We start from the raw sequence: 71886 nt of genomic DNA, 5'->3' as shown, positions 1-71886 counted from the left end.
ATTTTTCGGCATAAATAGAAGTCTAATGGTTCTTTTGAGAGGCATAAAGCCCGTCTTGTAGGTGATGGCGGTGTCTCAACGGGAAGATGTTGATTGTGACGAGACTTTCGTAAGGGTGGTTTCGGTAACTATCCGTACGGTTCTTACTATTGCTTTATCTCACTCTTGGCCTATTCACCAACTTGATGTAAAGAATGTTTTCTTACATGGCAATTTGAATGACCGCCTATATGTATCACCTGCGGGATTTCGGGATCGGCTCGTCCGATCATGTCCGTCTCCTCGCGTAAGTCGCTTTATTGTTTGAAACAGCACCACGGGCTTGGTATCGCCGTTTTCTCGAATATGTGGCAACCATTGGTTTCTCGCATAGTACATCCGACAACTCTCTTCACTTATTGTCGTGGAAAGGACAACGCTTATATTTTGTTATATGTGGATGATATTATTCTAAATCGTCTTGAGACTCTCTCGGACTCGGTATTATGTCCAAGTTAGCTACGGAATTTGCAATGAAAGACTTGGGTCCGTTGAGCTATTTTTCGGGGATTCTTCGTCTCCCGAGACAAAAATTCTCTATTTATGTCTCGGTAGTTCTTACGCAGAGGATATTCTTGACAGGGCGGTGCATGTCACAATGTAAGCCTTGCCCCACTCCGGTTGACACAAAAGGCAAACTCATTTCTTCAAGCGCCCGTGAGGATCCTACGAAGTATTGTCGTACGCGGGTGCTTTGCAATATTTGACATTAACTCGGCCAGACATATCATACGCCGTCCAACAGGTTTGCTTGTTTATGCATGATCCCAAAGTCCAGCGTATGGAAGCATTAAAACGCATTTTGCGTTACATTCGAGGTACGATTGATTTTGGCACACATTTATACGAAACATCTCTACAAGCCGCTACTATCATATACGTATGTCGATTGGGAGGATGTCCGGACACTCGACGTTCCACATCGGGTTATTGTGTCTATCTTGGAGATAACTTGATTTCTTGGTCTTCTAAGCGCCAACCTACTCTATCTAAATCTTGTCTTTGAAGGTGAGTACAGAGGGGTTGCTAATGTTGTCTCTGAATCTTGTTGGATTAGGAATCCGTTGCTTGAACTCAATTGTCTATTCGTAAAGCAACTTTGGTCTATTGTGACAATGTGAGTGCCATTTATTTGTCCGGAACCCGGTACAACACCAACGTACCAAGCATATTGAAATGGACATTCACTTTGTTCGTTAAGGTTAGACGTGGAGAGGTTCGTGTCCTACATGTTCCGTCCCGTTATCGATTTCGCGATCTTCACCAAAGGTCTTCCTCGTGCGTACTCTTTGATGATTTTCGGGACGATCTAACCGTTAGTAAAACCTCCCGCTTCGGCTAACGCGGGGTGTGTTAGAGTCCGTACATATTTAGTCTCCTATATATTTTGTAATCTTCTATTTTAGGATCCAATATGTTAGAATCCATTAGTCAAATTAGTTCCTAATTTGTAGCCTACAATTATGATGTACATGATGTATATTAACCTATGGAATGAATGAAAAACGGACAGGGAAAATATTCTCTTACAGCCGGCAAATATATATTTTTTGTGTATGTTATATAATATACATATTTATTGTATTTTTTATATATATATATATATTTGGCTTATTTCGTTGTAATTAGTTGGCCAAGCGGCCAAATGTGCTAAAAGCCCAACTTTTATTAAACCAATACATTCCTAGTCCCAAACCCATCAATCAACCTTCATCGTTTGTGCAAAATTCTGTCTACGCTACTGATAATGTAAAAGAATTATTTGAACTAAACTAATTTGAAAATTATTTAATCTATCAATATATATAGCTTAATTCTATAACGAGTTTTAAAATAGCTCCGAGGACCTGTTACTGGTTGAGTGGCATTTCTTATTGGACTCATCTAAATTCTGCCTATATAAACACCTGTTTCAATTCCATATTTCTCATCAGCAAATTATTCTCCTCTTGCATTGTGTATACTTTCCCTAAGAACAAAAAGCCTTTTCTTCTTTAACAAATATGGAGCTCATTGTCTGTCTTGTTTTCTCATTTCTCGTCCATGGAGCTCTTGGTAATAATGGTATGTACTCATCTTAATTAATTTATAATCTTTATTGTGTTGTTAAAGTACTCATTTATATCAAGCTAAATTGGGACATACCTCCATGCTTATATAATTCAAGGAGTAAGACATGAGATTAAATCCTTGTGATTTGGAGTCATTTTTCCTCGAAAATGTTGTCATGAAAAATATTTTTTAGAATATGTTTTCTAGTGTTTGATTGGTAAGTGAAAGATATTTTTGAAAAAAATATAGTATTAAATATTAATCATGATATTATAAATTCGGAGAGTGTCCTGAATAAAGTTTTGAATGCTAAAGATCAATAATATAGTGTCTAAAAATATAGTTGGAGCAAATTATATGAACTTAAAAGTCAAGACATTTAGTTGCGAGGAAAAAAAAACTTTCGCCTGTAAGCGAGGGAAGTCTCATTTCTCCCCTTTTGATGGAAAATGTTTTTAAGCCAACCGAACTCCAAAAAAATAATGCATGACTTAGACATGAAAGATATTTTCTTGAAAAATTAATGACTTGTATTCACAAATATTTCTTTGAATCCACCGACTTAAAATCTTATTTTTTGACATCTCTTTATCTGCAAATAATTCTCAATATGAAACATATAGCCAAGGTGTTGATATTTGAATAGGAAAAAAGAGCGGATCTGCGGGGTCCGGTCCCAAATGAATTGGCTTATTCGAACAAATGTCTTGTTCTTTCTATTTGGTCAAATATCTAGCGACAAACTCCTATGTTCCTTTCATTATGGTATTTTTTAACAAGTTCCTGCATAACTAGTGACAATCTTGATGCTAGTTATGATGTCGATTGTGACCTTAATACCTATTTTGTATCATTATTTGAAATTAATGCAGGAGAAATTGTGTGTGAAGAGTTGTCAGTGGGAATGTGTGCCTACTCAGTTGCTTCCTCTGGGAACCGTTGCTCTCTGGAGACTTATGAATTCAAGTGAGGGAACAACAGGATACCAATGCAAGACCTCAGAGCTGGTGGCAAATATTGGCTTAGCAAATTTGGTTGAAAGTGCATAAGTGCTTGTGGAGCTGATAGGAACTCTGTTGGCATTTCCTCTGATTCTCTTCTTGAATCAACATTCACCTCTAAGCTTTGCTCTCGAAGAATGCTATCAGAAGTGCCCTAACATTATTGATCTTTACTACAATTTGGCTTTGGGAGAAGGTATTCCATTATTTCATTACTTCAAATGATTTTAGCTTTAATTTGAGTTTAATTTTTATACATTGACAACGTATAAGAACATTTACACTATCCCCTCAATTGAATTAAAAGGTAACTCATTTAATTGTATTCATAGTTAGTATGATTAGTAACATAAAAAAAATAAAGCTGGTACATAACTTGCTATAGCATGTTAAATTATCTTGGTAGTGTTAAAAAATCGTACACTATCGCATATATAAATTGAATCGACCTTTAAGCTTTAGTAAGATTGGTAGTTAAGCTGTAGTACATTTCATAAATCATTGCCAAATTGCAAACTTTATTCTAACATCAAATTATATCATGGGCCCAAGGATGCAACTTCTCGTTAAAATGTTACAATTCGAACACCGTATTCAAGTTTGAGGATCTTGATTAATTGTCAGTTCACTGATATATATAACTTGCTACAAGCCTACAACCGGTTCAAATACAGTGCTAGTTCAAAGTTCTCCGCATCGTTAGTATACTATAAGTTAAATCCCTCAACTTTGACTTTCAGGCTCTATGCACTGATGGTAGATTTTCCTTTACACGATCATGTCATTTATAAGGTAATTACAAGTGAACCTCCATGATAAGCATCAATTTTGACTTGATAAAATTGATAACATTATACTGATAATGTAAAAGTTTTTTGCAATATCAGCGTATAGAAGGTAAATCTTCTAAGGTTTTGCAAATTTGGTAATTTATCTATACGTTTCCTTCTTATTTAAGTGCCAAAAAGAATGTATCAAAAGTTTTGCATATATAATATTATGTATTGTGGCATGCAGGGGTGTATTTGTCGGCATTTTGCAAGGGGAGAAAATTGAACGGACGCCGTGAAATGAACCAAATCCAAAGTTCCGGTAGTGTGGCGTGGGCACCGTCGGTCCACCTCAGGCGGAGAGGGCCGTAAGTTGAGTGAAGGCCCTACGGCAAGTGCTTCACTCTCATTCAATGATTGGGAGGCTGCTGCTCCTGCTCCATTCTGATTATGAAGCTTCTCTACTTGTATTTGTCCTATAAATGGCTATATAATTAATGAGTTCACTAGGGGATCGGAGTTTGCTTTTACTAAATAATTTATAGAGGTTTGTTTGAGTATTACTTCACGAGTTCATGTTGTCATTTCATTTCGTTGTATGAATTTTATTATCAATTTGATCTACGTTCATGTTTATTTTTCTTCTTCTTTTTTCTTATCAATGAATGGAGTTTATGCATGAATTAATACGTGTAACACCTCGCTAGACCTAGCTATTTAACAAAATGTAGTAGTAAACAAGGGTAATACAGAAAATATGTAATGAACCAAGTTGACTTCATAAGGGCTTATGAGCTATAAGTGGTGAATGAAACTGATTAAATTGGAATTGTTTGGCCGAGTGAAATGTAATGTAACAACCTTAATTTCTCAACATAAAGGGCTCGTTTGGTATGAAGGATAAGGGATAATTAATCTCGGGATTGAATTTGAAATGAGTTTATCCCCACATTGGTTGGGATAAAATGCGATATAACTAACCCGGATTAGTTATCTCGGAATTGTAATGTTATTTTATCCATGTGGGTAGCTGGGATAACTAATCCTGGGTGTTTCCCAACCAAAGGACCCCTAAGGTGTTATATACTACATTGATCTCAATACTAGAAGATTACAACTCTAAAATGTAAACAACAAAGGAAATTGTAGAAATAGAATAGGTAATAGAATAGAGATGAGAGACAGATTCGAGAAAAGGAGGTGAGAAGAACAGACTAAGCTAAAACTGCAACAAAATACGCACAGATCTTTCTTCCTAGCCCCATTTAACTACTTGCTAATTGAGCCTGGATACTAAATAAAACACTCCAACATTTCACTCAGCCCAATAATTCCAACTGAATCGGTCTCATTGACCACTTCTAGGTCATAGGCCCTTATGTTGAGTTTTTTGGATTTTCCCTTCCTATGTGGATTTGGATTAATAAAACCCAATCCAATTTGGACTAGCCCACTTTTGTCCTAAAATCAACTATATATAGGATCAACTTAGATTTTATTTTTGTAACACAAGAGTGAATTTATAGCAGCCATATAGAGAGAAAAATTGAGAGAGAAGAGGTGATTTTAGGACCAATGAAAATCAGCTACAGCAGTCCGCTTCAAATTGCGTTTTCCGATTTGTTAACCGTTGGATCGTTTTTAAATTTGAACTGGGGGTTCTTAACATCTATTTCTTCGATTTCGACGGTGGAGATTGGATTGTAGATCTAGTTTTTTAGTACAAACAGTAGCTCATTTTTAGGGGTGATTTCTCTCCTTTCTTCACTAGTTTTGGTGCTATCTTTTATGTTTTGTTGCTCCGTGGTTGGCGTTGATGTTGTAGCCATTTGGAGATCATTATTGTAACTCCTGTTGATTATACTGGAGCTTTTGTGGGCCGGAGGTCCCGTGGATGTTCCCTCTTCATCTTGAATGGGTTTTACCACGTAAATCTGGTGTCTCTTGCATTCGATTTATTTTTGCTTGCTTTGCTACTTTATTGGTGGTATAGTTGTTGTTCGAAAATTTGTACTAGTGTTTATTGTCTTCTCTTGATTCAAATAGTGTTGGAAGTTTTGACTTGGGTATTTCTTCCGTTGTTACTTTGTCGTGCAATTTGGTATTTGCTTGTTTCTTCCCAACAAAGTGGTGACAGAGATTGTGGTTATATTCGGTTGTATTGATTATCTATTTGAATGATGGAGGCAAATATGAGCAAGATGGTTTGTTTAAATGGCAATAATTACCATATTTGGAAAAGCAAAATGAAAGATTTTCTATTTGTCAAGAAATTGCATTTACCTTTGTTCACTTCCAAGAAACCCGAGTATATTGAAGATGAGGATTGGAATTTGAGCACTTACAGGTTTGTGGATATATTAGGCAATGGGTTGAAGATAATGTTCGAAATCTTATTGTGAATGAGACAAATGATAAAAGCTTATGGGAAAAGCTCGAGACACTTTATGCTTTGAAGATTGACAATAACAAGTTGTTCCTGCTGAAACAATTGATGAATATTAGATACAAAGAGGGCAGTCCTATTTTTGATCATATCAATGATTTTTAGGGTGTCATTGATCAATTGTATGGAATGGGTGTCAAGTTTGATGAAGAAATACAGGGATTTTGGCTTCTTAATACTCTGCCAGACTCTTGGGAAACTCTTCGAGTTTCTTTGACTAATTCTGCTCCCAGTGATGGTGTAACTATGGAATATGCTAAGAGTGGTGTTTTGAATGAAGAGATGAGAAGAAAATCTCAAGCTTTGTCTTCTTCAGCTTCACACTCCGATGTTTTAGTTGCGAAGGCGGGAGAGAAGCAACCGAGGTCGGAATGACGAGAGGCAAAAGTAGAAGCAAGTCAAGATCCTCCAGGTACAAGAATCTTACATGTGACTATTGTCACTTGAAAGGGAACATCAAGAAACATTGCTACAAGTTCAAGAGAGACCAGAAAAAACAAAAGAAAGATGGCGATAATGACAATCCTGTTGCTGTTGTTGAAAGTGATCTTCTTATTGCTTGTGGTAAAAATGATATCAGTCTTATTTGTGATGATTCTACCTGGTTTGTGGATTCAGGTGTCACTTCGCATGTCATTCCAAAGAAGGAATTATTTTCTTCTTATACTCCTGGCAATTTTGGAATGTTACGAATGGGCGGTAATAGTGAGGTTGAGGTATTTGGCATTGGCACAGTTTTCTTGAAAAGTAAGAACGAGTTCGAGGTTGATTCTTAACAATTTCAAGCATACTCCAGATGTTTGTCTGAATTTAATTTCTGTAGAAAAGCTTGATTATGAGGGTTATGATCAAACCGTTGGTTGTGGCAGTGGAAGCTTCTAGAGGTTCAATGTTTGTGACTCGAGGTTATCAGAGTTATGGCATAGAAGGCTGATACATAAGAGCGAGAAGGGGATTGATAGTTGGGCTAAGAAGAATTTGCTTTCTGGAGTGAAACAAGCAAAATTAAAGAGATGTGTTCATTGCTTAGCCGGGAAACAGAAAAGAGTTTCTTTTCAGAGTCATTCGCCTTCAAGAAAGCTTGATTTGCTAGAGTTGGTACATTTTGATTTGTGTGATCCTTTTAAAGTAAGCTCTTGTGGTGGTGCACTTTACTTTGTGACTTTTATTGATGATCATTCTCGCAAACTATGGGTATTTCCTCTAAAGTCCAAGGATCAGGTACTGGATGTGTTCAAGACTTTTTAGGCCTTGGTTGAGAGACAGACATGTAAGAAACTGAAATGCATCCGCTCAGACAATGGTGGTGAATATATTGGTCCTTTTGATAATTATTGCAGACATCAGGACATTCGGCATCAGAAAACTCCTCCAAACACTCTTCAGTTAAATGGTTTAGCAGAGATGATGAACGAACTCTCGTTGAGAGGGTTTCAAATGCTAAGTTGCCAGATTCATTTGGGCAGAAGCACTCAATACTGCTGCTTATGTTATCAATTTATCTCTTCTTGTTGCTTTGGATGGTGATGTCACGACAGAGTTTGGTTTGGTAAGGATGTCTCTTATGCTCATCTGAGAGTCTTGGGTGTAAGGCTTTTGTGCATGTTCTTAAGGATGGGAGGTCAAAGTGAAAGTTAAAACTAGGAAATGTATCTTCATTGCTTATGGTCATGACGAATTTGACTATCATTTCTATGATCCAGTTAGAAGAAACTTGTTAGAAGCCGTGATGTTGTGTTCTTTGAAGACCAAACAATTGAAGATTTTGACAAAGGCGCGAGAAGGTTGATTCTCGGAAAGCGGTGAGAGCTTAGTTGATGTTGATTCGGTTCTGTGACTATTGCACACGAAGAAAATCTTCAAAATGATTAAGCTCGAGTTGATAATGAAGATAATGATCATGTTCAAAATGACCATCATGATGTTGTTGCTCCTTCAGTGAAAGATGATGTGGTTGCCCAGCAACCAGCTGCTATTGATGCTCTAGAGAGATCTCTCAGAATATCTACTAGAGAGAAAGTACCTTCATCTCATCACGACCGACTACGAGCCATGACGGTATCGGGACTAACCCCGAACACCGCTCGTTACTGTACTCCTCCTCTTTACTCTCATTTATAATATGCACTTTAATCATGGAAAACTAATAACATTGAAACATATTTACTTTATAAACATGAGCCTTCGGTGCATCCAAACGACACATATACCTACATATACATAAGAACTAGTGAGACCATACGCCGCGCATACGTATCTACGAGCCTACTAGAATACTAGACACGTGCGGGACGGGACCCGTCGTTCCCAAACATGAATACATACATATATGTACGAAAGAATAATCGATGGCACCTCGGAAAATGGAGTGCTCTCAAACGACTAATAGCTCACTGAGTACGGATCGCCTCCCTGCCTACCTGTGGGCATGAACACAGCGTCCAAAGAAAACGAACGTCAGTACGAACGTTGTACTGAGTATGTAAGGCAAGAATGGAATGAACATAATCGAGAAATCATAAGGCATAAGATGAAGACACAACCTGTGAATGGGTACGTTTTATACATATATCATACGTAGCATATCATATAATTTACCATAGTGTATACATCATCATATCATACATACATCATCATACCATACATACATCATCATATCGTTAACCGCGTCCGGGTAACCATCATATGCGACCCACTTAGTGGTGATCGTGTCCGGCATTCTAGGCGCGGTGGAATCATAACCGCCTTGGCGGTGACATGTCCGGCCAATTAGGCACGGTGGAATCACGAACGACCGCACTTAGCAATGACATGTCCGTCCAATTAGGCGCGGTGGAAATCACGTTGCCATAGACTCGTCATCATACATTTGATAGGTATATTATAAGCTAAACACCATCACACACATATCATAGACTTATCATTATTAACTATCTTATAGGCATATCATGGCTCTATCATAACTTAGCATCATTACATATATATATATATATATATATATATATATATATATATATATCATCAAATCATACATTAGGACTTGAAGGCGATTATAGCTATGTCGGGGTGACATAAGGTCGTGAACCCCCGATTACGTTATGGAGTGTTTAAAATCATTATATCTTACCTTGGAGGGACTAACGTTTTAAGGTGAATACACACAAGGAAAGCATCAATGAATCATAGTCGACATCATTAACTTCGTAAAGACATCATATCATGAACTCTAGGATCTTTAGACTCGAAGCTCATCATTATCATTATCGTGTTCATAATGCACCTCTCATGTTATATAGCTATTCATGAACATAGACTCTTTGTTTTCTTGAAGATAGGGAATTCATGAGGAAGAAGGAATTTCATATGATAAGATTCATGCCTTAGAAAGAAAGGACTAGCCTTACATACCTTTGTCGTTTAACTATTCTAGCGCTTGATTGTTCTCCTTTAATGCTCACGTCTTTACCTTCAAGAGAGTTCGTATCGACATTAGCTAAACAATTATAAGAATGTGCCTACTAAAGCTAGAGAAAATTGGGCAGCATTTCCTTTGTTTATACAACTTTTCCCATATTCCATATCAACTCCCAAACATCCATAACAACAATCACAATACCATAGGAAACAATTATCATTCATTTACATTATCCACGTTTCACAATTTCACCGATTCCTCCATAATCATGATCATAGTCCACTATCGCGTTCTTTCACATATAATACTCATTCCGTATGTTCTAAATGTAATTCATAACCTATTTACAATCACAACATATCCATATTCATGATTCATTCCAAGCTATGGCTTAACAATGACACTATTCTCACATTCATGACCCATTTTCTATTCCCTTCTACAATCCAAGTGTTTCAACTTCTCAATGCCTTAAAAAACATGAAAATACCATAAAACTTACCTTAGATAGTGCAGGAATAGGCCTTGAGTGGAAATACTTCTCTTGCACCAAAACCGAGTTCACTTCCATTGGAATTTCTTGGCTTAGATGAACTTGATAGTTTCATACACTTGATTTTGTTGGTTTGATGAAGTTGATCATCAATTTATCTTGGGTTCTTGTGGATGAAGGATAGAGAGATTTCTAGAGGATTCTTGAGGTGTGGAGTGGAAATGGAATGAATTAAATGAAGTTGGGGGTCCTTATATCAACTTAAAAGTTGGACCCGACTCGGACATACGGACCAACATACGGTCCGTATATTTTATACCGACCGTATGTCTGGACCGTATGTTTGGTCCAGGTGAGATGTCATTCTAGGCAGAATATACGGTTGGACATACGGCCAGTATGTTTGGCCGTATAATGCCAAGCTATTTCCGAACTTTTTCTCGTCGACTCGTTTGATCTCCAATCCTTATGGAACCTTCTTAACACTTGTTTAACACCTCCATACCAATCTAAGGGATGTTATAACTCTTCCTCATAGCATCATTAAACTCTCATTAACTCGATACTCGTAAATCTTATCCGTCACATAACATACACTTTGCTTTCCTTAACAACTTTTTCCCCTTACCTCAAATGACTTTGAAATCTCGATGAGGATCATGAAAAGCTATTTCTTACTTATCAAAACATCGTATACTTCGTGCCCTTCGTTAGTATATTCATGGTACGTTAATAGGAAATTTTTCGAGGTGTAACAATCTCGTTATTCTCCCAATGAGTTTGTACTCTTGACTGGGGGATAGCCTGAAAGTTTTGATGAGGCCATGGATAGTGAAGAGAAATAAAGGTGGTTTGATGCTATGCAATATGAGATTAAATCCTTGCCTGATAACCATACATTTGATCTGATTAAGCTTCCTAGAGACAGAAAAGCTTTGAAAAACAGATGGGTTTTCAGGGTGAAACATGAATATGGTAACCCACTTCCACGATACAAGGCTAGATTGGTTGTAAAGGGCTTTAATCAGAAGAAGGGAGTTGATTTTGATGAAATCTTTGCTCCAGTTGTGAAGATGTCATCCATTCGGGTTGTTCTGGGCTTGGCTACAAGTCTAGATTTAGAGGTTGAGCAAATGGATGTTAAAACTATTTTTCTCCATATTGACTTAGATGAAGAAATTTATATGGAGCAGCTAGAAGGTTTTGAAGTCAAGGATAAAGAGAATTATGTTTGCAAATTGAAGAAGAGCTTGTATGGTTTGAAACAAGCTCCCAGACAGTGGTACAGGAAGTTTGGTTCTTTTATGAGTCAGCAGGGCTTCAAGAAGACTTCTTCATATCATTGTGTTTTTGTGCAAAAATTCTCTGATGGTGACTTTATCATTCTATTGCTTTATGTTGATGACATGTTTGTTGTTGGTCAGAAAGCTTGCAGAATTCAGAAGTTGAAGCAAGAGTTGAATGAGTCTTTTGCTATGAAAGACTTGGGACCAGCAAGATAGATTCTTGGCATGCAGATTGTTAATGATAGAAAGGCCAAGAAGTTGTGGTTATCACAAGAGAAGTACATTCAGAAAGTACTTCGCAGGTTCAATATGGATAAAGCTAAGGATGTCCGTACACCTTTAGCTATGCACTTCAAATTGAGCACGAAGCACTGTCCTTCTAGTGATGATGAGAAAGAAGATATGCAGAAAGTTCCTTATGCTTCAGCCGTTGGCAGTCTGATGTATGCGATGATTTATACAAGACCAGATATTGCTCATGCTATTGGTATTGTTAGCCGTTTTCTTTCTAATCTAGGAAGAGAGCATTGGAATCTTTGTGAAGTGGATTATAAGATATCTTTGTGGCACTTCTAGTCTGAGTTTGTGTTTTGGGATAGGGAAGCCTATTCTTTGTGGTTACACTGATTCAGATATGGCTAGTGATGTTGATACTCGCAAGTCTACTTCAGGCTGCTTGATTACTTATGTAGTGGGAGCTATGTCTTGGCAATCTAGGTTGCAAAAATGTATTACTCTATCAACTACAGAAGGTAAGCTTATTGCTGCCGTTGAAGCTTGTAAAGAGTTGCTCTGGATGAAGAGATTTATGGAGGAACTTGGCTTTGCTCAAGAGAGATATGTGCTTCATTGCGACAGCCAAAGTGCTATTCATCTTGGCAAGAACTCTACATTTCATAGTAGGTCGAAATATATTGATGTGAGATACCATTGTATTAGAGATGTGTTAAATTCTAAGTTTCTTGAACTTGAGAAGATTTACACCGATGATAATGGTTCAGATATATTGACTAAAACTTTGCCAAGAGGGAAGTTTGAAGAGTGTTGCTTGCTTGCCGGGATGGCGGTTTCCTCCACATAGTCGGGAGGGGGAGAATTGTTGGGGTTTTTTGGGTTTTCCCTACTTATGTGGATTTGGATTAATAAAACCCAATCCAATTTGGACCACTCCACTTTTGTCTTAAAATACTCTATATATAGGATCAACTTAGGTTTTATTTGTATAACACAAGAGTAAATTCATAGCAGCCATATAGAGTGAAAAATTGAGAGAGAAGAGGTGATTTTCGGACCCTTTGCTCTCCAAGACTGCTACAAACAAAGGACCAGATCCCAAAACTGAAGATGTCTTGAGTCCTTAGGTTTGTTTTAGTCTTTGTCTCTTTGTCCTTTACTTGTACTCCTACTCCACTTTCAAGAAGTGTCATCGTAGGATAGATTTTAACTTTTGTTGAGTTGTTTTCCTTGGCTAGAGTTAGTCAAGTTTTTGTAGCTTTGCAATACAGTTATTGTAAAGGGCTTACAATAGGGTTATTGTAAGAGGTGAGGGATTAAGAGTTTTAATTCCTAGGTTGCAAGAGTTGTAATCTGAAGTTGCTCTATTTTAGTGGAGTTGAAAATCCTACTGGTGTAGGTCGTGGTTTTAATCCTTTGAGCAAGGAGTTTTCCACGTAAACATCTTGTGCATATTTACTTTCTGTCCTTTATTTGAGAGAACAGATAGAGAACCTGGTTCTCTATACTGTTCGGTGGACTCATAGTATACATCAGAATTACTGCATTCGAGTGACCAACACAAAGTGATTGGAGAACTGGCTAACTACACTAACATCAAATGAGATGTCAAGTTGTGTGGTCGTAGGATAGTTGAGTGTTCCAACAAGTCTGCGATATATACCTGGATCTATTAGGGGTTCCTTCGGTCTTTTAGCAAGTTTAGTGTTTGGGTCCATAGTAGTTTTCACATGTTTGCAATTCAACATACCATATCTTCAAAAATATCTAAGGCACATTTTCTTTGTTGATATGACAATGCCATTGCCAGAAAGTGCAACCTCAATGGTTGAAAAGTATTTCAGTTTGCCCAAATCTTTAGTCTGAAATTGACTTGAAACATGCTACTTAAGTTGGCCAATACCTTCACGATCATCGCTTGTGATAACAATATCATCAACATAAATAATTAAAAATCATGCATTTACTAGATGAATGCCTGTCGAATTCTGAACGACCAGCTTCTTCTCGGATCATTCTAACTTATTAGACAACAGCTCGAAAACTATCAACCCGTGCTATAGGGGATCGCTTGAGACGATAAAGGAATCGACAAAGTCGATAGACTAATCTAGACTATCCTTGAGCAACAAACCCCGGTGGTTGCTCCATATAAACTTCTTCAAGAAGTTTTCCATGAAGGAATGCATTTTTTATAACCAACTGAAAAGATGGGCTGCCATAAAGATTATAAGAAGGCAAGCAAAAGTGTAGCGCTTCAAAATATTTCGATGAGTTTAATACTTTAATTCACACTAATAAGGTTGAGAATATCGTTTTTCGTACCAAAAGTGGCTACAGATTAGTACAACTTGAATATGATGAGTGTACAAGGTGTATCGGAAGTGACATAAGATGTAAGGAAAGCTTTAGTGCCAAGCCAAGTTGGAAACTATACCACATAATAAAACTTCAAACGAGCGCGTAGAGAGCCTAACTTAAACGAACATAAATCCTTATATGTAAAGAATTATGTTGTGAATTGTATATCAAATTAAAGGTCTTTAATCTTGTTTTCAACACTTCAGCTCGTTCTTCATTTGGTCATTTCTATAAGGAGTTATGACCTTTTCTCTAAAGAGTGGTAGCATAGTCTCGAATGTGCGATAGGCGTGCGACGCGAGGCCAAATTGTATTGAGGACATAATTGACGGGGTTCGTTATTAATTCCAAACTCTGTTATTCAGTTGTTAGACTCCATTGATTCCTTCAACCGATAGCGGATGCTTTTCAGCTTTTGCATTTATTTTTAGATATTTATACTAGTCCGGGGAATGCTCTGTAGATGTATTTCAATTATCGTCAGATTCTAGAGGTTCATGACTTAGTAGTAGTAGCCTAGTAGGTCAGTATTCATGTGTTTTAGGATGGATATTATATTTATCATTCTTATCAGACAACTTGAGAATTTCATATTCTAACTGATATTTTAAGTTAATTACTTCTGTTACAATGAAATTGGAAGTTACTCGCAACTGATTAGAATAGAATTCACTCAACAGTTATTGACGTTGGATGTCAATCACGTCCGACCCCAATTTTGGGGGGCATATGACAGGATTTTGCAGTTCGTGTTAAACTTGAATATATAATTTAAAATTTACTATCCTCGTAATAATGAAATAACCGATGCTAGGCCGTGAAAACGGTGGTGTAAAAGGGCAAATCAAACAACATTTCGTGTAAATTCGTGTCTTAAATTAATAAAATTTTGGACTTAAAGAAATACATATTTGGCAATTAGGAAGTTCCGCAAAATAGTCCTCGTCGAAACAATGGGAAGAAAACAAATCCAACACACCACTCTGCAGGCTCTATATTTGAGCAAGTACGTAAGAACTAATAATTAAGAACAAGAAAAGGTCTCCAATCGGCAAAAAATTTGAAGACTAAATGTTTCCACCTTCCCAAATTCCAAAGATAAGAACAATCTGAATAAAACTATAAATTTAATAATTATATATGCTGACAGAACAAACTTCCCCTATTAAATTATACTTAAAAGTCCATTACAGTAACTGTCAGCATATATAATTATTAAATTTATAGTTTTAATAAATTTATAATTATTAAATTTGTAGTAACTGTCAATCTATAAAATATAATTTGTGACTAACAATGCAAAAGGGCACGTCATGTACATCGGCGGAGACCCCTTTATACAAGGGGTATCATCCGATACCACTTCGCAATTTTTCTTCCACATATATGTGTAAATTATATTATTTTTAAGAAATAGGAGTAATATTTATGTATACAATAAACAGACACGTTTGAATAGAAAGTAAGACATCAACTTGTAACATGAAGATATTAAACTTTTGGAAATTTACACTGGATGCCGCCAACCGAAATTATAGCTGGTCAATATATATTTTAAATATAGTTAGTGTATTTTTATTTTTATTTTTCTATATTTTGACTGGTGGTTATAATTATTTTAACCGAACTGTCAAATGTGTTAAAAGTCCAACTTTTAAACCACTACATTCCTAGTCCCAACCCCATCGATCGACCTTCACTGTTTGCGTAAAATTCTGCCTATGTTACTGATAATGTATAATAATTATTTGAACTACACTAATAATGTGAAAATTATTTAATCTATCAATATATATAGCTTAAATATGACGAATTTTAAAATAGCTTCAAGAACCTTTTATTGGTTTAGTGGCATTCTTCTTGGACTCATCTAAATTTTGCCTATATAAACACCCCAGCTCTCTCTTCCATATCTCTCATGTACAAATTCTCCTCTTGCATTCTGTATACTTTCACTAAGAAGAAAAATCTTTTTTTCTTTACCAAATATATATGGAGGTCATTGTCTTCCTTGTTTTCTCACTTCTTGTCCACGGAGCTCTTGGAAATGGTATGTACTCTTCTTTTATACAATCTTTATATTGTTGATAAAAGTTATACCATATTAAGCTAAATTGGATACAGCTCCCTGTTTATCTAATTCAAGAAATAGAACCATGAGATTTCATCCCCGTCTATATATAGTATATCCATTAAAGGGTCACATACTCCTGAATCCTGATAAGTAAGTAGTCGTACAATATTCCTCATATTAATTATTTTCTCTGTACCAATCTATGTGTCATAGTCTAGATTTCAAGAGCCAAATTTCTTCATTTTGACAGTAAATTCGGACATAGAATCTTTCAAGGTATTTGAAATAAAATTTACATATTTGAAAACTATGTAAAAAGTATTATAAGTCATAATAATTGACAATTCAACATATTTAGAAGACATATGAGAAAATCATGGTAAAAAAAGAAAAACTCATTTGATTCTCGAAATCCGAACAACGCTACAAAAATTAGGATGGAGGGAGTAGTTGATATAAGTACATGGTGCATGTATGCGGAGGCAAATGCAAGTATGGGACGGTAGGTGCACAAACCCTCACATTTTCAACTCAATTACTCTATGCGTATTTCCCAAAAATTAATTTTCTCAAAAAAGTAGAAATGATATGACTTAAGATACCATACTGATCCAGGCATAATCGGAATATACCCTTTCAGATGACTGAAGAACCACGAATGGCCTGAGCCCAGGGGTGGAGCCAATTAAGTAGAGCTTAGGGTATACAGTTTATACACGGTTAAAATTATTTTTTATGTATATATCGTGGATGTCGAACCCCCTTACTGAAAATTCTGGCTCCGCCATTGCCTGAGCCCCATGCGGATAGATGCGCATGCGCAAGTATAATTTTTTTAGGGTTTTCGATAGAAAAATCTTGCAGTGCCTCCTCCTTTGCTCAATGACAATGACGGTATCTGAAGCACAGGAGCCAGTCTTCGTCATGACGGGGCATCCTGATTTGGATGCCGCAAAAATTTAGGAAACTTTTTTTTTCTCGAAAATTCATGTGTAAAACATATTACGATCAGACCTTTCTATAACAGTCATCCTTTATAAAAACATTTCACTATAGTTAAACAATAAAAAGTACATATACATGTACTAAATTTGTATTCACGAATATTAATTTGAATCCACTGACTTAAAATCCTGTTTCGTATTATTATTTGAAAATGCAGGAGAAATTGTGTGTGAAGAGCTATCAGTAGGAACGTGTGCCTACTCAGTTGCTTCCTCTGGAAAGCGTTGCTCTTTGGAGACTTATGAATTAAATGAGGGAACAACAGGATACCAATGCAAGACATCAGAGGTGGTGGCCAATATTGGCTTAGCAGATTTGATTGAAAGTGATGAGTGCATAAGTGCTTGTGGAACTGATAGGAACTCTGTTGGCATTTCTTCTGATTCTCTTCTTGAATCAGCATTCACTTCTAAGCTTTGTTCCCAAGAATGCTACCAAAATTGCCCCAACATTGTTGATCTTTACTACAATTTGGCTTTGGGAGAAGGTATTCCATTATTTCATAACTTCAAACGTTTTTAGCTTTAATTTGAGTTTAATTTTTATACACCGACAACGTATAAGAACATTTACACTGTCCCCTCAATTGAATTAAAAGATAACTCATTTAACTGTATTCATAGTTAGTATGATTAGTAACATAAAAAAACAAAGCAGATACATAACTTGTTATAACATGTTAAAATATACTGATAGGGTTAAAAGTACACTATCATCATATATAAATTGAATCGACCTTTAAGCTTTAGTAAGATTGGTAGTTAAGCTATAGTACATTTCATAAATCATTGCCAAATTGCAAACTTTATTCTAACATCAAATTATATCATGGGCCCAAGGATACAACTTCTAGTATAAATGTTACAATTCGAACACCGTATTCAAGTTTGAGGATCTTGATTAATTGTCAGGTCACTGATACATATAACTTGCTACACGCCTACAACCAGTTCGAATACAGCGCTAATTCCAAGTTCTCCGCATCGTTAATATATGCTATAAGCTAAATCCCTCAACTTTGACTTTTAGGCTCTATGCACTGATGGTAGATTTTCTTTTACACGATCATGTCATTTATAAGGTAATTACAGGTAAACCTCCATGATAAGCATCAATTTTGGCTTGATAAAATTGATAACATTATACTGAGTTTTTTTATATAACGTATATAAGGTAAATCTTCTAATTTTTTGCAAATTTGGTAATTTATGTATACGTTTCCTTCTTATTTAAGTGCCAAAAAGGATGTCTCAAAAGTTTTGCATATATAATATTATTATTATTGTGGCATGCAGGGGTGTATTTGCCAGCATTTTGCAAGGGGAGAAAATTGAACGGACGCCGTGAAATGAGCCAAATCGAAAGTTCCGGTACTGTGGCGGGGGCACCGTCATCCGCCTCGGGCGGAGAGGGCCGTCAGTTGAGTGAAGGCCCTACGGCAAGTGCTTCACTCACATTCAATGATTGGGAGGCTGCTGCTCCTGCTCCATTCTGATTATGAAGCTTCTCTACTTGTATTTGTCCTATAAATTGCTATATAATTTATGAGTTCACTAGAGGATCGGAGTTTGCTTTTACTAAATAATTTATAGAGGTTTGTTTGAGTATTACTTCATGAGTTCATGTTGTCATTTCATTTCGTTGTATGAATTTTATTATCAATTTGATCTATGTTTTCTTATCAATGAATGGAGTTTATGCATGAATTAATACGTGTAACACCTCGCTATTTAACAAAATTAGTAGTAAACAAGGGTGATACAAAAAATATGTAATGAACCAAGCTGACTCCATAAGGGCCTATGAGCTATAAGTGGTGAATGAAACTGATTAAATTGGAATTATTGGGCCGAGTGAAATGTAATGTAACAACCTTAATTTCTCAACATAAAGGGCTCATTTGGTACGAAGGATAAGGGATAAATAATCCCGAGGTTAAATTTGAGATGAGTTTATCCCACGTTTGGTTGGGATAAAATCGCGATATAACTAATCCCCGGATTAGTTATCTCAGAATAGTAATGTTATTTTATTCATGTGGGTGGGTAGATAACTAATACTAGGACAAGTAATCCTGGGATAACTTGTTTCCCAACCAAAGGACCCCTAAGGTGTTATATACTACATTGATCTCAATGTAAGATTAACTTAATTCACACAGGATCTTGAACACAATAATCTTACATAGAGATAATACGGAAAACATACCTGATGCGGAAGACATTATCACGAAAGCAGAAGCGTTAATTGTAAAAATTGGTTTCTACCTCCTTGCCCTAGTCTTACGTTACCACAGCCGTCAGCGATGGAAAAGATTAGAGATTTTTTGGTAACCCTAATGGGTGGAGGGAGGACCAGTTTATAGAGATTGAAACTTAATCCGGTACGTCCATCAAGTAACCGATCTAACGGACGAGATTTATTCTTCATTAAATATTATTTATGGGCTTTACATTAATTGGGCCACATATTAGAATTAATAAAATTCTAACATTCTCCCACTTGGCCCAAAGACCACATAACAGTAATATTAAATGACATAAAACATTCGTAGCGCATAAAATAAATCTCTTCTATAATGTCCATCATACATACCATAATATGACAAACCACTAATGCGAGGTATGGCGGTTATACATAATTTTGTGCTACATACTCCCTTCCATATACTACAACATTAGCAACTTATCATACTACATTCATAAGCTATAAAACATTTAACATTATGGTCCTGATAATGTCTCATTGAGATTCATCCTGTAATATCTCAAAACAATAATATGTACACTATTATGAGAAACAGGAAATTCATTAATGTATATCAGAAACACATAATTGAGCTCAGAGTGTCAAACATCATAAGGAAAAACATTAATCATAAGTACAACCAAGACCCATTCTATATACATGTTCTTTAAATGTCTTTGATTGTAAACCTTTCGTTAACGGATCTGCAATCATGAGATCAGTTCTAATATGCTCAAGTGACACCCTTTATTTCTGAACTTCATCCTTGATGGTAAAGTATTTTAATTCCATATGTTTGGCACCTTTGGAGTACTTATCGCTCTTGGAGAAGAATATTGCTACAGTATTATCACAATAAATTTTCAGCGGCTTGGTAATGGTGTCGACAACCCCAAGTCCTGAAATAAAGTTCCGCGGCCATAATGCATGAATTGTGGCTTCAAAACATGGCACAAATTATGCTTCCATTGTGGATGTAGCAATGACGGATTGCTTAGCACTCTTCCACGATATTGCTCCTTCAACTAATAGGAACAAGCAACCAAAAGTAGACTTTCTAGTGTCAACACATCCACCATGATTTGAATCCGAGTATCCAAAAACTTCCAAACTATTGAATCTCCTATACGTGAGCATGTAATCCTTCGTTCCTTTCAGGTACCTCAAAACTTTCTTTACAGCTTTCTAGTGATCAATTCCCGGGTTACTCTGATATCTCCCTAGCATTCCGACTTCAAAACTAATATATGGTCTTGTGCAAGTTTGAGCATACATCAAACTTCCAACAATAGAAGAGTAAGGAATTGACTTCATTTCTCTTCGTTCTACATCATTCTTTGGACACTGCATTAAGACTAAATTTGTCCCTTTTTTTGAATTGGAACAACTCCTGCTAACCAATTGTTCATGTTAAATCTCTCAAGAACTCTTTCGATATAGCCTTTCGAGACGGTCCCAATAGTCCTTGTGATCTATCACGGAATATTTCTATCCTATCACATAGGATGCCTACCATATCTTCATTTCAAAATTCTTAGAGAGAAAATCTTTCGTCTCACGTAATATGCCTAAATCATTAGCAGCAAGCAAAATATCGTCAACATATAGGACTAAGAATATAAACTTGCTCCGACTAATCTTTAGGTATATACACCGATCAACGGTGTTTTCCTTAAATCCAAAAGATGTGATGGTAGCATTAAACTTTATATATCATTGTCGTGAGGCTTATTTGAGTCCATATATTGACTTCTTTAATTTACACACCATTCGACCTTTTCCATTAATTTCGAAACCCTCTTGTTGGTCCATATAAACTTCCTCCTCAAGGTCTCTATTAAGAAGGCAGTTTTCATATCCATTTGGTGTAACTCTAAATCATAATGAGCCACCAAAGTCATAATAATCATTAACAAGTCTTTCTTTGAGACCGGTGAAAAGGTCTCTTTATAATCAGTGCCTCCTTTCTGAGTGTAACCCTTGGCAACAAGTCTGACTTTATATCGTTCAATATTGCCATTTGAATCGCGCTTGGTATTGAAGACCCATCTACACCCAATTCTTTTAGAACTTTTTGGCAATTCAATGAGATCCCAGACTTTATTGTAGTCCATGGATTTTAACTCTTCTTTCATGGCATCAATCCATTTGTCAGACTCAGTACTTTCTATGGCTTGTGAGAATGAAACCGAATCTTTATTAACTATTAAGTCCAATATTAAAATCTGACTCCTGTAACTAAACCACATAATCGTCTGGAATAGCCTATTTTCTTTCTCTTTGAGTTTTTCTCAATGGCACTGTTTGTGGCTCATTTGCGTCAGATATTTGTGAGTTAGTTCCTTCCTGGAGTGTTTCATTCAAATGTTGTTCAGTATTGTCAAAGTGTTCTTTGACAACGGGAACAATATTTGTTATTGGTGTGGAAGTAGGCACATTCATGGTCAATGGAACATTAACCCTTACCTCTTCGACACTCCCACTAACTTCACCATTTTCAATGAATCTTGCATTACCGGTTTCAAAATTCTTGAGCTATGGTTTGGACAGTAAAACCTATACCCTTTAGATTTCTCTGGGTAACCAATAAAGTAACCACTTACTGTTCGAGAATCTAATTTCTTTTCATGTGGATTATAAATTCTAGCCTGTGCTGGGCTGCCCCAAACATGCATGTGTCTTAAACTAGGTTTCCTTCCAGTCCACAATTCAAAAGGAGTCTTTGAAACTGCCTTACTAGGAATCCTGTTTAATAAATACACAGCGGTACTAAGAGCATAAATCACAAAGTTTTGGGTAATGAGGAATTACTTATCATACTCCTAACCATATCCATAAGTGTCCGATAACGCTTTTCTGCAACCCCATTTTGTTGAGGTGTTCCTGGCATAGTATATTGTGCACATATGCCATGTTCCTCGAGGAACTTCGCAAATGGACCTGGACATTGTCCCGATTCGCTATATTTTCCATAAAATTCACCACCTCTATCTGACCTAATGATTTTCACTTTTCTATCTAATTGCCTTTCAACCTCATTGACCTACACTTTGAGGGAATCCGTTGCTTGAGATTTTTCTTTCAGCAAGTAGATGTATCTATAACGTGAAAAATCATCGATAAAAGTGATAAAATATTTTTCTCCAGCAAAAGATGGAACATCAAAAGGTCCGCAAATATCAGTGTGTATAATTTCAAGAAGTTGTGTGCATCTTGTGGCACCTTTCTTACTATACTTGGTTTGCTTTCCCTTAATGCAATCCAAACATATACCAAAATCTGTAAAATCTAGATTTGGGGGAATCTCATTCTTTACTAATCTTTCTAACCTTTCTTTAGATATATGACTCAAACGCATATGCCTCAAGTGATCAGAACTTTCATTCAGTGAACTGCGTTTAATTCCAACATTTTGACGTATAGCAAGAAGGGATTCAGAAAAAACATTATCGAGTTTCAATTTATATAAACCATCAATAAGAACACCAGAACCATAAAAAACAACATTCTTAAATAAATTGAAACATCCATGTCCAAACTTAAAATCAAATCCAGAAACATCAAGTCTTGAAAGAGAAATTAAATTCCTAGAAATTGAAGGAACATAAAGAGTCTGTAATAGATCAAGGTGATGTCCAGTCTCCAAGATCAAACGATAAGTCCCTATGCCTTCAATTGGAGCCTTCATACAATTTCCCATGAACAAGAAATACTTATTTGGATTTGTAGTTTGGATCGTAAGAAATCCCTGCAACATAGTGGATACATGAGTAGTTGCACAGAATCACCACAAGTATTATTAGGAACTTCTACTAAATTTGATTTGAAACATACAAAAGCACTAAAAGTACCTTTCTTTTCGAACCAAGCTTTACGTTTTGGGCAATCTTTTTGATAGTGTCCTTCCTTTCTCAAAATGACACACGTCGCCTTGAGTTCCTTATGAGCATCTGTTGAACTTTTAGCAGTGCTTTCTTCTTCTTGAACTTGTTGGCCTTCACTTTAAGTCCTTTACCAGCTCCTTGACCCACGAGGTTAATAGAATGACTTCCTTGTTTCTTAAGCCTTGATCTTCCTGAGTAAGCATCTTTGGACAATTCACTAACATCCCACTTATCCTTAATAGTGTTATAGTTAATTTGGAATGGTCCATACTCGCAGGTAATGAGTTCAGAATAAACTGAACCAAGAAGGAGTCATCCACTTTCATCCCCAAGGTCCGGAGGCTTGCTGCAATGTTAATCATCTCGATGATATGATTTTGCATACTACGTGACCCATCAAACTTTATGGTCGTAAGTTCAGTCATTAGTGTACCAACGAGAGACTTATCAGCAGAACAAAAACGTTCTTCCACAAACTTCAGGTATTCCCTGGCACTTTCTGTCTATGGAATAGTACTATTAATGTTGTTGGCAATAGTCATTCGCATAAACATAAGGCTGAATTTGTTAGAGCGTTCCCATGCTTTATGGAAAGACTTCTCATCCTCACTGCTCGTATCAGTAATAGCGACGGAGTTTTCTTTTTAGCGAGCCAAGTCAAGATCCATCACACCTAAGTGGAGGCCGGACTTGTTCATGCCACTCGGAGAAGTTCAATCGTTGAACACAGTAACAGATGAAGCAAGCGAATGAAGAGGAATAGCTGCAAAATAGATATACATGCTCCTAAATTAGAAAATAATGTGGATTCAACAAAACAATAAAAGTATATCGTAATTCTCGTTTGGGTGATACTACGACATACTATCATAATTTAAATGTCATTTTTAACTTTAATAGGCAATTAAATATTTTCAATCAAACATATACAACATCTTTGGATATACATTACATATTTGATTAAAGAATACTAATTTACCTTGTTTTGTTCACTACTCATAGAATAACTGATTCACCTTTGGGTAAATCCTTAAGTTTTAGCAATAGTGAAGTCAATTATCCATTTATTTTCAATAATAGGCATTTCATTAGTTTAATGGATAAATGACAATCTTCTGTAGGCATTTTTTTTTTTCTCTTAAACATGCCAGTTTGGCCACTTTGGTGACTAACAAACTATATGAACATAAATGCACACATAAAATAAATATCATAAAATATTTTTATGCATGTGAATATTTTAAACATTCTAGTTTGGCCACTTTGGTGATTGACAAACTATAAGCATACTACATGCACAAAATAAACATAACTATTATGTATGTGCTTATTTTAAACATACTAATTCGGCCACTTTGGTGACTAACAAACTACATAATCACACACAGAGAATAAATAACAATTGGCTTCAAAATTTAATAGCACTAAACATATTATTTTATGGCCCTAGAATTCTCATAATGTGGGACTGCAATTATTAAAATAATGAATTCAAAAGATGTAAGGATGAAACTTTATTCTCTGAACGGTGATGTGACGTAATAGGCCAAACTTAAGTTGAACAAAAAAAAGGTTCTGAGATGGTTTTGGCTTTTAGCGACTAAAAGTTAACCCAGTATATGAAAAATTTTGACCGATCAAAGAGTTATATCTTCAAAATTAATATGTTGCCAAGCCATATTGATCTCTGGACCTACTTTTGTTTCTTATAGAAAACAAATCTTCAAGGATTCCCGTTCTAATCTTTTAACATAATTATCTGGTTTTCCTTCTGTAATAAATAAATAAATAAATTCATTCTTTGGGCAAATCAATAGAAACAACAAAACATGTAAGCCCTTTTGAACAATAAATCACTACCGGCGACGTAGCGTGATTTTTAAGAGCAATAGAGTAATATTGTAATCACTATTATACATTCAACACAATAATGGTTTCCTTCTATGAAGATTATTGGTTCAAATATCCAGGCTTTTGATACCACATGTAAGATTAACTTAATTCACACAGGATCTTGAACACAATAATCTTACATGGAGATAATATGGAAAACATACCCGATGCGGAAGATATTATCATGAAAGCGGAAGCGTTAATTATAGAAACTGATTTCTACCTCTTTGCCCTAGTCTTACGTTACCATAGCCGTCAGTGATGGAAGAGATTAGAGATTTTGTGGTAACCCCAATGGGTGGAGGGAGGACCAGTTTATAGAGATTAAGACTTAATCCGGCACGTCCATCAAGTAACCGATCTAACGGATGAGATTTATTTTTCATTAAATATTAGTTATGGGCTTTACATTAATTGGGCCATATATTAGAATTAATAAAATTCTAACACTCAATACTAGAAGATTACAACTCTAAAATGTAAACAACAAAGGAAATTGCAGAAATAGAATAGGTAATAGAATAGAGATGAGAGACAGATTCAGAAGAGGAGGAGTGTAGCTTCAGTTTTCGAGTACGAACAGTAGCTCATTTTTAGGGGTGATTTCTCTCCTTTCTTCACTAGTTTTGGTGCTATCTTTTATGTTTTGTTGCTCCGTGTTTGGTGTTAATGTTGTAGCTATTTGGAGAATATTATTGTAACTCTTGTTGATTATAGTGGAGCTTTTGTGGGCCAGAGGTCCCGTGAATGTTTCCTCTTCATCTTGAAGGGGTTTTACCACGTAAATTTGGTGTCTCTTGCATTCGATTTATTTTTGCTTACTTTGCTATTTTATTGTTGGTATAGTTGTTGTCTGGACTTCCATTTGTGTTAGTGCTTATTGTCTTCTCTTGATTCAAATAGTGTGGGAATTTTTGACTTGGGTATTTCCTCCACTGTTACCTTGTCGTGCAATTTGGTATTTGCTTGTTTCTTCCCAACACCTTATACAGTCCGCTCCGGCTACCTCATTATATTGAAGGAGTGTGATTCTGTATGAGGCTCATACTATATATAGAGCAAAAGGGAAAAAAAATATGAGACCTTAGTGTTAATTAGCAGTGCTTTTTCCCCCTTATTTTGAACTCAAGAAAAACTTTGACCAATCATTGAAGCTACTTTTCAAATTAAATATTTTACCTCTCAAAGTATGGAACAAACAATAAAAACTAGCAACAATCCAAAGCTTTACATTCCCTTCTTATGTAGGTGTCAAATAGAATGTCAAAAAAGCATTACATCTAAAATTTCAAATGTTGTGGCATACAGGGGTGATTATTTGCCAGATTTTTTCAAAGGGACGTGAAATGAGCCAAATTCAAAGTTCAATTCATTTTTACCGAATTAGAGGGTGTTTGGACATTTTAAAAGTAGCTTATAAGCTACTCTCTTAGTCCCAAAATAAGTGTGACCTTAGCAAAAATCACTCCCAATAAGAAATCAATAAATACAATGTGGAGTTTACTAACTACAACAACAACCCAGTGAAATCCCACAACGTCGGGTGCAGAGAGGAAGAGAGGTACGCAGACCTTACTCCTATCAAGGTAGGACGGCTGTTTTCGAAAGACCCTCGGCTCAATAGAAAGCATAAAAAGAGGTCAGATAAGGCCATGAAATTCAAAGCGATATGGAAATGAAAATAACGAAAGCGACTAAGTCATGATTGCAAAAGGGTAGTAACTATCATAAATAAAATAAGATAATCAAAGTATAGGAAATAACAGATAGTAGCAGAAATCAAAGCACAAGAACTTATATCGCGATAATGCGACTGCTAATATGAAAGGATAAACGATAATATCTACTAGCCTTCTACCCTATCTGAGTCCTCCATACCCTCCTATCTAAGGTCATGTCCTCGGTAAGTTGTAGCTGCGCCATGTCCTGTCTAATCACCTTTCCCCAATACTTCTTCGGCCTACCCCTACCTCTTATGAAACTATCCATGGCCAACCGCTCACACCTCCACACTGGGGCATCTGTATCTCTACTCTTCACATGCCCAAACCATTTCAGTTTCGCTTCTCGCATCTTACCTTCCACTGAGGCCACTCCCACTTTGTCCCGGATAGCCTCATTCCTAATTCTGTCACTCCTAGTGTGCCCACACATCCATCTCAACATTCACATCTCGGCAACTTTCATCTTTTGAACGTGAGAGATCTTAAGCGCCAATACTCCGCCCCATACAACATAGTCGGTCTAACCACCACTTTGTATAACTTGCCCTTAAGTTATGGTGGCACCTTCTTGTCACATAGCACTCCGGAAACGAGCCTCCATTTCATCCACCCTGCCCTAATACGATGTGACACATCATCGTCAATCTCCCCACTGCCTTGTATAATAGACCCAAGATACTTGAAACTGCTTTTCTTCGGATGACACGGGTACCAAGCCTTACTTCCACGCCAAATTTCGAGGTGCTTCACCGAACTTGCACTCCAAGTACTCGTCTCGGTCCTACTCGCCTTGAACCCTTTAGACTCCAGAGTCCGTCTCCAACCCTCCGCCCTTAGCGTTAACTCCGCTACGAGTCTCATCGATCAGGACTATGTCATCTGTGAAAAGCATACACCATGGCACCTCACCTTGAATTTGTCACGTCAATTCATCCATCACCAAGGCAAATAAAAACGGACTAAGAGCTGATCCTTGATGCAACCCTATCATAACTGGGAAGTGCTCTGAGTCTCATCCTACTATCCTTACCCTGGTCTTGGCTCCCTCATACATGTCCTTAATCACCCTAACGTACGCCACAGATACACCTTTAGCCTCCAAGCATCTCCATAGGATCTCCCTTGGAACTTTGTCGTAAGCCTTTTCTAGGTCGATGAATACCATGTGTAAGTCCCTCTTCCTCTCCCTATCATCGCTCACTCGGCCCTTACAAGTTGGATGGCTTCTGTAGTTGAGCGTCCCGACATGCATCCAAACTGATTCTCTGAAATAGATACGCCTCTCCTCACCCTCATCTCCACCACCCTTTCCTACACTTTCATAGTATGGCTTAGCAGCTTGATACCTCTATAGTTGTTGCAACTCTGGATATCGCCCTTGTTCCTCCATTCTTCGGGCATCATTGCCGTCTTAAAGATGACATTAAACAACCTAGTCAACCACTCCAAACCTGCCGACTACCCCCGTTTATTAGATTTTTTTTTAGAATTGAGCAATATTAAAGAGGACTACTTCTTAATGCTAAGGGCATAATTGGAAACACATGTCAATTTTCGTCTTGAATTCCTAAGATGACACTTATTTTAGGATAAATTTTCTTTGCTAACGTGACACTTATTTTGGAAGAGAGGGAGTAAAAGCTAAAAGTCATAAGTTGGGAACACCCAACTTTTGGCTTACTAGTTTTGGGGAACGCGCGTTGGACGTGTGCCCCATAGTAATGAGCACGATGTATTTGAAATTATAAACAAAATTTAAAGAAAGAAGTGTAAGTTCCGGAAAGTGAGAATGTTGATCCTATTTAGCTAACTTAATAAATGAGTATATGTTATCCCGTAGAAGTCCTTGATGCTGATTGTGCCCTCTATGTGAGGAGATACTGAAGTCATACGCTAGCTTCTTTTGTCGAAGTGAGTTTGTTATAGTTATAGGAAGAACAATTATCATGGTTGTTGCATATGTTGTGAATGCACGTAAACTTGAACCTACAAGAAAAAATAGTGAAATTGAAGACAATAATTCAAGATCGTCGAATTCATGATGGATATATAATAAAAATTCCAAATCTAAGTAGGAATTGAAAACCATGAGCAATTTAGGAAAGATAATTTACAAAATATCAAAAAGATACTTACCCGAATAGGGAGTCAAGCTCTAACCAGTTCTCATAATTATCTGAGCACCGCTCTTAACTGTAAGTGTCAATTATGTCATGAATCCCATCAACCTTTAGTACATAAAATTGCATCTTCAAATAGAAAAATTAAAAAGCAATCCAAACATCCTCTTAATTGTGTAAATAATTTTTGTTCGATCTTAACTTAAATTTCAATTCAAAACTTTCTTTTTTCAAACATGTGAGCTAGTGGTTCGCACTACCAGTTGTGTTGATGTTACTGTTAATCATTATCTGTCCCATTTTAGGCAACTCCCTAATTATATACTCATCCGTTTAAAGAAACCTTCCTCCCCACCCCATCCCTAAAAATTAAAGAAGAAAAGAAAGGAAGATAGACAATAGTGGATATTTTCCTCTTTATTCCTCCACTATTTTCTTTTCTTGTGATCCTTTATCTTTTTCTTCCGGTGTCCCATACTCGCATTGGAGTCCGAATATATACTGATTCGCGCCGCGTAGGGCCTTTTTATTGGGGGGGTAGCGCTCCCTATTAAGAATTTTTTCATACAAGGACTCAAATACGAGGCACTCGATTAAGGAAGAATTTCATCCGTCGTACCACATCCTTTGATAGTTCTTGTGGTCCTTTATCAAGTATTGAGATTTTCTTAATTCTTTTTCATTCAAGTTAGGGTGCGTTTGATACGAAGGAAAACACTTTTTTTACAAAATAAATCATAACCCTTCAGCCAAGTCTTATCATTGTGTAATGTGTAATTCACATTACATTTCTTAAAGATATATAAATAGCAGCCACATGAAAAAACTTTCTATAACCATAACAAAATTCCAAAAAAATTGCATAAGCTATACTTATCCAGATGTTATCACTTTCTCAAGGAAACAAAGCAAAAGTCAAACGGCAACATTCAAACTATAGTTTAACTTTTTATGTATGGTCAGTGTAAAGAAGTTTTACGCTATCCAATTATTTAAAAGATAATTATGAAATATTGCTCACTAAAATTTAGATTAAAATAACTTAAGAAGATAGTAATACAAATTTTCTGCTATAACAGTTAAAAATATATTGTTAGTCTATAGAAATTCTGCCCTATATATGTTAAATAATTGTATTTCGTGTTTGAATCATAAGAAGATAAATTAATTCTCCCTTACTTTCACTATAGCCCAGCTGACAATTTTAAGTTGGTGGTATTAATAATTCTGGAATAAATTTATCCCATTTGAAAGGTGAGATAAAATAATCTCAAGTTTGATGAGATAATAAGGTGGATATCCCAGAATTAACTTTGGGCTTCAGCTAATACTCTGTTTGCTAGAAGATATAAATTTATCCCAGAATAAATTTATATCTTCTACCAAACAGAGTATAAAATTAATATCAAACTTAATTATGAGATATCTCACCTTATCACATGTACCACACGACCCCTAAGCCCTAACACAATAAATTCTTAGACGGGAATTTGATAGTATAACACAAAATATGTAAAGGGTTAGTAAGAAAGTTGACACGCCTGTTTGAGCCGGTGAAGCAAGGAGGTTCATATGATATTCCTTGCTAGTAAATTTTTGAGAAAAGCGCTAAAAATATCATTTATTATGAATTTGGGTTAAAAATGTCTTTAAAATCATTAAAGTTTTCAGATATACCCTCCCCTTAAAGAAAATCCCCGAATCCCCTAAAATTACCCGATTTCATTTTTTAAACATGATCTACTAAATAACTCGACCCAACTAAATAATAACTCATACGATCCCCTTGTTCCCCCAATTCTCTCAAACATTTTCTACTTCTCTTCGACTTTAATCCAGAGGGCTACTGCAGATCGTTTTTATCGTGCCATCATATTTGTTTATCATGTTTTTGCAAATTACCAAAATTTCAGCCACCATACAAGAATGGCCTCCATTTACGCTAAGGGATAATTATGCTCTACCACTTGAAAAGTAGAAAACGTTTGAGAGAATTGTGGGAATAAGGGGATCGTGTGCGTTATTATTTAACTGGATCAAGTTTAAAAAATGAAATCAGATTATTATGAGAGATTTGGGAATTTCCGTTAAAAGAGGGGGTATTTGATAACTTTAATAACAGGAGGGGTATTTTTGACCCAAATTCGTAACGCAGGATATTTTTAGCCTTTTTCCCAAAGTATAGGGGTATTTTTGACCCTTTTCCCCAAATTTTTTTGTAATCTATTATACGTTACTCCCTCCGTTTCATAATAAGTGATTTTTCGACTTTTCAATTTTTTTCAAAATAAGTGGTGTTTTAGAATTTCAAGAATATTTTGGGCAAATCCTTCCAAAATTGCCCTTATTTAAATAATCAAGATTCATTAACTACCTTTTCTTTTTCTAGGCATTTAATTGTGTAAGCACAATTTGATTAGGAGTGAGTTAGTAAAAATACTCATCATTTTCATAGTTGTAATTAGTTAGAACAAAATCAAAAGGAATTTAGCAAGTGTACAAATATTATTGGTTGCTATATTTACATTACATTATATAAATAGGTGTACAGTAAATCAATGAAAATCCATCCGGAAAATTTCTCTATTTTTGCATTCTTCTTCTTGTTTTTCCACAATTACAAGATTACAAAAAAGAATTATCGAACTTACATATAACTATCATCAAGAATAGAAAGAAGCCATTGTTTTACCTCAAAAATTGGGATTCTACATATGATTTGGTGAGAAATTACGTGGAATTTGATATCAAGAATATTGGTCCTTGGAAATAAGTATCTCGCTTCTCATTTCTCATTGGAATCAAAGGGGTGTTGTTTCTTGATGAAATATATGCGTGGTAAAAAAAAAAATGTTTGTTCAGACTCATAATTGCTACTAATCCTAAAATATAAATGATAAAATTGTAACAACATGCTCTTCATTTGCTCAAACATTATCATGTTTGTTACTTTAATTTTTACAGTATTTATTATGAAATGCTTTTATGTTTTTGTACATTAAGGCTAAAGGGATATACAGAGTGTGGTTCTTTTCCGTTGGTGTTCCTTGAGCTTTCCGTTCACATGGTTATTGATGGAACTAATCAATTCCAAATTTAATTCTCCAATGCAACTCCTCAAATTTTCCACATATTCTATAGAATAAAAATTGATAAATCAGTGACATTTCAGCTAATTTATTGGACAAAACAGAAATTGATTTGAATTAATGATAGGAACTTCTAATCCAACATTTATGTAATTAAAATATTACTGTTTCATTAGATATTTAATTAGATTTTTATTCAGTAAAAGGGCAAAATGGTAAACTAACTTTGAAGGTAGGAAATTTCTACTTTTAGTAAAATATGATTTTTGTACTTTTTTTGCCTGAATGTAAGTATTTGAAAGCACTTTTTATTATTCTCAAACACCACAAAAAGTAGAAAAGAGCTTAAAAGCCAATAATAACTTAAAATAAACCAATCCAAACATCATCTTAATTGTGTAAATAATTTTTGTTCGATCTTAACTTAAATTTCAATTCAAAACTTTCTCTTTTCAAACATGTGAGCTAGTGGTTCACACTACCAGTTGTGTTGATGTTACTGATAATCATTATCTGTACCATTTTAGGCAACTCCCTAATTATATACTCATCTGTTTAAAGAAACCTTCCTCCCCACCCCATCCCTAAAAATTAAAGAAGAAAAAGAAAGGAAGATAGACAATAGTGGATATTTTCCTCTTTATTCCTCCACTATTTTCTTTTCTTGTGGTCCTTTATCTTTTTCTTTCGGTGTCCCGTACTCGGGAGCGCTTACCTTGTGGTCCTTTATCTTTTTCTTTCGGTGTCCCGTACTCGCATTGGAGTCCGAATATATATTGATTCGCGCCGCGTAGGGCCCTATTGGGGGGTAAGCGCTCCCTATTAAGAATTGTTTCATACCAGGACTCAAATACGAGACCTCTGATTAAGGAAGGAGCAGCCTCATTCGTTGCACCACATCCTTTGATGGTTCTTGTGGTCCTTTATCAAGTATTGAGATTTTCTTAATTCTTTTTCATTCAAGTTAGGGTGCGTTTGATATGAAGGAAAACACTTTTTTTACAAAATAAATCATAACCCTTCAGCCAAGTCTTATCATTGTGTAATGTGTAATTCACATTACATTTCTTAAAGATATATAAATAGCAGCCACATGAAAAAACTTTCTATAACCATAACAAAATTCCAAAAAAATTGCATAAGCTATACTTATCCAAATGTTATCACTTTCTCAAGGAAACAAAGCAAAAGTCAAACGGCAACATTCAAACTATAGTTTAACTTTTTATGTATGGTCAGTACTGTAAAGAAGTTTTACGCTATCCAATTATTTAAAAGATAATTATGAAATATTGCTCACTAAAATTTAGATTAAAATAACTTAAGAAGATAGTAATACAAATTTTCTGCTATAGCAGTTAAAAATATATTGTTAGTCTATAGAAATGTTGCACTATATATGTTAAATAATTGTATTTCGTGTTTGAATCATAAGAAGATAAATTAATTCTCCCTTACTTTCACTATAGCCCAACTGACAATTTTAAGTTGGTGGTAATTACTAACGGGTTGTTTGGTACACGGCTAAATTATTCCGGAATTATAATTCTGGAATAAATTTATCCCATTTGAAAGGTGAGATAAAATAATCTCAAGTTTGATGAGATAATAAGGTGGATATCCCAGAATTAACTTTGGGCTTCAGTTTATACTTTGTTTGCTTAGAAGATATAAATTTATCCCAGAATAAATTTATACCTTCTACCAAACAGGGTATAAAATTAATATCAAACTTAATTTACGAGATATTCCACCTTATCACATGTACCACACGACCCCTAAGCCCTAACACAATAAATTCTTAGACGGGAATTTGATAGTATAACACAAAAGATGTAAAGGGTTAGTAAGAAAGTTGACACGCCTGTTTGAGCTGGTGAAGCAAGGAGGTTCATATGATATTCCTTGCTAGTAAATTTTGAGAAAAGCGCTAAAAATATCATTTATTATGAATTTGGGTTAAAAATGTCTTTCCCGTCATTAAAGTTTTCAGATATACCCTCCCCTTAAAGGAAATCCCCAAATCCCCTAAAATTACCCAATTTCATTTTTTAAACATGATCTACTAAATAACTCGATCCAACTAAATAATAACTCATACGATCCCCTTGTTCCCCTAATTCTCTCAAACATTTTCTACTTCTCTTCGACTTTAATCCAGAGGGCTACTGCAGATCGTTTTTATCGTGCGATCATATTTGTTTATCAAGTTTTTGCAAATTACCAAAATTTCAGCCACCATACAAGAATGGCCTCCATTTACACTGATAATTATGCTCTACCACTTGAAAAGTAGAAAACGTTTGAGAGAGTTGTGGGAATAAGGGGATCGTGTGCGTTATTATTTAACTGGATCAAGTTTAAAAAATGAAATCAGATTATTATGAGAGATTTGGGAATTTCCGTTAAAAGATGGGGTATATTTGATAACTTTAATAACGGGAGGGGTATTTTTGACCCAAATTCGTAACGTAGGATATTTTTAGCCGTTTCCCCAAAGTATAGGGGTATTTTTGACCTTTTTCCCCAAATGCTTTTGCAATGTATTATACATTACTCCCTCCGTTCCATAATAAGTGGTTTTTCGACGACTTTTCAATTTTTTTCAAAATAAGTGGTGTTTTAGAATTTCAAGAATATTTTGGGCAAATTCTTCCAAAATTGCCCTTATTTAAATAATCAAGATTCATTAACTACCTTTTCTTTTTCTAGGCATTTAATTGTGTAAGCACAATTTGATTAGGAGTGAGTTAGTAAAAATACTCATAATTTTGTAGGAGAGAGTGATTTCTTAAGGTGTGCATGAGCTAAAAGAACCACTTATTATGAAACAGAGTTATTATATTACAAGCCAAAAATAATAAATGCCATAAAAGGAAATTTATGTTCCTAAAAAAATATTTGTCAATTCTTTCACAGAAATGGCCAAATGGGGGTCCCCTCCCCTTGTCATTGTGTCCCTTGTACACCAGTCACCACAGAAAAAAGGAACTCTACTCTTTTTCCATCACTTGCCTAAAACTGACACTCATATATGTCCATTGCCAAGTCACAATTACTCTACTTTCAGTAAAGCAAAGTGGGATAAAAAGGACAAGGAATTGTTTGTTAAAGCACCAAAACCAAACATACTCAAATACAGTCTTCATTTTCTTTCCCACATTTCACCCATGCTTCTCATCATTAACTTTGATCAACTCTTTTAAATGCTTACATGTTTTTCTCAACCTGTGATCTGAGAATCAGTTTCTTGAATACTTAAAAACAGTCATTTCTTCTCTTTTTTCCTCAATTTATGAGCTAAAAATTAGGTTCTTTGATGGGCCTCTAAATGCTTCAACAGTTCCATCTTTTCTTCAATCTTTGGGCTTCAAAAGAGTTTCTTGAAATGCTTCAAAAGCTCCATTTTTTTTTTTTTGTCATTTTGTGCTGAAAAGTGTCAAACTTTTTAATGCAGTACATCAAGAATCCTGGTAAACCTCTATAAATACTATCCATCTTTTCTCAATCTGTGAGCTAAAAGACAGTTCTTTGGTTAAGAGGTAACTGAAAATTTTCAACATTTAACAGTTCTCATCCTAAGTTTTGATGAATTTAAAAAAAAAAAAAAAAAAAAAAAATCAAGTGCTGCATCTTTTTTCTCAATCTGTGAACATAAAGACAGTTTTCTAGGTAAAGGGTACTGAAAATATTCAAAATTTAACACTTCTCATACTGAATTATGATGGATTCCCTTAAATTCTTCAAGGATTCCATCATTTTTCTCAATCTTTGAACAGAAAGAGAGTTTTTTTGGGTAAAGGGTACTGATAATTTTCAACTTTTAACATTTCTCATACTGAATTTTTGAACAAGGGTAGCATCTTTTTCTCTTTGAACAGAAAGAGAGATAATTTTCAACCTTTAACATTTCTCATACTGAATTTTGATGAACTTCTTTTTTTTGGGTAAAGGGTACTGATAATTTTCAACTTTTAACATTTCTCATGCTGAATTTTGATGAACTTCTTTAAATTCTTCAAGGGGAGCATCTTTTTTCTCAATCTGTGAACTTAAAGACAGTTTTTTTTTTGGGTAAAGGGTACTGATAATTTTCAACCTATAACACTTCTTATCTGAAGTTTGATGTATTTCTTTATATTCTTCAAGTGCTCCATCTTTTTTCTCAATCTATGAACTGAAAGACAGTTTCTTTTTGTTAGGTGGTAAGCTGCTTAGGTTGTGAGTTCGAGTCAGCAAAGGAGCGAAAAAAAGGCGGGAGCTCCCAGGGGAGGGTTAAAGAAAATGCCAAATCTTGGAGTTGATAATGCTGACACTGAGGCAAATGGTAGTGGCAGGAATGGTGAGTTCCGCCGCCACCGTAGGCGTCGACGACGCCGGCAGCCATCCATGGCTGCTAGCAGTGAGACAACAACAACTGATGGGAGTTTACATTTCACTGATTCTGACTCTGATCAGTCTTGGCATTCACCTTTAGGCTCTATGGATGGCATTTCAATAAGGGAAAATTACAGCTCAATACCTTTAGGTGAGCTAGTTTATAAAATAGCCCGCAAATGTATAGGTTTTGTATTATTATTTTTTAATGTATAGGTTTTGTATATATATATATATATATACACACACACACTTAAATATACATATACTATACATATATAATATACTAGGTCCCAATTTAAGAAAGAAAGCACCATTTTTGAAAGTTTTAAGAAAGAAAACAAGTCTTATATATTTGTGTGGGTATAAATCTATCTCATAAAGTTAAATTGTTTTCAAATATAGAAAGGTGTCATTCTTTTTGGGACAAGCTAAAAAGGAAAGTGTGTCACATAAATTGGGACAGCGGCAATGTATACTTAATATAATATGCATATATTATACGTATAATATACATATCAGTGTATATGTATTGAATATTTGGGCTACTATCGGTAATTAAGTTTGGTCAATTATACATTTACGTAAATTTCCCTTTCAGTAAATTGTGAGCAGCCAAAGAGGGACAAGCAAAGGGGGACTATTTCTTTGTCTGATGAAGAGATTGATTTGGAGAGTGGTGAATTGGAGATGTTGAAGTTGCATAATAAAGAAGAGAGGGATTGTAGGATTTGTCATTTGAGTTTGTTGAAAAGTGGAGGGATTAGTAGTAGTGGTGGAGACCAAGTACAAGAGAGTAATTCAGTAGGGATGGCTATTGAATTGGGATGTTCTTGCAAAGGTGATTTAGGTGCTGCTCACAAGCAATGTGCTGAGACTTGGTTCAAAACCAAGGGAAACACGTGAGTATATATACCTCCCATCTTTTGCTATAACTTGTTTTACAGTTGCATTAGATTTTGTGTTAGTTAAGTAATTATTTGGCAGAATACATCGACAGTCCTTAAACTTGCCAGTAAATTTCATTTAGACACTCAAACTACGGCCTGTTTTGATTGAGCACCTGAACACATGATAAAGTATTTGTATTAGACACTTCCGACTCAAAATTTTGAAAAAACGTGTTTTTGCCCATTACGTAGAAAAAGTCCCACCTGTTCTAGGGGGGGTAGAGTGTACGCAGACCTAACCCCCACGTGTTCTCAATTCCGAAAGACCCTCATTCAAGAGAGGAGAAGAGAGGTTAATCACTTAAAATGTGTCACATCCTTAAAGTATAAGTATCACCCTCAATAAGCCGTAAAACCTCATTCATGGTCCAATTGATGTTGATGTGCTTTAAAGGAGGAGGCATATTTTATATGATTGATTTATTTCACGTAATGAGCGTTTGTGAACACGCAGAGAAACTTTTCCAGATTATGAATCGGAAATATCTATAAGGAATACTTTGTCATGTGTCCAGGTGCTCACTTGGAACATACTGTAGTTCAAGTATCTAAATGAAACTTACTAAGAAGTTTGGTTGTCGATGCACTAAGTCTAATAATTTAGTTCTGCTGGAGACTTGTATGCTGAGACGGATATATGATTTAAATTTGCCGGGTTCAAACTTTATGTTATCACAACAAAACCCAATGCACTTTTTCTATTTGTCCAAATTTTAGTGCTTTTTTCATGTATATATCTTGCTCCATGTACAAGATGCTAGGTTTAGTTGAACCTGTAAATTAGATGATGCATCTGCCTCTGCTTGTATGTAAGTGTAAAATGGACAAGAATAAAGTGCAATGGGTATACAGGATTTATAGAGCCAACCCCGTTAGTTTAGGATTTAGGCACATTTGATTGATTGATTAATCTTCTCTAGCTCTTGCATGACAGGAGTAATTTTTATGTTTAAGTTAATTTATATAATCTGCTCGTGATCTGTTCTCATAATATCTGATGGTTTGGCGAGTGTGAGGGATTCTGGGCTACCTTCGTGCTACTGGAATTTACCACTAGTTCTTCAGAATGCAAAATTCTGATTGCTGCTACTATGTACTGGAAAATTTACTAACGAAGTCACCAAACTTTTTCTCTAGTCTGCAGTACATTGCTACTCCGTTTAAGTAGTTCCGCAACTCCAAGTTAAGTTTCTTTTCCTAACATATTGGCATTGCTGGTCTTCTCATTAAATGTGACTTAGAGATTGGTGGGATCCAGCCCTAACTATTAATAGATCCATTTATCTTTAGAAGGAAAGCTGAGTTTACGCTATTACTTTTATCATTTGCTAATAATTTGCTGCATCATCCACGAATATCAGTTCAGATGTCTACTCTATCTTCCCACGTTGAACGGTTTGATGCATTTTGCTGATATTTGACTCTATAACCACCGTTGTTTGTGTCCAGCTCTTTTTCCATTATTAGCATTTTCTCGTTATCCTTGTTCTTGTGCCCTTTTTGTTGTCATATGGTATACGATTATATATAATCGTCTACCAGGAGCTATAGAACCAGACCATTAATAACTTCATGAATCCTTCAGAAAAATTGAAAAGCTTCAATACTGAATTTTCTCGGGACCTTTAAATTTGTAGTATGTTGATGAAATTTGTGTTCTATCTGGATATAACATAGTCCTTGTGTTTCACTTTTTGTCCTAGTTACTATTTGGAGAGTCAAAGGATGCTTTATTGACCATGACATCTTCAAATACTTTTTAAATATTTTAAATTGTGTTGTGACTTATAGTACCTTTTATGTAGTCTCTAAATATGTAAACGTTGTTTCAAAAAAATTGAAGATTCTATGTTCAAATTCACACCGAAAATTCATTAATTTGACCCTCGCACAGCGAATCATGTCACTCAAATTGAAATGGGGGAGGACCTTTTATAGCTTTATAGAAGAATGGTCTAGAATGGCATGTTAGGCAGAGAATAGTACCTTCTCTATTACTCCCTCCGTCCCAATTTATGTGACAGTATTTGACTGGGCACGGAGTTTAAGAAAGAAAGTAAGACTAATAAAATCTGTGATCTGACCTGCAATCATCTCTCCTTTTGTGTACATTAGTTTTCAATATGTGTTTCAAATATGCTAATTCCCTGAATTCTATGATTCAGAATTTGTGAAATTTGTGGTACCATTGCACTGAACGTTGCTGGAGAGCAAACAAATGATGCCAATAACTCTACAGTAGGCACTCTTGCAGCATCCACAGCACCTGTATCCCTTTCTGAAACCCAAGGCTTTTGGCATGGTCGCCGTGTCATGAATTTCCTACTTGCATCCATGGTTTTCGCCTTTGTCATCTCGTGGCTTTTTCACTTCGATATATTGCCCTAGATGTTACAGAAGATCGTCCTGTCAGAAATAACGTGTTCTGTATTGTGAGAATCAACATAAATTAACTCGCTTTTACGTTGGCTGTCAACCTACCGCAACTTTGCTCCTTTATCCAAGCTTTGGACTTGGAGAAATGTTTTGTTAACTCGTAAAACATCAACAGCTCCAACCCCGGCAATTTCTGATGTCGAGCTACATCTAGGTAGAGGAATATTCAGATATTATCTTAGTTACACGAGTTTATAAAGGTGATGTGGTATCTAGTAATTCAGAGGGCAGAGCGTGATTTGAAGTTTATGCGTTCTGAATCTTAATCTTTTTAAGTTACTGGTTCTGATTCAATAATTTGTATATATCCAGAGAATTTTTAAGACAAATAGAGGGTGTGAACCAAAGCTACTGGGTTCAGTCAAACCCCTAGCTGACACTCTAGCTCCGCTCCTGTCCAATATAAGCCATGCTATAAACATGTCCACTTTATATAGGGGATTCAGAGATTAAGTTCTCGATCTTGTTTGCGATGATGATTGTTGGCTAGAATAGAAAGTTTTGTTCATCAAACACCTTGATGAATTTAAAGTTCTTCCTAGCTAGTGTACCTATGTAAGTATGTATAGAAGTAGCATTCTGTTGTATATCATCCTTGAAATTTTTGTACAAATATCTCATGGCTCTTAGTTGAATTGTAGCTTATGTTAATCACAGCTCTATGGTTGTTGCAATTGTGTAAAAAGCACCTAAGTGTTTTCTTTGATAATTGTGTGTTCTGATTTGCTTAGGCTCATCTCGACTACTCCACCGAGTATACGTTACTTTCCATTAACACGGGTGTCGGGCAACTATGCTACTATGGTTGTTGCGATCAGCTGTGTTGCTATTGAACTTTTCAATGCAAATTACTTCTTATAAGTTTAGCCCATTTACCTTTGTAAGTTCTTTCATTACAAAAGTTGCAAGCTATTTGGAGATCTGGTGCTTCATATAGTCAAGAAATGACATGTATGATCAGGATGTAAAGAGATTTTGCGATTGGATTTAAGTTATAAATTCCATTTATACTAAGTTATCAAGGCACTTATTAATAGAGATAATTGCATATATATATATATTTGACAATGTAAAGGTTTTCAACACAACCAATGTAATTATACATGTTGCAACATTGTTAAATTCCGTTTATGCTAAGTTATCAATGCACTTATTAATAGAGATATTTGCAATTTCCTTTTAAGTTGACTCGACTGTGTAAATATCTTTTACGATGTCACGTAGAATATGAATGATTGTGTCAAATGTACCTTTGGATTTGATGGTCCCAAATTCTAAGACACTAAGCAAGCTTCATTGACCAGAATCTTTTGGTTTGTTTTTTAATTTGTTTTCCTGGTTTAGTATTATTGTTATTCCTTCTGATGCTTGGACCAAAATTGCAAATGGAAACAGTTTTCTCACTTAAAAGGCTTTGTAATAAAACTACTCAATGGAAAATGAGGATATAAAATCTTTCTCCTTGCATATTCTTTTGTGGCATATGAAATGGAATATGTACATGAAGCTCTAATCTTTTACAGAAGGCATTTCTCGCTAGACGACTAATAAGACCACTAGCCTTCAAGGACATTCTCTAAGATATGACTTCGGCCACTTCTAGTTCTTGGACCGAATGGAAAAGATGCAAAGTTAATAGAGAAGTGAGAGACTTACACAATTGAAATAATGGAAGGTAAGGTGCTCTATGACAACTAAAGCAAATAAAAACCAAAGGGAGATATCCAAAGCGCAACCAAATTTGAGAACTTGTTGGCCTCATTTCATTGGTATTGCTGGCTAAAGTTTCTATGGATGGAGTTCATAAACCACGAACCAGTAAAAAGGACACGCAATTATATAGCTTTTACAGCGATGCAAGCTGATAAAAGATCCATGATTCACTATCACATAAACTAGAACATAAAATTACTACTTACAACAACCAATGTGCACACTAAATTTCCATACAATCCAAGGTGCATTCTATAGCATGATTATGCAAAAAGCAACTTTGTGCACCAAATAAATGAAGCAACAACATTTAAATTTTTCCCTGTGTTTGCAAAAGGTGACAAAATTTCACACGGACAGAAGGCTATATAGTTAGTCAATCATTTCTTGATATCCATAGCGCTCAGACCTTTTCCAGATTTAAACTTTAAAATAGCCTGATCAAATGTGCCTCTAACGTGCTCGCAGATAAGCATTAGATCCTGACATGAATCATTCAATACCTCCCTTGCTGGATCACCTGCAATAGAAGACCACCAAAGTTGCAGAAAATCTTAATGTACCAAAACTCAAACGGAGATCCACAACATTTCTCAGAACAGAAGTGTATAAACATAAAAGACAATTGCAAATTGCTTTGAAGGATTTCCAAGCTGTCATATCATACAATGTACAATGGCATGCCCCATAGCAATCTCCAAAAATAAATTTCTACTCCATCGACCAGATCAAATAAGCAGGAAGAAGGAGGGGAATTATTAATTGGAAGAGCATCACAATATATATAACTCCAAAAAAAACCAAATGGGCAGAAAGTGACACCAACAAAATTACTGACTGACAAGAATGTCCTGAAAAAGCTACTTAGTCAATCATGGACGTTTTAGCAAATATCAAGCAAGTTACATTAGTATGGAAGCAGAACTCAAATTTGAATGATAGATAGACTAAGTTTTAAAAAATCAGAAAACATGTTCCACAAATGCACGAGGAAAGGCCACACAGCCTCTAAAAGAATACTATTGCTAAAGAATTATCTAAGCTTTTCTTTATTACTTCCTCTGCCCCAATTTATGTGGCACAATTCGGATTTCGAGAGTCAAACATCTTAATTTTGACCGTGAATTCGGGCATGAAATTTTTAAGTTTTTTGAAATAAAATTTACATATTTGAAAACTCCGTAAAAAGTACTATACGTAACAATAATTGACGTAAAAGAAAGACCTGTTTGAATCTCAAAATCCAAAAGGTGCCACATCATTTGGGAAGGAGGGAGCATAAGTTAGAGAAATATCTAAGTATTTAAGCTTTACCAGTAGTCTGAACTCTTATGTTAACTCGAGCATCAGAAGGATGTGGAATGCTGTAACCGCAGAATGTTACTCGGGGACTGCAAGAAAGTAGATATCAGTTAATATGAGATCCTATGTTGTTGCACACACCGCTGCTTAGAATAAGGGATAATTACATTTTAGGACTGCTCAAAAAAATAATAGCCAGCAATTGTATAAATTTTGTATATTAAGTATAAATATACATATAATATACATAGTGTATATATATAATATACATAATCCGTTTATGTGTTTTGTATATTTTGGCTAGCACCCGTAAATAATTTCGGCAGACAGGCAAAAAATGAAAAAAGCCCACTGAATAAAGGGGAAGGGGGGATGGCAGACAGAACATGCAACGACAAGATTAACATGAGATAAGTGGAATGTAAAAAATGAGATACGGAGGCCATCTGTTTTACCAGTTGAGTTTTAAACTTGAAGCAAAATTCTAAAAGATAATTTATATCAGGAAATAAAAACGCAAAAAATGAGATAGTACTTGCAGTGATTACTGCATAATGAAAGAAGAAAGCAAAAAGGAAGAGATGAATTACTAACTCTTGATTTAGAGTGTATCTGATAGCATTTGCCAGTGTATGGTCCTCATCTGTCAACGAGAATGTTGCTTTTGATTGATCTTCGAATGAACCGTGTTCCATTGACTGTTTAAAGAAATGAGGATGATTTGAAAATAATTACGAAAATTTTCAAACTCGAAAATATGCAATCTATGGATTAAAAAAGAACAATATAAAAGTGAAATAAGAGTTGTCAAATTGGTCAGAAAGCAAACTTCTTTCACTTTTTTATCAAGTCTTAAATAATATTATTTGATCAAGAGCAAACTTCTTTCACCAAACACATGTTTCTCCTGATTAGTGCTCATCAGAAAGTAATCAACTTAGTAAGGACCTTAATTATGTGGTCCACTGTTTTAAAGACCAAAGCATAAACAGCTATGAATTTTCAACTAGTCAGAGGCACTAGTTTTCTAGCTTTGGATTGCACATAAAAGTATTTTGGACAGACTAAAGAGAACAAAATGGATGAAGAAAATGAAACAGTGCCAAAGGAATAGAAACTTGAGGATATTTTTTGTAACTCAAATAGGCAAAATTCTTCAAATTATTTTTTACGGCACAAATTAGTTTACCATCATAACTTCAAGCAATTTTCACATGGGAAGTAAAAAGAAAGATATGATCTTGTAAAATTCAGGAGATATCATATCAATGGGTGTCATATATAAAAGGAGCTATTATATCAGAGTTGGGACTTTCTTTTGAGAAATGGGAGCAAACAGAACATTATAAAATACAACATATTTCTTGTTTTACCATTGAATATCAGTGCAATAAGAAGGTTTTGATCTAACTACAGATAGACAAAATGAAAATATCTACAGATAGACAAAATGAAAATATCTGGCGAAAGAGATGGAGAGGAGCAAGTTAGCGGCAAAGGAGTATTAGCAGCTGAAATTTTGCTGTTGATTTTTTCAATTTTCAGCCAAACCACTAGAATTTTCTTTACAACTTGATAACCGCGGTCTCTGGGCTAGCTTGCGCGCACCTTGACTAATTCCACAAGGCACCTGCTAGGCTGCAACCTACCACCAGCAGGTCAAGGTCCTTACATTTAACTGGGTACCGAAGGATAATTTTTGATTGGTAAAATATATCCTATGTAATAAATGTATAATTATATTTATCCATAGTCTACTGTTTAATTTTAAGTCTCCATCCACTGACGTCAAACAGTAAATTTCCTTATCACCTTAAGAAATGATGATGCAGTCACTGATAGTTCCAGTATATGTAGAATGTAAACTGCAAAGTTTAGTTTTTCCTAAATTTTAAACTATGAACATAAATGTGCCGATTTGCGTTCTGTGTCAAATCTAGAACACAAGAGTTCAATCTACTTCCCTTGTGTTTTCAGATTCAGAAATCACTGAAACCAACATGAAGCAACTTCCGAAAACAAGGACTCCCTCTATTCCAATTTATGTGGAAGTGATAATATTTGGAGATTCAAAAAGTTTTTTCTTTGACTACAATTTTCTCAAAAACTCTTTTGAATTATGTATTGATTATGTTGACTTAAAGTACTTTTCACATAGTTTTCCAAACTGCAAAATCTACTCAAAAAAAACTTTGAAGAATCTATGCCCGAGTACACACAAAAAGCTAGATGATTTGACCCTTGTATTCCGAACCCCTTCATATAAATTGGAACAACGGTGCACTAATATATAATCTAACCCAATTAACCAAGATTGTGGAATATAATCAATAAATCTGAATCATTGAGCAACTCCAGGAAAACGAGGCAAAGGGAAAATTCAACAATGGAGATGAAAATAAAACACTTACAACAAATGGGGTACCTTAATATAAGGTCAAGTGTAAACTTTGATGCTACACCGTGAGCAATGCTTGAATTTAGGTTGAAAAAAAAAAACATCGACTTCCTCCTTCCCATTTTATGTGGAAGTGATATTATTTGGGGAGTCAAAAAGTATTTACTTTGACTGCAATTTTCTCAACACTTTTTGAATTAAGTACTAATTAGCTAAGACTTGTAGTAGTTTTCATATATTTTCACAAATTTGAATTTTATGTTGAAAAAACTTGAAGAATTTAAACTCGAATATACACAAAAATTAGATGATTTGGCCGTTGTACTCCGAACCCCATCACATAAATTGAGACAGAAAGAGTACTAATACATAATTTAACCCAATTACCCTACCCGTCAAAAGGTTGAGGTAAGGTCTACGTACACTCTAGCCTCCCCAGACCCCACCTGGTGGGATTATACTGGGCATGTTGTTGTTGTTGTACCCAATTTTGTCAAATATAATCAAGAAATTTTGAATCATTGAGCAACTACAGGAAAAAGGGGCAAGGGGAAATTTTAGCATTGGAGATGAAAATAAACACTTACAGCAACAAGGGTACCTAAATTCAAGTCCAAAGGTGTAAATTTTGAAGAATAAATGCCTTAATACACACAAAAATTAGATGCATTAACCATTGCACTCCAACCCCTTAACATAAATTGCGCTACTAACATATAATTTAAAACAATTGCCTTAATTCAAGGCCAACGGTGTAATCAAGAAATTTTGAATCATTGAGCAATGGAGATGAAATTAAACACTTACAACAACAAGGGTATCTAAATTCAAAGGCAAAAGGCGTAAACTTTGATGAATATATGCCTTAATACACACACAAAACTTAGATGCTTTGACCCTCGCTTCACATAAATTGGGACAACGGGAGTACTAATACATAATTTAACCCAATTATCCAAGATTGTCAAATATAATCAAGAAATTACAGCAATGGACATGAAAATAAACACTTACAACAAAATGGGTACCTTAATTCAGGGCCAAAGTTGTTAACTTTGAGCAAAAGGTTGGAAGAAAAAAAAAGAACAACTCCGAAGTCTGCAGAGGAGAAGTGTTAAGAGAAAGGAAAATAGTTTAGGGTTTATGGAGGGTTTAGTTTATTTATTAGGGAAAGGAGTAAAGGACGTAGGTTTAATTGGGTAAGTTTGTCACATAATTATTACTTTATTTTATTAAGGTTACTTAATTATGTTTTCTAACTTGAGCTATTTTCACATGGGAAGTAAATAAGCAAGATAATGTCTTGTAAAATTCAGGAGATATCATATCAATGGGGTGTCATATATAGAAGGAGCTATAATATCACAGTTGAGACTTTCTTTTGAGAAATTGGAGCAAAAAGAACATTATAAAATTCAGCACACTTCTTATTTTACCATTGAATAGCAGTTCAAGGCCAAAGGTGTAAACTTTGAAGAATATATACCTTAATACACACAAAAATTAGATACATTAACCATTGCACTCCAACCCCTTCACATGAATTGAGCAACTAGCATATAATTTTAAAACATCACCAAAGATTATGGAATATAACAAACAAATTTAAAATCATTAAGCAACTCTAGGATAACGAGGAAAAGGGAAAACCCGCCAATGGAGATGAAAATAAATAATTGCAACAAATGGGCATCTTAATTCAAGGCCAAAGGTGTAAACTTTGATGAATACATGCCTTAATACACACTCAAAAATTAGATGCTTTGACCCTAGTACTCCGAACCCGTTCACATAAATTGGAACAAGGGGAGTACTGATATATAATTTAAACCAATTACCCAAGATTGTGGAATATAATCAAGAAATTTGAATCAATAAGCAACTCTAGAAAAAACAAGTCAAAGGGAATTGGGAAGATGGAAAGTTCACTAACTAGGTACCTTAATTATGTCGACTTATAGTACTTTTCATGTAGCTTTTAAAACTGCAAATAATTTTAAGAAACTTGAAGAATTTATGTCCGAATAGAAACAAAAAAGTTAAATATTTTGACCCTTGGTGTATTAATACATAATTTAACACAATTAACAAAGATTGTGGAATATAATCAAGAAAGTGAATTGGGAACAGGGAAATTTCAGCAATTTGAGATGAAAATAAACATTTACAACATAATGGGGTACCTTAATTTAAGGCCAAAGTTGTAAACTTCGAGCAAAAGGTTGAAAAAAACACAACTTTGAACTGAGAAGTGATGGCAAAGTTGCAGAGGAGAAGTGTTAGAGAGAGGGGAAAATAGTTTAGGGTTTAGGGAGGGTTTAACCGTTTAGGGTTTAGGAAGTAAAGACGTAAGTTTAATTTCATTTAAGTTAATTCACGTCTTTTTATTGATTTTTATTAAATTGATTTTGTTAAAGTGGATATTTTTAATTCAACCAAAATTGATGTAGATTTAGGGCTTGTTTGGAAAGCCACCCATGTAATGGAATTGAATGTAATTACACAGTTCAATATGTTTGTCATGCTAAATTATTACATGGCCATCATGTAATTGGGTGCGGGTTTAATATGTTTGTAGTTATACATTTCTTTTAATTAGGCGGTGCAATTTATTGCTATTTTTTATTTTATTTTTTTAAATTTGAAGATAAATTTTTTTACCTAATAGGTTTTGTAGAAAAATATGAAAACAATGCAATTGTTACACTCTATGTTGATTTGAGAAAAATAATTACCTGATTTAGCCCATCTTTTATTTCTTACCTGCGTTAGCTGCCGGAGTGGTCATCTTCCTCATTCTCTCTGCTGAGAGCACCGGAACAACCCCATAATCGACCCTGTTTCTAGCCCAAAACATCCCTCAGCCTTGCCACCTGAAACGAATTCAAAACACCCATCAAGATCAATACCGGAACCGAACCCCCCACCACTAAAGCACCATGTGAGAAGCTCGTTTTTCAACTTCATCATTGAATCCAGATCCACTGTTATACCATCGAACTACTCCTGTACCACCGAATCTCCACCCATGAATCACCAATTTGCATCTTCATTTCGATTTACCTGTCATAGATCTTCCATTTGATTTGATTCGATTCGATCTTAGCAAAAACAACGTGTGAAGTGTATGTAAATACCTCTTATATATTATTGTGCACTGTTATACCATGTATAAGTGCGTTAAGAGATGTTTATACATTATAAAAGTGTGTATAAACATCTCTTGAGTATAAGCATCTTTTGTATAAGTTTATATAATATTATATACCAGTATAAAAGTGTGTATAAACACCTTTTATATATATTATTATATGTTAACCGTATATTCAAAAGTATAACCTGTAAACCAGAAAATATAAGAACGAAAGTGTAGTTTCGAGCCCACAGAAAATTGTGTTTCCTTAAGGAATTTCATCCCCTCACAATTGCCCAAGGTTTGGATTAATTCCTCCTGTAGATGGAACGAAAATCTACGTAATACTCTGCAATCGAAATCGTTAACTTCAGCGAACTCAACCAATGGATGTAATCACACAGCACTTACTGTTTTTCTATTTTGAAAACGATGCAAGAAAAGGGGATGATTTTTTTTTTTAGGAGAAGCATTTGAAAATTTATAGCCATTGAAAAAGTGCAAAGGTATAACATTAATTCGTGCATTATTTAATTAGTTAATGTATAAACATCTCTTATTAAACCTTCAATTACTTAAATCGTACACTTTTGATTTTTTTACTTGTGAACATTCACAGATTTATCATAAATATTAACCGATTCACCACTTAATTACACATATATTATGTTAAATCTGTACTACTACTTCATATTTAACAATAATATTATTCTATAACTAATGAAATATAACAAATTTTCTACGTGAAATGACCAAAAGTACACATTTTAATTACTTGAAGTAAATATAATAGCCATATATCACAAGGACCAAAAATAGAATATATGGATAACTTAGAGACCAAAAGTACTATTGTCCCCTATTATTTTCACAAAACATAAACGGGTCGAGAACACAATATTCGGGTCGGATTCTACCTCTACCCCAAGGGGTCCCCATTTGGAAAGAACCCTAGTTAAACCCTAATAAACAAAATCTCCTTTTTTCTCTCCTCTCTGAAATATAAAAGAGCAGAAGATAACTTATCGGTAAATTTCTTCACTCTATTGTGTCATACTTGTTTGAACATGAACAGATACATTCATAATTATGCAGATTTAGGATTTCATATCAGTAGTGTGTAAAATGTCATCATATGCAATGTTTTTTTTTTTTTTTTTTTTGGTAGCAATAGATCCCACTTAGCATGAATATACATGTATAAAGACATTTTTTTGGGGGGTGGGGGGTGGGGGGTTTTGGGGGGGGGGGAGTATTGTGAAGAGGGTTCAATTGAATCAGCCCCATGGGAAAGTTACTTGGTCTAATTAGTATAAAGACATTTTTTTGTAAATATATTAGTTGCTGAACCTCATTGGTGTAGTTAAGTGTATTCACCCATTATGAAAGTTTGTATCACAATGTTTTCGTTGAAGCAATAGATTCCACTTAGCACAAATAAAATTCATATGCATTTTCCAGTAGTTTGTAAAATATCACCATATGCACTGTTTTTTTTTTTTTTTTTTTTTTTTTAGCAATGGATTCCATTTAGCATGAATGCACATATTTTGGAGGAAAAAAAAGAAAAAAAAACTCATATGCATGTGGATGAATCTGTGCTAGACACAAATGCAGTAGATTCTTTTCCAGTGGTGGAGCTAAATGTTGTGAAGAGGGTTCAATTAAATCCCCTTTGTCGGAAAGTTATGTGGTATAATTAGCACAATAAGCTAAATTTTTTTGTAAATATATTAATTGTTGAATCCCATTGGTGTAGTTAAGTGTATTCACTCATTATGGAAGTTTGGATCTTTTTAAGTCCCTTTCCCTGGGCAGAAGGGCATGGTGACTTGACATTGTCCTTACTATAGATAGATATATGTATATGTATATGTATGTACACAATATAGTACTTTGTTTGTCCCAATTTACGGGAAGGTGTTACTTTTTGGTGAGTCAAACAGTTTTTTTCTTTGGACTATAGTTTTTTCAAGCTTCTCAAAAATATTTTGAAACATCAACTATGTTGACTTGTAGTACTTTTTGTGGAGTTTTCAAAGATTTAAATTTTATTTGATTTTTATGAAGAATCTAGTCAGACTTAAGTGTTTTGACCCTCGTACTCCGAACCGCTTCATATAAATTGGGACAGAGGGAGTTGTAGAGTAGTCAATGTGATCTAGTGGATGGCAAATAGAAATGCTTATAGATGAGGTATGCAAGGGTAGTTTGCCGGCCATGTGTATACATATATGGAGTCCAAGGCAGTGTGTGCATTAAAATTTGCTACACACATAGCAGATTCACTGCCCAGGGCATAAGGGTACGATGATTGGGCGTCATCCTTAGGCTAATTTTTTCTTAGCACATTTTCTGAATGCTTATTTTTGGACTTGGATTCAGACCTGTAATTAGACTTTTGTATACACACATGCAAAAAGCATTGAGTTAAAGGCTGTTGGTGCAGTAGCAATTAGTACACATAATACAGTAGATTCATCTCGCAGGACATAAGGGGTATTATGATTGAACATCATCCTCACATTCCTTGGTTTTATTAGGATAAAGTTGTTTCAGCATATTTGCCCTCAGGGCTTTTGTCTAGTATTAAGAGCGTAGCTTGTGATATGTGAGTTAGGCGCATGTCACGGGTTTGAACCTGACCGCAGTCAAAAGCCCGGTATTTAAGTGGAGAAGGCTAGAGGGGCGGGTCCACTGAGTTTCGAACTGCGCATCACTGGTCCTGGGGGATTTCTCGGTCATAAAAAAAAATCTTTTAGCATATTTGATGTTCTCTTTTTTCTTGCATTGTGATCAGACATGTAACTAGACTTTTTGATCTAAAGTGTTGTTTTATCTTGTCTCACAGCTCTGTAAAGATGGCTGCTAATAACGTACCAACAGAAGTTGAAAGACAGAAGGTTCTTTACTTTTGCGATGTGTATCATTTTATCTTTGTTTATCTGTAAGGAAGAATCCTTTCTGTGTGGTTATCACACATTTGTTAGTAACTCCAGCTTTCAAGTTTCTAAATATTTGCATTCTACATGTGATGTTGAATGCAGAACTTTTCAAGCTAAAAAATTTCTGGGTGTTCTTACTGCCTCTCCTATTTCCTTATGTGTGCAGATTTTTGGCTTAGCCGAAACGGAAATGGAGTACAGGGTTGAATTCTTTAACAAGTAAGGTGTTCCAGATCGTAGCTGTTCCAATCACAAGTCTCTTTAGTAGTATCTTAATAGCAGAAAAGTTTAAATCTTCTTGGGGCTCGTAAAAAAAGGGATAATTACATTTTAGACCACTCAAAAGAATAATAGCCAACAAAGGTTTAGGTTTGTATATTAAATATAAAATATACTTATATTATACATATTGTATACATAAAATATACAAATAATATACATAATCAGTGTATAGGTCTTGCATATTTTGGCTAGCACGTGTAATTAATTTCGGGCGACGGGCCAGGAATGAAAAAATCCCCAAAATAAAGTGAAGGACTTCATAATTGTCCATACAATTCACTTTTCTCTCTAATTCAGCTGTAGTATTGTTGCATAGTTCCTCCCATCGAAGACGTGTACACAATTTCTGAACTTCCATACTTTGATGTTTCTTGTTGTGATCTAGGCTCACCCATACATGTTTCGACAAGTGTGTCGAGAAAAGGTACAAGGAGCCTGAGCTATATATGGGCGAAAATACCTGCATTGATCGTTGTGTCTCAAAATATCAGCAGGTAAATCATTCAGTAATTTCATTTTTAGTACTTTTCTGTTTCCTTTTGGTGGGAGGATAAGTGATCAATCTGGTTGCAGTTAAATGAAATTTTAATGTAGTAATTTTGAAATTACAGTTGCCTTTTTCACTCAAAAGCAGCGGAAACTATGACCTTTTTCTTCCTTACATTTTGTGTGTTATGCACTTTACCAGGCCCTCTATCAGATTCTAGGTTTAGATAACAGTTCATATACTTCCAGTTATTTTTTCTTTTCCGGGCTGTCTGGTCGTTGTGGATTAAAGCAAACAAGTATTAAGTTCCTCATCCAAACAAAATATTCATACTGAATGATTATTCTTACTCCGTCCGTCCCAATTTATGTGAAATTCTTTCCTTTTTAGTCAATTCCAAAAAGAATGACACCTTTCTATAATTTTTTTTAATTGTTAAATGACATTTTTCTATATTTAGTAACAATTTAACTTTAAAACTTCTCATTTTACCCTTAATGAGATGATTCATATTCACACATATATCCAGATCTAGGATAGCGGGTGCGGGTTCCCGGAGCCCAATAACTCTTGCACAGACCTTGTATTTATATTGAGAAATCTATTATATATATAAGAAATATTTGTTACCCAGTAACAAAGCAATCTCTTGGTCCAGTGGCAGTGATGGAACCCACTTGAGCTTAGCTGACCTTCTGGGCAGGGGTTCGATCCCCCTTGGGCACATATAAAGAAGTTTTCTTTTTTTAATTTGAGATTATTGGGAATCCATAAACTTCAAATCCTGGATCCGCCTCTGCATATATTTGTGACTTATTTTATACCACAAATTTCGTAAGTCTTACTTTCAGTCTTAAACTCCGTGCCCAGTCAAACACCTTCACATAAATTGGGATGGAGGGAGCACTATTTTACCTTGGGGGCTATGTTAGGCCATAGAGGTCACTTGATGGGGCCGCTAGAGGTTGGGGAAAGGCTCAGGGCAGATAGCTTCAAAGAGAACTTTAGTCAGTATATGGATTTAGGAAAAGTTCCATTTTATAAAGTCTGAGGGGGCTTGTAATACTCATGCTAGTTTACTTTAAGTAGATATTTAGCAGATTCCTTTTAGTCCATTAAAGCTGATTAAACATGAGAGTATGCATTACAAGGCAAAGAGAACTATGTCTCAGAAACTAAGTAAAATATTTGGACTCTAGTTTGTGGACAGAAGATTGATTTTTCTTTTTCTTTTGTTTTGAATGATAGTTGGTAGAAGAAATTAAAAATTGAATAGTTTAGCAGATTCGGGACCTAGGTAATTAGGACTTAGGAGTGGAAAATGGGTGGCTCAAAAGGGCTTAATAAGTAAGTGTTTCATGACCCAACCTGCCCAAAGTTAATTTGGGTCTAAATGGGCTAAACAATAAGTCATAACCCAAGCCGTACAACTTGGCATTTTGTTCTTTCCTTTTTTGAAGAATTAGTTTAGATTCTCAACCAGCCCTTGACCGGTCTGTCAGTTAGTCAACAACACAGAATCAATTTTTTCTTTACTATTTCGCGAACTATTTATTTAACCTCTGTGTAATTTCCTTAGTTAATTGATGTATTTAATCTAGTACAGAACTGAAGAAATATTATGAAAATACTAGTCTCACCAGCAAATGTTGAGTCATTGAATTTTTTTTCAAAATATTACAAAAATACTAAATTAGCATTTATTCATTACTACCAGTGCTTTAACATTTATGATGTAGCTTTAGTAGTGTCAACAGACAAGCTTTGACAAAATCTCTTTCAATAAATAATATGTGGGACTCACTGATCCTTCAAGAAAAGAGAACCGAAAAGCAGCTTTCATATTCGTAAAGCACTTGAAAATAATAAAGAACAAAAAGTAGAAAAAAAAGAAAGTAGAATTTGACTTTTAAAACTATTTGAATTGGCAACTGTGAGTGTTGATACTGGTATAGATTAGGAATAGAACCAGTTGAGTAAAATGTGTTTTGTTGATGGGCTGATTTGGGCAGAACAAAAAGTTACCCATAATAAAAGAGTATCCCAAGTTGACTCGTGGAAATGTCCAAATTGACCTATGTGATGCCACAATCAAGATGTGGTGTGTTAACTAATGATCAACTTTCTATAATTGATATATTACATTGCGCTGATGGTATGAAGAATGACTTCAAAGTTCTACCTTATCCAAAAAAATGGTATGAGGAATGACTTCTCTTGTGAATATCAAGATTTAATTGATGTGTATTATCTGATATGTTGGGATATAATAAAAGAAAGGTGAAAATTGGACCTCTCAAGTTTCGCCCTTTTTGAATAACCTTATACAGATACCATTTTGGATCCTTGAGGTAATCCTCTCACAAGGAACATAGTTCCATTATAAACTCTTTTTGCAACATTCACTTGACCAATGGCGGAGCCCTTAGGCCAAGGGGTGTCAGTCAACACTGCGTGGTCGGAAAATATTGTTAAATATATAAAATTGAAATAAAAAATTAAAAATAACGTATAGACAGCACAAATTGAAGCCATTGGATAATATGCACTTCTGAGTCCAACTGATCAGACACATAACTGACTTATTGTGGGTTGGGTTTGAGTCTCCACTTAGATACATGTATTTATTTTTGAGCCTCATTTGTCAATAAAAATATTAGGTTGAAATGGAACCGAAGACTACCTTCCTTAAACCAATGTTGTGAAAAGCGCTCGCTTCTGCGCTTTAAGCGAGAAGCGAGGCGAGGCGCAGCCTTTGCACTTTCCGGCCTAAAGCGAGGCATGGGTTAAAAAAGCGCACGCTTTAGGCCGAGAAGCGAGAAGCGACCGAAGCGACAAAAGCGATAGAAGCTCGCTTAAGCATGGTGCACCTAGGTTTTTTTTCAAAAAAATTTGTTAAAACACTCTTCCTCTTCTATTTGGACTCTTATGACTTGGGACTTTTTTTTTTTGAAACTGGTAACTGTAACTTGGGACTTCTTTTTACTGCTGCGACTGCTTCTCCTCATCTCTTTACTGCCTCTTTCAAGTTTCAAGGTTATCTTCTCTTCCTCTTCTTCTTTTCTCTGTTTTGCCTGCTGCTACTCGACTGGACTACCAGTTTTTCTCATTTTTTTTTCAGTTCTTCACTGGGTTGCTCTTTTTTTCTGTTCTTCTTTTCTATTTGTTTTAGTTCTTCGACTGGGCTGCAATTTTTTTTCTCTGTTTTGTAATTTCTTTCACTGTTCTGCCCTGTTTTTTGTCTCTGTTCTTCAATTTTTCTCTATTTTGTAATGTTTTTCTCTGTTCTGCTCTGTTTTTTCCATCTCTGTTCACTGTTCTGCAATTTTTTCACTGTGCTGATTTATATTTTTGTTGTGATTGTAGTAAATTCTGTTTTTTATCCAATATGTTATTCTTATTGAGTTCTTGGTTCTTTATCTATATCTATTTAATTTTTTTTATTTTTGTATTACATTGCACTTCACATGAAAAAAGCGCACAAGCCTCGTCGCTTTTTTCTGCTTCTCGCTCTCCAAAACCTTGCCTCAAACGTGAGGATCAATCATCACTAAGCCAAAGTTCATTTTGGTGTTTCAACAAGATTCTTTTTAAAGTCACCATGAATGCATTTTTAAAAATGAAAACTAGTTCAGAAATTCTAGTAATGTGCTTGAATTGTGTTTTATTATTATTGTCGGAATTTTGTATTTTTAATATGATAACTAAAATGATTTGTTCATTTGTTCGTTTTTCTAAAGTTCGACACTACTTGCTAAGAATTCTATGTATGCCACTGCTCTTTACGCGAATAAAAGCATGATTCGCCTTTAAACCCTAAGTTAGTTCCTTTGGGGCTTCTTGGGCCTCGTCATTTTTTCGTTTTCCCTTAGTAATTAGTGCTTCATTTAGTGTTCCCAAACTTTCAAGTTTCGCTTGTCTCCTTGAATTTTTTTTTTTAATTGATCCAATTTCTTCTTAATTTTTAGATCACCTTCCACTTTTGTGCGTCTCAGCACTTCATCCATGACATCTCTCTAGCCCCCAATCTGCAACTTCAGTACTTTGTCGCTTCCCTTTGATCAAGTTTTGCTTATAACTCAATTATTCTTTTATGAAGTTGTTCCTTGAGCCTGTTTGGCTTATATCAATTTAAGTACTTCCTCTGTCCCAATTTATGTGACACTCTTTCCTTTGTAGTTAGTCCTAAAAAGAAAGACACTTTTCTATATTTAGTAACAATCCAACTTTAAATTTACATTTTTACCCTTAATTAAATGATTTCTAGCCACACAAATTTCTATGATTTGTTCTAGATCACAAGTTTCAAAAGTCTTCATTTATTCCTTCAACTTTGTGTCCAGTCAAACACCCTCATATAAAATGGGAAGGAGGGAATAGTTTTTAAGTATCAACTACTGAAAATTACTTTGTAAGTGTTGGAGTTGAATTTGTGTAAGCAATTACATTTTTGGATAGAACTGTCGCAGTTTAAATAAACAGTTTGGTAGAAAAAGCAGTTAAAATTGTCATGTGGCTATTTATTAGCGTGCTGCGTGGCTAATATTCAGTCTCACTACTCCGTTTAATATAGGCAGAACAGCCTGATAGACACATCTACTTGTTGCTGTTGCTGCATGAAAGATGAATTATGTTGTGTAACCGGATGCAGAGTAATTGTCAAGCAATCTAATCAGCTTTACTCTTATGTGTTTTTGGTCTTCTTTCAATCACTTAAGCTTGTTGGTAATTCATGCCACACGTGCATTTTTCTCAAATATTATGCTGCATTAACGGGGCTCGTGGGTTAGAATACAACTGCAGCATTAACTAGCATACTGTTTAGTTCTTCCAACTATGTTTCAGATATCTTATGGTAATGTTATACCAATGTAGATAGCTTTGGTACGCCTATAGCTGTCTAAAATTCGAGTAACTTTTTATTTTCTTTTCAGATTACAAACATCATCGGTACGATACTCGCTAATGGAGGACGATCCACGTGAAATTCTTCCACACCTGATCATATAATATTTTTGGAAGAGCAGTATTTCGGCATCATATTTCCTGATAGTCAGATCCCGGCATCTTATGAAAATCAGCATTGTGTTTTTCATTTTTTAAAAATTCTATTACATCGAGGGATCTACATCACACCCCTTGGGGTGCGGTCCATCCCCTGATCCTGCTAATGCGGGATGTTTTGTGAACCGGGTTGCCCTTTATTACATCGAGGGATCAGGTTAAGGGGGAAGGAGTATAGATTAAATGGAAACCTAATTGTGAAAAATTCCCGCTGATACAAACTAGACGGTAAGTATTAGTTTTAGCATTATTGTTTTATTGGTGCCACCAAAGCCATGAAATTTTGATTTTTCTCAAAATTTTTTGGTAGTGTATCATTACTTGGTTGATAAAGAAAAGCAGATAAAGGATAGTGTATCAGTGATTCTTCCTTTACATGCAAATAATTTTTTCAAGATATCATATGATCCTTCTGATGTAAATGACATTTCCTCCTTCCACATTCGTCATGATTATGCAAACTTCCTTTCTAAATTTTAAAATTACATTGAACTTTCTTGTAAGCCTTGGTCTTATGATGTGAATAAGAAATGTTATTCTACCAGGTCATCCTTTAATACAAATAATGATGGTGGGTGTATAGACCATATCAAAGAGGTTAACCTTAATAGTTAAAGGAAAAATATATATCACTTAACTGTGGTTAAATTAATGATACCATTCTTTCCAATACCGAATCGCTTTCAGTCGCACATGGTAAATTTCAGAACTGCTAAAAATGGCCAAAATTGGTGTTGACTTACTAGTGATTTTTTATTTAACTTTCCCAACTTTCACTATTAACCATTTTAACAAAATATTATTTTTACCGTAACTTACTGTAAGCACCTTTGTAATATAAGTTAGTTAAATCCACCGAAATTTAATTCATTTTGAACACTTAACACCACTAAAGTAGCTAAAGAACATGATTGCAAATCGAGTAAGCCATTTTCCTTAAGCCAGAGGACGCTAGTCAAATGGAGTTATCAGATCTCTTAATAATAACGCAACTATCCTCTATAATCGTATTTGAAAAAAAAATAAAATTAAATACCACTAAGCAAGTTAGTGGATATTTTATTAACAGAAAAGGCTCAAATACACCATCAAATTATCGGAAATGACTCATTTATGCCATCGATCGATCGGAAATGGCTCATTTATGCCACTCATCAATAGTTTGGCTCATTTATGTCATAGCCGTTACCAAATGACTCATCCATGTCATTTTTCATTAATGACGATTTTACAATACCAGATATGATACGTGACCTCCAACTAGACGGTTGTGGGTGGGTCGGGTGTATGGGTCAGATTTTTTATTAATTTGGAATTTAAAATTAGGCTAATTTAATTAAATGACGTAGACCTCTAATTGAAAGTCACGTGTCATATCTGGTATTATAAAATTGACATTAATGAAAATGACATGGGTGAGTCATTTTGATAAATACGATGGCATAAATGAGTCAAACTATTGATGAGTGACATAAATGAGCCATTTTTGATAGCTCGATGGCATAAATAAGTCAAACTATTGGTGAGTGACATAAATAAGCTATTTCCTAGGTGACGACACATCTGAACATTTTTCAGTTTCATTAATAAAAGCAAAGTACAACAAAAACAAAGTTCTGACAAAACCAAATGAAAACAGCAAAAAAATATAAAGAAAGGGGAGCTGGGTTTCCTAAATAAACCCTAGAATCTCGGTCAAAGAAGGCAAGAAATACTCAGATGCAACTTACTCAGCCTCTAGTATGAAAGATCTGCACACTTCGAGAGTTTTTTGTTGATGTTCCAACAAATGATGTATGCTTCAAGAGCTTTATGACGACATTTCACTATAACATTCAAGTTATTTTTTTTAAAATTGATTTTTCATGTTATATTTCACCTTTTTATAAGACTATAACAACATTCTATTTATAACAACAGTGACCATCATTATACTAATACACTCTGTGTAAAATTACCTCTTATAACAATCCTATTCAAATATTGATTGATTTTGTCTTTCACTAATTCTGAATGTCTATACTAAACTTTCCCTCTTCGTTCATTGAGGGTTTCAACATGTCAGCTTAGTGGCAATAAATTCCAAACTAAGGATAATTTGGTCATTTTACCTATTAATTGAGTAATATACCAATTAGCTATGTATTTCTAAGGCCACCTCAGCCTGCCCTGCAATTGAATAGCCACTCATCACTTTCTACCCTAAAAACTCCTCCATGGCGCCTTGAGAAAAGAGCTTTCTTGGAATTTTGGTTGATCAAAGATTGGATTTTTATGAGCTGAAAGCTTATATTATGAGGTTGTCCAGGTGCGGTTTGTAGCTTTTTCAGGTTTATATGACAAAGTTTTGATTTTGTAGCTTTCTTGGGGTGGTAAGGATTGTGGGTACTGATTATATATGACAAAGTTTTGGTTTTGATAGCTTTCTTGGTTTGTTAAGGATTGTGGGTAGTGATTATATTTGTTGTGGAATGAGTTTGTGAAGATGGTATCTGAAGTGGGTAGGAGACCAATGATGGGAAACAATGAAAATTCCTTAGGAGATGAGTTTGAGACAGAAATTGGGATTTTTCTTCGTGACTGAAGCCGATGATCGCGAAAAAGCTTTGAATATGTATAGAAGTGGATCAGCTCCACCTACTGTTGAAGGTTCATTGAGTGCAGTTGGTGGATTGCTTAACAAGAATGGTTTCATGTCTGAGGAAAAACTTAGGTCTGATCCTGCTTACTTATCTTACTATTACACAAATGTAAATCTTAATCCTAGGTTGCCTCAACCACTGTTGTCCGGAGAAGATGAGCGGTTTTCGCAGAGGTTGCAAGGAGGAGGGAGTTCCGCAATCGGTGATAGGAGGAAAGTAAACAAGAATGATAGTCGTAGTAATGGTTGGAGGTCACCCTTTGCGATGCCTCAGGGATTTAATAACTCGAAAAAAGCTGAGAGCGAGAACGAGATGGGTAAATTACAGGTTCCAGTGGAATGGGGCGGTGATGGGCTGATCAGTTTGCCAGGACTAGGACTTTGTAGTTAAAAGAAGAGCACTGCTGAGATGTTCCAGGTGCATACTTGAAACTTTATTTAGTGTATTTTTTACAATTTCAACTTTGACCAATGGTTGTTTAGATTCCAAGATTCAGCTAAAAGTTTGTTACTTGCTATGTTTAGTCGTTCTCCGTTTTCAGTATGGATGTGTTTGAAAGAGTTTCCTTTGTTGACCGAGGTTAAAGAATTTAAAACCTGTGAAACAATAAAAAGTTCAATCTGAATGTTCATTATTCTTGTCCATTAGACTAATTGTCTGTAAATTGTTTCACCTCCTTAAATTACAGGCTAATTGCATTTACTCCGAGCTGTAATTTGTTGCGGTTTTCAATATTAACCTACCTAACGAAATTTTCTATGTTGTGCAAGCTTCATAAATAGATCAATATCATATTGATGTGTTGCAAATTCTATCTTCAATACATTCTTCAACTACTTCCGGAAACAAATGATTAGTCCCCTGCTTCTTGTGTTCCATGAATATCCGGGACATCGAGGAATATCTGGAAAAGCATTCGAGGATCTGCTTTGTGTAGCTTGCTGAACCTTTTGACTGTGCTATAAAATAGAACAACACAGAGCACAACCACACTTCTATGATGACATGATGATAAATGAAATTGATTACTTACATTAGACAGGATGATAAGATGGAATTGTTGGATCATTCCATGGCCAGTACTGTACAGGGCTTTTCTCAGTTTGTTTCTTGCTGTCAACTGTGATTCTGTTCTAGCCCTGCAGGTTTGTTTCTCTTTTAATCAATTTTGCCCATATCTTCTTCTCTTTTTCCTTTTTTTTTTTTTTTTTTTTTGGGTTTCTCTGTATCCCTAACATCATAGCTTTTTCCTTTCTATCTTCGAACTTTCGCAGAAGTGCTTCTTCAATTTCTACAGGCTTTCCGAAGTGTTTTGTGTTCTTCTTGGGTGTTATAGCTACAGGTCAGATATACCTGTGATCATCACTCATGACGATTGTTAGGGCAGTGGTGTTTCAAGTATATATAACATGTTATTACTTATTTCTCTGTAATGTGTCTCAAGGTACCCATTAGAGTTATGAAAGTCTGCTCCTTTTGCCATAAGGACAAACATCAAATACACCCATAGAGAAGCTTTGAGAATGGACATATTTTAAACATCATATATGTTGCTTATTTTGAAGCTTAATAGCTCGATTTGCTTTATATCATCTACATGTTTTGGCTTTTGATGATATGATACAGATACAATTGCGAGGTTGTACTTAATTTGTAAGAAAGTCTGTAATGCTGCAATACTTTCGGCTGAACAAAGATACAGTTTGTAATAATTTAGTCCTTCGTGTTGTAAATTGAACAGGTGAAGTATCTTATCAAGTATCTTATCAGTAAACAAATCTGAACATCTATGCAATATTATTGTATAATAACATGTAAAAGCCGTACTGTTAGGTGATGTTCTGGACTGTCTTGTAATAATGATATTATGTTGGGCCCGTGTTGGCACGGGCCATCCACCCCTAGTATATAAGATATTCTCTAATTACTTGGCATAGCTACTTCTAAGAGGTAATTATTGATAATAACTATCTTTTAATTTATTTATACTTAGTAGCCACAGTGATTTTGTAAATTCTCATTCGTAGCTATACCAAAATACATCAAGCTTCCGTGGCTGGAGTGGTTATTGGCTCTGCCCTTGCCCGCCCAGGTTCAAACCCAGCCAACCACATTACTTTTCTTACATATTTTTCCTAGCTTCCTCTCCTTGTATTTTGAGTGTATCTGAGTGTATTTCGTCATATGTATTTGGCTCATATTATATCTCATATGTATTTGGCCTGAGTGTATTTCGTCATATGTATTTGGCTCATATTGTATCTGATATGTATTTGGCCTGAGTGTCTTGTATCTGAATGTATATGAAGCCAAATACATTTAGATACAAGACAAGAAGCTCAAATACATATGAGATACAAGACATATGAGCCAAATACATATGAGATGCGTTCAAATAAAGTTCAAATAGATGTGACATCAGATACAACTGAACATCTACACTCACAAATACAACGAAAATTGTACACTCAAATATAATCAAATACAGCGAAAACACAATCAAATACACGCGAATACACAAAAGGTAGCTACGAATGGTAATTTTGAAAAGGTAGCTACGTATGGAAAGAAGGAACAATAAGGCAGTTATTTATGTAAGTTTACCTATTTTGTAATAATCAGATATTCTATATAGAAATGAAACATATAAAAAGTTTATTTAACTCCTACATTAATAATTGCTATACATGTGAACACAAGAAAGTAGCTACGTATATTAGACACATGAAATCATGTATCTGAATAACTACTCTGAGCCTTTTTCACTTCTCCTATTTTAATTTGAATAACTATTTAATGTAGTATTTGGTTTCATGGAAACGTGGGATACTCTTTATATTCCCAACAAAGTTCACTGAATATTTGCTTTGGGACATTATCTAGACTCTGAAGTAAAACGTTCATGCATTTGAAAAATTGAAGAGTCAGTAGTATTAAATTGAAGAGTTATATATTTGAATTCTCATTATTGTGATGATGCTTTTTTTCTTCACTAATAGCATTATAACACTATCATTCATTCTTTTTCTCTATAAACCGAATTATCAAGCACTTCGTTAATACTATGCTTGATATTGAAAGGAAGAACGAAAGTTTAATTAAAGGCAAGGAAGGGCTTTATTTGTGGTAGATTAAAGCTTTTAAGGTATGTGACCATAAGCTTTCTCCTTATTTTCTTTTGTGTTTTTTGGCGTATAATTTCTGAAATGTAAATATGAAATTTTCAGAGTTTAGGTTAATGTGGATCACTCATAATGTAAAAGCAATATGGTTATGTAACTGTTCTTCGTTATTATATGGTGTTTACTGTAAATGTTTAGTTTTATTGTTGAACTTAATCAGCATTCATCAATGCTTGAATAATTCAAGTGAAAAACAATAGAAGAAAGAAGAAGAAGTAATGGAGAAGAAACAGTTATGAAAAGAAAGAAAGAAGAGATAATGTATTCATTATCATTGAGGTTTCCCCCATTAGAAAGAAGAGGCATCCAGAGGAGAAAGAACGGCACCACCGGTGCGATCATCCATACTAATCTGAATTTGACCATACATAGTCAAAACATCAGTGGTTTCCCCTATTTGCTGAGTAGGAGAGGAAGGATGTGTAAGAGAGGCATCCAGAGGAGAGGGAACGACACCACCTGTGCGATCATCCAAGTACTTTAAAAATGCATACGACTTGCACACAGCCCATATACAGCTCCACGCAGGATAATCTTCAGTGATAGCCTTTTGACCATCAAATGGATTTGGTCTAACATATTCTTGCATATCTTGAGCTTTCACCAAATCTTCCAAGTAAGCCCATTTGGCCTAGCTTATAAGTTTCAACAACTTATAAGCTGTTTTTAGCTTTTTTGAGTGTTTGGGTGGCAAGCTTATAAGCAATTTTGTGCTTAAAATAAGCCCAAAAAAATAATAATAAGGGCCCCGTTTGGCTTGGCTTAAAAAAAACAGCTTATAAGCTGAAAACAACTTATAAGCCAAAAAAAAAAAAAAAAAAAAAAAGTTGGGCTACCCCAACTTATTCTTTAAGCTATTTTCAGCTTATAAGTTGCTTTTTTTAAGCTAACCCCAACTTACTTTTTTTGGCTTATAAACTGTTGTCAGCTTATAAACTGCTTTTTTTAAGCTAAGCCAAACGGGCCCTTAAGCTCTTATTTGACCTTCAATACTTGACAAGAATTCTTCATGAAATGACATAAATTAGAATACAAACAGTTGAAGCGTCAGACGATACTTGAATTTCTTACCTAAACAATTATATGTCTCTCTTTGCTTATGGTTAAATGAATAAGGAAATATCACAGTATGAGCCTATTTTAGACAAATTACACAAACAATAAATAATACGTAAAGAGTTATTAGCAAAGGAGAGCAACAACCCGTAAGCTTACTGGATTGCGCGATGCCTTATAAGTGGAGTCATCAACCAACAGTGTTGGATTTGTTATATTTTGGAAATTTATTCCAAACACGTTCCAGTTTCTTGAAAAAATATTAACGATATTCCTTCCCCTTTTTAATCATTCTTTTCTCACACTGATCTTAATCCTACAAAACAGTTGAAAGTATTTGGATTGTTAGTCTACCAACAGTTTACTGATGGAAAATTCAGAAAGATCAGAAAATTAGATAATCTCCATTATTTATTAGAAGCAAATGTTTTTTCATTAAATATTAGGAGATAATATCAGTTAGTTATTTGTTGCAGTTGTTTCTAGTAAGTTAGAAAATTATATGGTAGAGAAGTTTACTTACCCAGTAAAATAAAACCTTCTCACCAATTTCCAAGTGAGAAATTATTTGCTTAAGATTATGACTGCCAAGGAAAAAAAGCAACATCAAATCAGTATAAACCGGAGTATATAGCCATCCTGAGTCGACAAACTTGAAGGATAGATACTCGAAGCGTACGATTGTCTAAAAGTCCAGATGGCCACTTCAACTTTTCAAAGCAAAACTCCATAAATTCCTTGGAGGTCAAATAAGAGCTTCCTTGGAAGATTTGGTGAAAGCTCAAGATCTGCAAGAATATGTTAGACAAAATCCATTTGATGGTCAAAAGGCTATCACTGAAGGTTCTCCTGAGTGGAGCTTCTATGACGATATATATCGAATAACGATACATTAATCTTTTAATTTATAAATTGCTCACACTGTTTATTTACTGGATAATCAATGTAAGATGATATTCAAAAGATCATATGCTTTTGTTCCTCTGCGTGTTGAAAATCACAGCTGGTGGAGTTTGGATTTGCTTTGGTAGGATTTGCTCTTGCTGACTCTGCTTCTGAAAATTTGCTACTTCCTTCATTTGAACTTCTTCATCTCTGATTTTAAGAGTGCATGCATGTTGAGGATGTCCATGATGTCTGCAATATAGGCAGACAAGGCTTAAGAGGCAGACAAGATTGGGAAATGGACAGAGTTGCAGCTTTCACGAGGGAGATGGTGGATGGCTTCCAGGGAGGTTTTGAGGGATAAGACAAGACCGTATGGTGAGAGACACATACAAGCTGCTACAGGCGAGCTTGTTTGATGCATGACCAATTGAAAAGAGAGGATGTCAGATTGTATCCAGGTGCTTTCTATGTGGGGAATGTGAAGAAACAAATAGTCATTTGTTCTTGCATTGCAAAGTAACAACTCAGTTGTGGCAGATATTCTGAGCTTGGTCAATCAGAGTTGGGTAATGCCTCAGAAACCTACAGATCTTTTACTCGAGTGTTAGATATTTCTGAGCTTGGTCAATCAGAGTTGGGTAGTGCCTCAGAAACCTACAGATCTACTCAAATGTTGGATGGTTTGACCCTTTACAAATTTGAATAGAAGAAAATAACCTTTTTATATCTCCCACGTGTGAAAGTTATATCTCCTTTTATAAGCAATGTGATTGTTTTTCCTGTGTCTTTTTATTTAAGTTTCTTTAAACTTGCACTATATCCGTTATACTTCCAATGAGACTTTTCATGTTTTTTTTTTCTTCTTCTTGTGCAGCATAACTGATTTGGGTAGCGGCAGAATTGTAAGGTCTCAATTATTCGCCTTCTTCTTCTCTCTATACTCGGAACTCAAAAAATGAATTTGTAGTTACAGTTAACAAGCATCCAAGATGATGAAGTTCACAGCTGAAGAGCTTAGGAAGATTATGGACTACAAGCATAACATTCGTAATATGTCTGTTATTGCTCATGTCGACCATGGAAAATCTACCCTTACGGATCCTCTGGTGGCGGCTGATGGTATCATTGCACAGGAAGTGGCAGGTGATGTCAGAATGACAGATACACGTGCAGATGAGGCTGAGTGTGGTATTACCGCCAAGTCCACTGGTATTTTGCTTAACTACCGGATGACCGATGAATCCCTGAAGAACTACAAGGGGGAGAAATGGGATTGAGTACCTCATCAACCTGATCGATTCACCCGGGCACGTTGATTTCTCATCTGAAGTGACAGCTTCCCTTCAAATCACTGATGGTGCAATTGTTGTGGTTGATTGTGTGGAAGGTGTCTGTGAGCAAACAGAGACTGTGCTCCGTCAAGCCCTCGGTGAAAGGATTCGTCCTGTCTTGACGGTTAACAAGGACAGGTGTTTCCTTGAGCTACAGGTTGATGTAGGGGAGGCTTATCAGACATTCCAAAGAGTTATTGAGAATGCTAATGTCATTATGGCTATATATGAAGATCCTCTTCTCGGTGATGTCCAGGTTTATCCCGAGAAAGGTACTGTTGCTTTTTCCGCTGGTTTGCATGGTTGGGCTTTCACTCTCACCAATTTTGCCAAGATGTATGCTTCGAAATTTGGAGTCGATGAGTCTAAGATGATGGAAAGGCTGTGGGGCGAGAACTTTTTTGACTCTGCCACCAAAAATTGGACCACCAAAAACACTGGGTCACCGTCATGCAAGCGTGGGTTTGTTCAGTTTTGCTATGAGCCAATCAAGCAGATTATTAACACTTGCATGAACGATCAGAAAGATAAGCTCTTGCCAATGTTGCAGAAGCTCGGTGTAACCATGAAATTAGATGAGAAAGATTTGATGGGTAAGGCACTGATGAAGCGTGTCATGCAGACCTGGCTTCCTGCAAGTACTGCTCTTCTGGAAATGATGATCTTCCATCTTCCCTCCCCTCCACAGCTCAAAGATACCGTGTGGAAAACCTGTACGAGGGACTCCTTGATGATGCTTATGCCAATGCCATCAGGAACTGTGACCCAGAGGGGCCGCTTATGCTTTATGTATCCAAGATGATTCGAGCATCGGACAGGGGTAGATTCTTTGCTTTTGGTCGTGTGTTTGCTGGTAAGGTTTGTACTGGTATGAAGGTCAGGGTCATGGGTCCCAACTATGTACCAGACTACCAGGTGAAAAGAAGGATCTGTATGTTAAGAATGTTTGGATGGGCAAGAGGCAAGAAACCGTTGAGGATGTCCCCTGTGGTAACACTGTTGCTATTGTCGGTCTTGATCAATTTATTACCAAGAATGCAACATTGACGAATGAAAAGGAAGTCGATGCTCATCCAATCAGAGCAATGAAATTTTATGTGTCACCAGTTGTGCGTGTTGCCGTGCAGTGCAAGGTTGCATCTGACCTTCCCAAGCTTGTTGAAGGGTTGAAACGTCTGGCAAAGTCTGATCCCATGGTTGTTTGCTCTATTGAAGAGTCGGGTGAGCATATCATTGCTGGTGCTGGAGAACTCCACCTTGAGATCTGCTTGAAAGACTTGCAGGATGACTTCATGGGTGGTGCTGAAATTATAAAATCTGATCCTGTGGTGTCCTTCCGTGAGACAGTCCTGGAGAAGTCTTGTAGGACAGTGATGAGTAAATCTCCTAACTCAATATGTTTGGCAATGAAATTTAGGTCCAGCTTTAATTTTGGTGTTTGCTGGGAAAATAGCGCTGCTCTCTAATCTCTAGCTATGGCGGTAGAGAACTGATAATCAATATCTGTTGTTTGCAGCGAAATATTTGTCGTGTTCAGCCTTTTTCTTAGCCTTCCTTTGTTTGATATTCTCCACAAGGTTAGAACTTCTATTATAACCTATTTCTTTTATTCATTGTTTGCTTTTCCCACCACAATTGCATAATTTGGGTGTGGTCCTCCTATGTACCAAATAGCAGAATCCCAAACCTCTTTTTATTTTAATGCTATGAAAGTGTTTTGAATTTAATTAAGCAAATAATTGAGGAAATTTGCACCCTTTCAAACTCAATATGTTTGAAAATGAAATTTAGGTTTAGCCTCTTTCCTGATATGCTTGGGATAAAATTTATTTCACTCTTTATGTGCTTGAAAATTACAAATTGTAGTCAATAGATATTTATTTTTAAAAAAAAATTATGTGTTGATTATTTTCATTTTTATGTCAAAATTAGATATTTGTTGTCCTTATTTGCCTTCTTATGGCTATTCATGGTCATTCTCGAAGACGACGATGTGGAATAGGTGTGAGCTTAGATATGGCTTTACGAAGAAATTGTTATAGTTTGAGAATATTTTCTAGAGTTGTTTAGGTGCACACTCTCACCTGGCTACTCCTTGTGCTTTTCTTGATAGCAGGGCTCTGTGGGTGCTAATCATCTGGACTGCCATTGTAAAAAAATTGTGATGCTTGCGCCTCCTGAATCTTTGGTTGGGAGTTCATCAAATGAAAATTCATTCATATCGCCTCCACCAATAACCATGGTAAATAAATATATGTTTTACATTCGTGATTTTGGGTTAATTACACAGATCATGGAACTGGATAGTATACAATAACAAAGGGTGCCAACTTTAAGTGCCAACTTTAATTTTTTAACATGAGGTGGGCTTAAATGGTGAAGTGGTGATTCATAAAGATGACCCCAACTTGTTTACGATTGAGGCGTAGTTGTTATTGTTGTTCTGTTGGTTGCATTAACATGAGTTGGGCTTAAATGGTGAAGTGATGATTCATATAGACGATCCCAACTTGTTTAGGATTGAGGCGTAGTTGTTATTGTTGTTCTGTTTGTTGCATTAATGAATATCGATTGTTGTGAGTCATCATTTATTGCTTGTGTCATATTGGAAACGTAAAAGGATGTCCAGTTCATACTGTGGGTCGAAGCCTTTGGCGCCGAATACATGGAAGGAGAATGAAATCGAGTTCTTCATTGGAATCCTCTTCGAAGAATGTGATTCATGCGGAAAGCTTCAACCAACTAGACTGGGAAAAAGTTGCTTGGAAATTGTATCATCGAATACGCAAACGAAGTAGTGAAACTGAAATCAACACATTGTTTAAAAAAATTAGAGATGAGACAAAGCAGTTCATGGATCTTTTGCATTTAACTGATGATAATTTGAACCCAAGCAACAACATAGTAATTTCTGACAATGAGGTGTGGAAAAATATTTACCCGGTAAGTTTGTTAAAGCTACTATAAGTTGGTACTGTATTTTGATGGTTAAGAGCTTGTTTGGATGGGCTTAAAAAAAACAGCTTATAAGCTAGAAACAGCTTATAAGCTAAGAAAAAATAAGTTGGGGTAGGTCAACTTATTTTTTTTGGCTTATAAGTTATTTTCAGCTTATAAGCTGCTTTAGATAAGCTAAGCTAAACGGGCCCAATTAATTTTTTGGGCTTATTTTAAGCACAAATGACTTTAAGCTGGTCAGCCAAACACTCAAAAAAACTGAAAATAATTTATAAGCAACTTATAAGCCAATCCAAACGGGCTCTAAGCTTTTTACTTAATAAATTGTCTTCAATTTGTTTTCTTTCATAGATCCATGGTGATGAGAAGCTGTTCAAAAAGGAAGGGCTTTTATATTATAAAATGTTTATAGAGATATTTGACAACGATCTTGCTACTGGTAAACATGTCAATTATGGAATGGATAGGGACACTCTAGAAAGGATTGGTAGAAGAGTTGCTTATGGTACAACCGGACTCATTTCAAATTGTGGGATGCATAGGGGAGTTTTCCGTGATCTTGTCAAGCCGCTTTTCAACCCTGACATAGGGAGAAGGTGGGTCTCTCTTAGTATAAACATCAAAGTGCTATGGCTTATGTCGTTGATTAAGAAAAGGATGTACCATGAGAAGAAGAGCTTGGAAAACTAGCACTTAGTTGTGGTTGGAATTGTGAAAAATTTAAGTTAATTTTTTGGAAAGATAAATATCATAGATATTTAGAAGAGTTTCTAGAAAGCTATAATGTAATATCTTTGATATATGTTGTATTTAGGAAATGTCTAGAAATTCTAGACACTTAGATATTTCAGGAATGAGATTTAATTATCTAGATCCTTTCGTATCTAGAATAATATCAAGATATTCTAGAGTAGTGGTAGGAGATAAAGATAACTAGATTTTTCTAATAAATGTATCTGTAAGATTTCTAACCATCCCTACACAAAAGCATAAATAAAGGTGGTCTTAGTCATTTGTAAGCTAAGCCAACCCAATTCAAGTCATTTGCCCAATTCAAGAGTCTTCTTCCATTAAAAAGTTCTCCTTTCCGAAGCTTCCTCTTCTTTAGTTGAATCTTCGGATCTTAGTTAACGATCTTGGGCTAGCAAAAGGTTTTCCCGATTTAAGTTTTCTTCTGTTATATTTCTCTACATGGTATCAGAGCCATAGCTATATACGTTGGCTTCTGGATATATTTTCAAGATCGGGTTAGTGGTCGATTCAATTGTTTTTTTCTAAACGGACGCGTGTGGTCGTGCTAACGGATCGGGATGGAATTATTGAACCCAACTACAAGGTATGGAAGACCTGTCAGAGTCTTACCTTGTTGGCGAGGATTGCGGGGTTGTCACAACGGGGAGTAACACAAATCCTCCCGCCGACGCACCGAAAAATAACGACGCACGTAAGAAGGGAAGCAGATTAATGCCAAGGGGAGTTTATCCCGAAGAGGTCCATCTCTCCTGGGCTTATTTGATCATATAATAAGGTGTAAATCACCATGAAATACGTGGAGACCCTTGATCGTTTGTTCAACAAGCGAAGCTTGGCTACGATTTTGGAGAACGAATCGCCAACACCATTCAAGGTAATCTTTCTATTGCCGAGTACTTCTTGAAGATTAAAACTTATGTTCGAAATATCTCTATTAAATCCGACGAGGCTATTTTTCGAAGCACGAATGAGAAAAATTATCATTCGTGGTTCAAGTCGAATATATTCCTTTGTTACATCAATTCAAGGACGGGCTCAACAACCATCCTGGAGGAATTTGAGAATTTGTTATCGTCACAGAGTTATTAGCCAAACAAATAATGGGTGTATCCGTCAAAGAAGGTGAAGGAAATGCTCTTGTAGCCGAGCAAGAGGAACTTTAAAGGAAAAGAGATAGGCTACACTCGCTCCTCCGTGGTTCAAGCTAGCCAGAGCATGGAAGCAGTCTTCTAACAATCACGGCAGTTAAGCCTCCCAAATGCTATCGGTGCGGCAAAATAGGGCACATAAAAAGATATTGCCGAGTCAAAGAGAGTAATATGGCTCAAACCGAGAAAGTCAAGAAAAAGAAGACCGGGAAAGTGCTTTGTAGCTGAGACTCGAGCAGTAGATGCCATGGCTTCCATTAATTTTGAAAAAGACTGGATCGTGGATTCAGGATGTGGGCACCATCTCACTGAAGATGAATCTAAAATTTTCAACTTCTAAGAAAACAATGGTTGTGATGTCATTGTGATGCCGATAATACGGTCCATCACGTGGAGAAGGAAGGTACGGGGTGTCATCAACAAGCATGAAGATTCTGAAGACGTTCAGACTAGTGACGTGGTAGCTGCCATCGAGGAAATCAACGAAGCAGACCCCGAAACTAGTAATAAAAGTCCGGACGTGAAGGATGTGAAGTAGAACATGAGCCTACAAAGGTCCGAAACTATACATGTCAATGGCGACAATTTCAGACAAAGCATTGAGGGAGATATAGTGAAAGTTGAAGTCTCTGGTCAATCATCTGACATATCAAGGTCAATTACTGGCTCAGAGGAAATACTAGAAGCAAATGGAGAAGCAAAAGATCA

The 71886-nt window shown here is 35.5% G+C and overlaps 5 protein-coding genes and 1 pseudogene across 9 annotated transcripts; 5 read left to right on the top strand and 1 right to left on the bottom strand.

Annotated features, from left to right (window-relative positions):
* Window positions 1-16608: 16608 nt before the first annotated feature.
* Window positions 16609-18795, top strand: LOC132049008 (uncharacterized). The gene is made up of 3 exons (XM_059439687.1): window positions 16609-16663; window positions 17334-17663; window positions 18472-18795. Exons 1-3 carry the CDS (start codon window positions 16609-16611, stop codon window positions 18669-18671), a joined length of 585 nt encoding a protein of 194 aa, XP_059295670.1. The 3' UTR covers window positions 18672-18795.
* A 16656-nt stretch (window positions 18796-35451) lies between these two features.
* Window positions 35452-40999, top strand: LOC132050446 (uncharacterized). Of its 3 annotated transcripts, none has more exons than XM_059441692.1 (4): window positions 35452-35606; window positions 36336-36661; window positions 37112-37412; window positions 40799-40999. In XM_059441692.1, the coding sequence occupies exons 2-4, from the start codon at window positions 36418-36420 to the stop codon at window positions 40842-40844; spliced, it is 591 nt and encodes a 196-aa protein (XP_059297675.1). In that variant the 5' UTR covers window positions 35452-35606; window positions 36336-36417; the 3' UTR covers window positions 40845-40999. The 3 variants fall into 3 exon arrangements, with proteins under 3 accessions (XP_059297675.1, XP_059297674.1, XP_059297673.1); XM_059441691.1 differs by lacking the exon at window positions 40799-40999 and adding an exon at window positions 40628-40792; XM_059441690.1 differs by lacking the exon at window positions 40799-40999 and adding an exon at window positions 39626-40552.
* A 716-nt stretch (window positions 41000-41715) lies between these two features.
* Window positions 41716-47662, bottom strand: LOC132050445 (uncharacterized). The gene is made up of 4 exons (XM_059441689.1): window positions 47493-47662; window positions 43506-43609; window positions 42924-43000; window positions 41716-42129 (listed from the first exon to the last, which is right to left on the bottom strand). The coding sequence occupies exons 2-4, from the start codon at window positions 43604-43606 to the stop codon at window positions 41990-41992; spliced, it is 318 nt and encodes a 105-aa protein (XP_059297672.1). The 5' UTR covers window positions 43607-43609; window positions 47493-47662; the 3' UTR covers window positions 41716-41989.
* Window positions 47663-49289: 1627 nt separating this feature from the next.
* LOC132050443 (mitochondrial import inner membrane translocase subunit TIM10-like) lies at window positions 49290-57397 on the top strand. Of its 3 annotated transcripts, none has more exons than XM_059441687.1 (5): window positions 49290-49470; window positions 51294-51345; window positions 51554-51606; window positions 52055-52163; window positions 57091-57397. In XM_059441687.1, exons 2-5 carry the CDS (start codon window positions 51304-51306, stop codon window positions 57139-57141), a joined length of 255 nt encoding a protein of 84 aa, XP_059297670.1. In that variant the 5' UTR covers window positions 49290-49470; window positions 51294-51303; the 3' UTR covers window positions 57142-57397. The 3 variants fall into 3 exon arrangements, with proteins under 3 accessions (XP_059297670.1, XP_059297671.1, XP_059297669.1); XM_059441688.1 differs by lacking the exon at window positions 49290-49470 and adding an exon at window positions 49535-49558; XM_059441686.1 differs by lacking the exon at window positions 49290-49470 and adding an exon at window positions 49988-50135.
* Window positions 57398-59373: 1976 nt separating this feature from the next.
* On the top strand, window positions 59374-62080 carry LOC132050442 (pumilio homolog 1-like). Its single transcript, XM_059441685.1, has 2 exons — window positions 59374-61204; window positions 61307-62080. Exon 1 carries the CDS (start codon window positions 59764-59766, stop codon window positions 60250-60252), a length of 489 nt encoding a protein of 162 aa, XP_059297668.1. The 5' UTR covers window positions 59374-59763; the 3' UTR covers window positions 60253-61204; window positions 61307-62080.
* A 3454-nt stretch (window positions 62081-65534) lies between these two features.
* Window positions 65535-69303, top strand: LOC132050441 (elongation factor 2-like; annotated as a pseudogene).
* Window positions 69304-71886: the final 2583 nt, after the last annotated feature.

This window comes from Lycium ferocissimum, chromosome 3, assembly GCF_029784015.1.
Source record: "Lycium ferocissimum isolate CSIRO_LF1 chromosome 3, AGI_CSIRO_Lferr_CH_V1, whole genome shotgun sequence".
Taxonomy (NCBI): Eukaryota; Viridiplantae; Streptophyta; class Magnoliopsida; order Solanales; family Solanaceae; genus Lycium; species Lycium ferocissimum.
This window is presented reverse-complemented; position numbering and strand designations above follow the sequence as displayed.

Excerpts from the sequence above, each read along its gene's own strand:
- LOC132050442 (XM_059441685.1), top strand. The coding sequence starts at position 59,764 with ATGAGTTTGAGACAGAAATTGGGATTTTTCTTCGTGACTGAAGCCGAT.
- LOC132050443 (XM_059441686.1), top strand. The coding sequence starts at position 50,023 with ATGCATGTGGATGAATCTGTGCTAGACACAAATGCAGTAGATTCTTTT. Across the intron at positions 50,136-51,293 it reads CTTTGTCGGAAAGTTATGTG|CTCTGTAAAGATGGCTGCTA; the intron begins GTATAATTAGCA and ends CTTGTCTCACAG. Across the intron at positions 52,164-57,090 it reads GTGTCTCAAAATATCAGCAG|ATTACAAACATCATCGGTAC; the intron begins GTAAATCATTCA and ends TTTTCTTTTCAG.
- LOC132050445 (XM_059441689.1), bottom strand. The coding sequence starts at position 43,606 with ATGGAACACGGTTCATTCGAAGATCAATCAAAAGCAACATTCTCGTTG. Across the intron at positions 43,001-43,505 it reads AGATACACTCTAAATCAAGA|TCCCCGAGTAACATTCTGCG; the intron begins GTTAGTAATTCA and ends ACTTTCTTGCAG. Across the intron at positions 42,130-42,923 it reads CATAAGAGTTCAGACTACTG|GTGATCCAGCAAGGGAGGTA; the intron begins GTAAAGCTTAAA and ends CTTCTATTGCAG.
- LOC132050446 (XM_059441690.1), top strand. The coding sequence starts at position 36,418 with ATGCCAAATCTTGGAGTTGATAATGCTGACACTGAGGCAAATGGTAGT. Across the intron at positions 36,662-37,111 it reads TTACAGCTCAATACCTTTAG|TAAATTGTGAGCAGCCAAAG; the intron begins GTGAGCTAGTTT and ends TTTCCCTTTCAG. Across the intron at positions 37,413-39,625 it reads TTCAAAACCAAGGGAAACAC|AATTTGTGAAATTTGTGGTA; the intron begins GTGAGTATATAT and ends TCTATGATTCAG.
- LOC132049008 (XM_059439687.1), top strand. The coding sequence starts at position 16,609 with ATGGAGGGAGTAGTTGATATAAGTACATGGTGCATGTATGCGGAGGCA. Across the intron at positions 16,664-17,333 it reads GTATGCGGAGGCAAATGCAA|GAGAAATTGTGTGTGAAGAG; the intron begins GTATGGGACGGT and ends TTGAAAATGCAG. Across the intron at positions 17,664-18,471 it reads CAATTTGGCTTTGGGAGAAG|GGGTGTATTTGCCAGCATTT; the intron begins GTATTCCATTAT and ends TGTGGCATGCAG.